The sequence below is a fragment of the Cygnus olor genome, chromosome Z, assembly GCF_009769625.2.
Source record: "Cygnus olor isolate bCygOlo1 chromosome Z, bCygOlo1.pri.v2, whole genome shotgun sequence".
Classification (NCBI taxonomy): Eukaryota; Metazoa; Chordata; class Aves; order Anseriformes; family Anatidae; genus Cygnus; species Cygnus olor.
This window is the reverse complement of record NC_049198.1, coordinates 66,772,030-66,844,118: the sequence shown is the minus strand read 5'-3', so window position 1 is coordinate 66,844,118 and position 72,089 is coordinate 66,772,030.

Here is a 72,089-nt window from a genome sequence, read left to right as displayed (position 1 = left end):
TCTCATTATTCAATAAAATCTTTATACATATGTATGTTAAATATATATATATTTATATATCTGTCCTGGTTTCAGTTAGGACAGAGTTAATTTTCCTCCTAGTAGCTGGCAGGGTGCTATGTTTTGGATTAGAATGAGAAGAGCGCTGATAACATGCTGATGTTTTAATTGTTGTAGAGCAGTGCTTACACCAAGCCAAGGACTTTTCAGCCTCTCTCTGTCCTGCTAGCGAGCAGGCTAGGGATGCAGCAGGAGCTGGGAGGGGACAGACCCAGGACAGCTGACCCAAACTGGCCAAAGGGGTATTCCATACCATCTGACGTCATGCTGAACAATATATTGTTGGTGGCTAGCCGGGGTGGAGGGGGGGGCCGGCTGCTCGGGGATAGGCTGGGCATCGGTCAACGGGTGGTGAGCAATTGCATTGTGCATCACTTATTTCGTACACATTATTAATATTAATACTATTATTATTATTATTGTTGTTGTTATTCTTTTCCCTGTCTTAATAAACTGTCTTTATCTCAACTCACAGGCTTCACTTTCCCGTTTCTCTCCCCCATCCCGGAGAGGGAGGGGGGAGGGTGAGCGAACGGCTGTGTGGTGTTTGACTGCCAGCCGGGCTAAACCACAACAATATTAAATCCTTCCTGTATATAAATATGTATATTATATAATATATATTATATATAAAATTATAAATTATAAAATACATATTATAAATATATTTATATTTATTATAAATATATGATATTATATTATTTATATTATAGATATATATTATAAAAATTATAATATATATATATTATAATATATTTATTTATTTATTTATATAGTAAATGCTTCCTGTGAAAATCACTCTAAGTGGTAATTCTAGATTCAGAATGTGTCTGATATGATGTAGTTTTAGGGTTAAAGGGAAAGCAGATTAGAGCTGTGTGAATGAGGCCATGAAAATAACCAATATTCCAACTTATGTGCTAAACTGGAATGACTGGAGAAAGAAAAAAAAGTTATTCTGATTGAACTGAACATAAGATTTCTTTCTGGTTTTGCCTCTGACTTAAAAAATAAGTAAATAAAAAATAAAATAGAAGAAGTGAAGAAGTAAAGAAAGGAAAAGAATCCAGAGACATACTTCATCCTTTTAAATTTTTCTTTGGCTTCCAGTACTAAAATATGCTAGTTTCTAAAAGCAAAATATTAGAAATATATACTAAAATTTACCTGAACTCTAAGTGCTATATAGATTGAAAACAGGATGCTGCTCAAAACTTATCTTAGAAGATGTGTTTGAATTATCAGGACAGCAGGCAAGTCACCTGACATTACTGTGAATATATTCCCAAAAGAAATAATGATGTATCTAAATTGATTAGTCAATAAGAGGATTAACATGCAACTAAGCTTTCCCCACACACACACTCCCCTGCACACTTCAAGCAAAGAATAACAAAAACAAAGGGGAAAAAAAAAAAAAAAAAAAAAAAGGAAGGATTCGATTTTGAAAATTCAACCATCCTTTTTGATGTATTTCTGTTTTGTTTAATTAGGCTTCCTTTGGCAGAAACATTAGTGGTAGGTACAAGAAATCAGGCAGAGACAAGGCACCACTGTTATTCATGCTTGCAGATCTGTCTGCAGCTCTTACTACTGCTAGCTTGAGATGTTGCTTACAAGACAACAGTGTATATTGCTTCACCCATGAATGACCATGCAAAGCTAACTGTGACAGAGAGGAGATGGTCCTTATCTTTCCCTGAGTGGAAAAATAAATCTGGTAGCTTATGTCACAAAACACCCTCAATTCTTCAGTTGGGCTAGATGATCTTCGTGGTCTTTTCCAACCTTAATGATTCTATGATTACCCATGATAAGATATTCTTTAGCCTACAGAGTAACGTGTCCTGGCAGTTCATATTCCCTGTCCAAAAAAATGAACTGAACTTGAGCTCCCAAAAGGTTTATGCAAGAGCTAACACTGTTACCCCCTGAGGGAAGACAACAAAACTGGGAAAATGGAAGGCATATCCTGTGAGGAGAGGCTGAGGACACTTGGGTTGTCTACTCTGGAGAAAAGGAGGCCAAGAGGCAACCTCATTGCTCTTTGCAAGTTCCTGAGGAGGGAAACTGCAGAGGGAAGTGCTGGTCTCTTCTCCCTGGTAACCAATGACAGGACACAGAAATGGTACAAAACTGCACCAGGGGAGGTTCAGGCTGTGCTTTAGGGAAAATTTCACTGCCATGAAAATGGTCAGACACTGGAACAGGCTTTGTACAGAGGTGTTTGATGCCCCAAGCCTGTCAGTGTTCAAGAGGCATTTGGATAAATCCCTCAATAATGTGTGTTAACTGTTAGTCAGCCCTGAAGTTGTCAGGTGATTAGACTAGATGATCTTTGAAAATCCCTTCTAACTGATATTCTATTCTATTCTATTCTATTCTACTCTACTCTACACACATGACTTACCAGAAAATCTACTTGTGCTTACCCCTGGATTGTAAATAACAGCTCGGAATACTTCATTTGAAATGAAAACATACAATTGTAATTTTAATCTAAAATCAGTGAATAGTGCTGCAACAAGCACAAAGCTTCCTTTCCCTGCAGAGAATGATGCTGCAGTTCAAAGGCAATTACAGCAACAGATACAGTGCTCGGTTGTGATTCGGACCACTACTTTTAAAGAAAGTTAGCCCAGAATACACACTGGGAGTGAACATAGGATAACCAACTCTGATGAACTGAGTCCTAAACATCTCCCTTGCTTCACAGAAATTGGGCCAGAAAGGCCTGCATCTGACTAAAAGAGAAACAAATGCAGTCCCACATCCCCTCATCTCAAGTTCCCAAAGTTCTTCCAATGAAATAGTTCAGGAAACAAATGCAGTGGACAAATAAGTGGATCATCACTTAGTGGCCTTCTGGTTTTAGTTTTCTCTTACCTAAATTAAAGCTACTACATGTCTTTTTAGGAAAGGTTACGTAGCAGTCACAGTCTGATGAAAAAGCAAATGCAAAACAGTTGGTCAGTTTACTAGTATACTGTAGGATATTGTGGAGGTTTTACACTGCTGGGCAGCTGAACTACACTACAGCTGCTCTCTCACTCCCCCTCCTCAAAGGGAAAGGGAGAGAAAATATGATGGAAAGGGCGTCAAGGGTTGAGATAAGGACAGGAAGATCACTCAACAATTATTGTCATAAACAAAACAAACTCAGCATAGGAAGATTAATAAAATGTATTACATATTACTAACAAGCTAGAGCAGTGAGAAACTGACAGTAAACTAAAAACACCTCCGCCCCCCCACCATGAATCCTCTTCTATATCATCCCCCTGAGCAGTGCAGGGGAACGGGGAATGGGGGATCCGGATGTTTCATCTCCGCCGCTCCTTCTCTGTCGCTCTGTGCCCCTGCTCCACGTGGGGTCCCTCCCACGGGATGCTGTCCTTTCCAAACTGAGCCTGTGGGGGCTGCCCACAAGCAGCAGCTCTTCAGGAACTGCTCCCACATGGCTTCGTACCACGGGGTCCATCCATCCCCCAGGAGCAAACTGCACCAGCATGGGTACCCCACGGGCGGCAGCTCCCCCCAGACCCCCTGCTCCTGCGTGGGCTCCTCTCCATGGGCTGCAGCTCCAGCCCGGGGCCTGCTCCTGTGCAGGCTCTCCATGGGCCACAGCCTCCTCCAGGCCACATCCACCTGTTCCACTGGGGGCTCCTCCATGGGCTGCAGTGTGATCTGCTCCATGTGGGACCCATGGGCTGCAGAGGGACAGCCTGCTCCACCAGGGGCCTCTCCACAGGCCGCAGGGGAACTGCTGCTGCGTGCCTGGAGCACCTCTTGCCCTCCGGCTGCACTGCCCTTGGGGGCTGAAGGTCTGGATCTCATTCCACACTCTCCCAGCTGCTGTTGTGCAGCAGTTTTTCTTTCCCCCTTTCTTAACTCTGCTGCCCCAGAGGCACAAGCAACATCACCTCTTAGCTCAGCTCTGGGCACTGGTGGGTCCCTTTTGGAGCCAGCTGAAACTAGCCCTTAGCTAACAGGGGGCAGCTGCTGGTCTCTTCTCACAGAGGCCACCCCTGCAGCCCCTCTGCTACCAAAACCTTGCCATATAAACCCAATACAGACATCAGGTGTGAAGAGTAAGTACCAGGCTTCTTAAATGCACCTGTGTTACTTGAATTGCTCTTTCATATACTCTTCATTTCTTTCTATTATATCACCTATTATTATGGTGTCTACACGGCAAGAAACAAACCAAAACTTCTAAGATCTGGAGCACTTTTGTTATGTTTGTTCCCCACTTCAGTCAGAATGTTTTTAATGATAAACATATTGTTGATCAAAAAGTATGTGAACACAATTGTGTGAAGAGATAGTTTGTTAGTGTTGCTGTTGTGGTTGTCTTTTGGTGTTATTGTTAGTGTATGAGGGTGGCATTTTGGAGGAAATTAACACGCTTTTCCTTTTTGACTCCCCAGTGGAGAAATTTGGTAATGGAACTGCAGAACTTGTACAGGAACGGAATGGAGACTGCTGAAATAAAACATAATATGTGTCACAATTTTTTCCATCATTTCAGTACATAAGTTAACAATTTTGATTTGCATACAAAATTGCACAATCATGTTTTGTGCATAACACTTTTCTTGTCTCCGTCAGCTCTCTTGTTAAATTACCTTCATTCAAAAAATTGACCTGGGATGAGAAAGGTGCAATTAATTTTGTGAGAGTAGATGACATCAGCTGATTGTTTTTACGTTTTAGAAATCGTTCTTATGGATATATCTAGGTAGGAGCACCAAATTAATATTTTTTTTATAAATATACAAATAAATTCAAACAATTTTTCATTATTGAAATGAATGAATAAAAGGTATACTAGTTCCATGAAAAATAGTAAAACTGAAGAAAATAATCCTGAAGAATTATGAAATAAAATAAAATAATAAATAATAAATAAAAATGAAGAAAATAAGAGGTTTTATTATTTTAAATAATCTGCAACGAAGTGAGAAGTCATCAAGGTACCCACAGTGTAGGAAATATAATTACAGTCATAAAACATGTTTTGCAGGAACTACCCTTTGCGAATAGCATGTAACATACTGTGCTTCTCATGCTGTGGTCTATCAGAGTTGAAGAACAACTAACAACAAATTTACCGACAAGCCAAAGAGATTTAAGATAAATACAGTAATTTAAAAATAGTTGATTCAAGAAAATACATGAGCTTGCCAGTAACACTGATGGCTTCTGAGGCACATTGGTCTTAAATGGTAAATATATGGTTATATGGTAACAATAGGTTGGAAGTGAAAAGGAGTGTAGACACACAATAACCACTCAAAGGCTAAATGGTTAGCAGTATATGGTTTGGATGTTTATTGTAGGCAGCTGACAGTAGGCTCATTCTATATAAGTTTGCACTGCATCGTACGATGCCGATCTACTTTTGTGCAAAGAGGTAAAATATATGCTCCAAATATATCATATTCGAATATTCATATTCGATAATATGTTACAGAAGTGAAAATACATTTGAACATTGTCAGATATATGTAGAGAGGTTGTAAGTGGGCTATACATAGAAGTATAAATTACTATTCTTTTTTTGGCAGCACAAACAGAAGATAGCTGATTGTAATAAACTATTTGGCTGAGCCTTGGTGCCACCACCCTCGTGAGGATCCCAGGCAGCCTTTGCTGGGCAGTAGCAATCAACAGTTGTAGGAAATATCCACATCTCTGTGAAGAAGTTCTTTTTGTACAATTAATACTGTATTGATGGTGGTTTGGGACATCTTTGAAGAGGAAAGCAACAGATTCTGAGGCTGATTCATGCATATCCTGCCTGATTTTCTAAATAAGCTCTTGGGAGAGAATTGCAGTTTCATAGAATCATCATAGAATCATAGAATGGGTTAAGTTGGAAGGGACCTTAAATATAATCTAGTTCCAACCCCCCTGCCATGGGCAGGGATGTCACCCAACAAGTCAGACCAGGTTGCTCAAAGCACCATCCAGCCTGCCCAGGTATGGGGCATACACAGCTTGTCTGAGCAGCCTGTTCCAGTGTCTCACCACCCTCTCAATAAAGAATTTCCTCCTAATCTCTAATCTAAATCTTCCCTCTTTTATTTTAAAACCATTCCCCCTTGTCCTGTCATTATCTGCCCAAGTAAAAAGTTGTTCTCCATCTTTTTTTTTTTTTTTTTTTATAAGCCCCCATAAGACCCTAAAGAACTAGAAGACTGAAATCAATAAGAACAGCTAAAATGCTAAAACTTAGGTATTTGGCAGAAGATACTACCTAACAAGGGCTGTAATGCCATAGAGAAGTGCAGCAAGCTGAGAAAATGAAATGTGTTTTGTTTCATTTATCACACATACTCCTGACAATTTGTTTCTTTAAAATGAGTATTTTTTTTCAAATCGTAATGCTGTTTGGTATAGAAGAGCTGTCATTGCATGGATTGCAATGTAAGATCAAAATACGTGTCATGTCTTTGATAATATACAGTACCAGAGAACTGATATTTTCATGTCTTCTATATCTTTCTATAACAAACAAACAAACAAAATACTAATAGCACTTTAAACTTTGAGAAACTATAATTTAAATACAAAATAATATACATATATATATATAAATGCAAAACAAAGCATGAATTAAGGCTTACAACGTATTCATCCTATTTTCTGATACAACCAAGTAGTCCTCAACTTTCCTACTTAAATGTAAGCAATAATTTCTCTTTGGATTGCTGACTATGTAAAAATGGCATTACAAACTGCTTATACTCCCTGCAACCAACAACAACAACGACAACAACAAAAAATGTTCATACCCCTATTTTTTCACATATTTGAGTAGATTAAGTCAGGAAACTAAGACACTCAGGTATGTCAGATCAAGTATGAATGTGAAAATCAAATCGCCTTCTGCCCTCATGAAAAGTTTGTCATTTATGCTAGATTATTTCAGGGTAAGTAAAGAAGAAGTGTTCCCTTTGGAACTGTTCAGGTAACTAAACATTTAAGGGCAAGGCAGAGCAGAAATATGTAACTTAATTAGGAAATCAGTACCTTGTTTAACTTAATAAAGTTGTTAATGAGCCTGTTTTACCTGCCCAGAATGATGCTAATGCTAACTTAGACAAAATTAAACTTTATTTCCATCATAAAGAAAGAAAACATATTCAGATTAAACATAAAAGTGAGAATCTTCATGCAAGTAGCAATCATATTTTAAAGCAGCAAATAAACATTGACTGAAAATCAACATCATGATATGCACATATCTCATTGGAGTCTGTTCCTGTTATACCTCTTATCTTACATGCAACATGTAGTAATTTTCTGGATCTGTTACCACGTGCTCTTTAATTCCACTCAAAGAACTCTACATTGCAGCAGATAAAAAGAAAAAGTGATTATATACTTCTTTATATTTATACAGTTTTTCATAGTTTTCAGACAGTTTTTGGCAAGTCGGATAGCAAGAACTTGTACTAAAAATGAACAGCTAATACAGTAAATCAGGAGACAGCTTTTTAGTTTTCCTTTTGCCTTTTCAGTTTAGGCAGGTCCTCCCTTATGAATGTCTCCTTTGAGTTCAAAAAAAGTAAAAACAATTACAGAGGCAAACAATATTTAGAATGAGTCAGGAGATTAACATTTATTTTTATTTGATTATCTGAAGATATGTTGAGCATTCAAAAATCTCTTCAATCTTAATATTTTATAGCCATCTATACCTTTCAAGAATCAAATTTCTTAATCATTTTTTATTTTCCATGAAGAAATGCGAAGCATTTGAAAAGAATCATATTATATATATACATATAAAGAATAAAGATAACTAAGAAATTTTAAACCTGTCACTGCCAAGTTATTGACAATTATTCAGTTTAATCTCTTATATATAGTGTACTGGAGCAACACATGAAGAGAAGTGACTTTATTATGATATGTTAGCTTCTTTTGAGAGGAAACTCTACGTTGTATAGAAACACTAAGAAGAAAAACTAAAAGTGAGCATTTGATATTTATCTCCTGATGAATAATTTTCACTTCTTCTGAAGTACCAAATGCATTTTATAATCATTTTACATTCCCAGACATCTGACAGAAATCACAAGCCATATCTTCTCAAACTACAAAAGAAAGATAATATTTTTTATCATAATACAAAAAAAAAAAAAAAAAGAGTTGATGTCTGTTGATACTGGATTTTTAATTTAAGGAAAAGCATTTATTGAAATGACAGAAAGTCCAGATTTCTTTAAGGTTGTCGCTCTGTAACTGAAATCCTTCACAGCAGGCCCTAAACTGAAAGCCTTCACAGCAGGCCCTAAATTCCATGCAAGATTGAAATCAAAACAAAAAACAAAACTGTAAGCAGAACAACAACAACAAAAAGTGATATTCCAATAAATTTCTAAATGAAAAAACTCCAACTTTTTATTCTAAGGAAACCATGGCTATATTTATATTTATATTCATACTTTTGTTTTTATCTGTGTGCTGCTGAGTGTTCTTAGCAGTGAATCAAACAAAATTGCCTTAGTTTTTAATGTTGCATAGCATTTTTTATTCTCAACAGGCTAATTCAGTCACTCACAGCATTCACCATGTATGTCTTGCAAAGAGAAGATTCACTGTTCTTTTTTTCCCCCATATTTGCTTCCCACTTTATGTTCTGATTTTGAGAATAATTTGCTTTTGCAAGATTTTCTTCTTTTCAGGATGCCAGCAACATTACACGGGTAATGAAATACTATTTGAAACCATTGAGTTTCAGCAAAACTGGAAAGGACATGAACTCAGTATAACTAGGCGTAAGATTTCAGTGAAAAGAACTTAAAATAGCAGTATGTACAAACTCTTTAGTTACTTCAATCTGAAGGCAAAAGTTCTTTCATATCCACCAGCTACCCAACTAGCTACTGCAAAAAACGGACTTCTATTTAAGCTAGAAGGATACTCACCCTCTAACTAGCTTTGCTTAGGGATAATGTGCATATTGAAAAGACCGGATTGCAGCCATTTCTCTTATGTGTAAATAATTTCTGTTCAGGTTAGGTTGGTTGACAGATTGTACCTAATACCAGCAGCAAGTTGGTGTAGTGACACTGGATACTGTGCTGCTTTAATAATTAGCAAAGACTTTATTGACAGTGGACATGTCTTCGCTATCCAAATGAAAAACTAAGGCAATGCCCACCTACACTCTCGTATAGACATACACTGTGTACAAGCAAATCAACACTTGTGATAAGACATTCAGTCCATCCTTAAATAAATTTAAAAACCACAACCCACCGACACAGAATGTGTTTAATAGCAGGTGTTTAAGACATTTTAATGCAGACATTAATAGCAGGTGTTTAAGACATTTTATCATATTAAATCCTACGCTGTAAAAAGATTAAAGAAAAAGTTGTTACTGTTACTATTGCTGTTACTATTACTATGTGTTGAGGTGATCCCCACCTTTTTGCATAAGACAGGTTAGTCTTGATCACTGTAAGTTGCATGATTTGTTTTGGGAGTAGTATTGATTATGTTTCAAATATTGACTGAGTTACATTCACTGAAGGAAGCTCTCCCCACATTGAAGATATCTATTAATAGAGAGTGCTTAGTCTTCTTTCATGGTTATTTTTTAGTTTGATTTTATATTAAACCAGAGATTTAATTAAATCATATCACTAATAAAATAATAGAAAATTCTGGCAGAGAAATTTTTTGTTTAATACTGCCAGCTATTTCATTCATTAATTCTAAAAATAAGGAATGCAATAATACATTAGTAGAATAATTTACTTTTTGTAAATTCTTAATTCTAATTTTACATAAAGTTTAAATTTTCTTAATGAATGAGCCATAGAACATTATCTCTTCCTAGGTTACTGGGAATTTAAAGACTTGCCAGATGTCATTTGGAAGGTAGTTGTCAATAAGGCCTTGGCTTTAAAATACAAATGTGTAGAAATATATTAATTGCATTTTCTGCATACAGGCAAAAAAGGAAGGAAATGAGCATAAGAAGATGAAAGCACGGGGGTGAAGAATATCCCCTGAGTTGCAACAATAAAAGCTGGAAAAAATTTCAGCTTAGAAAACTGTAAGATAACACTGACCAGCAGGATTGGGTATAGTTTTTCTACTGTATGATTAATTCACTCATCTACTCAACTACTTACTGTTACAGAAAAAAATGCAATTTAAAATAATTGAATATAACTCTTCCACATGTCAATTACAGTGTTAGCTAAAACTATATGAACTGTATCCTTAAGGGACTGTCATTCTTCTCCCTTCTTTGGCAACAAAGACTTAGAATTCTGGTTGGGCTACTGCTGTGTTAAAATCTACTCCAACAGCCCTTTCAGTTCGTGTGTGCAATCTTATTAATACTTGCCCTTTGATTCTTCTTGCAACAGGGGAAGGACCTCGTGGGGCAGGAGGCTGAGACAGCATTGCTACAGCTTCTCCTAAGCATGGTGTTTCCTCAGTTTGCTTCTTTCTGTGTTTGTCTTGCTATACGTATTGTCAAGGACATACATATACTTCAGATATCTCCACATAAGGATTACCACTGCTATCTTTCCAAGAGAACACAAAGCTCATAGAAGTGAAGAAATATGTCCAGAGATGTGGCAGAACACAAAGAAATTAGCTGATTTTGCAGCTTTTGGTCTCATAGTTTTAAAGCCACAAGACTCATTTAAAGATAGGTTTGAGAAAAGTGATAAAATCCTTCTTTCAGTTCACAAACCCAGACAACTTAGAACCAGAGTTTGTTACAAGTGCAATTCTAAAATTAGGAGTAGGAGTAGGAGTAATAAGAATAATAATAACAGCAACAACAACAACAACAGCCAGCACTAAGATCAAGAACTGGTGCAAAACGTGAGCAATCATCATATACAAAAATGGCTAATAGAGACAATTAAAGCTGATATTTGGCCTCTTTCTGTTTTCAAGAAGCAGTATCCTTACTTTTGTATGGTGATTTGCTCTGGTGTAACAATACCCTTTGCTGAATACCATCTGCAAATCACAACTGTTCCAACGTGTAGATGATAAAATTATTACTAGCAGGTAAAAGGTACCTATGTCCTTGATCTCTACTTTGTGATAAAACATCTGTAATTGACTTGAAAGATTAGATCTGCAGCTGTTCACAGACATCTGGAGAACTCTTGTCTTTTGGTTTAGGCAGAGCTAACATACAGCTGGCTGATATGAAGTGACAGGAAACTCCCAGTAACTGAGCAACTTGTCTCCCAGCCCTGTCAAAAGCACAACCTAAATTTGGTAATTTCTTAAGGAGCTTTTACTGATGGTATTTCACACCATCTCCATCAGTATCTATCAAAGTTCATGTTGAACTTTGTCACCCTCTATATCCAGGAATTTTAGGACTAAGAGAAAATAAACTGTTGGGATAGCAGTTATATGACTGCAGAAGTTTGAGGGAGTCTTGGGAACTCTTCATGTTGAACTTCCTGGAAACATACATGATTTATCCCTAAATGCTACGAAATGTCTGTTTTAATAGGTATTGTATAGTCAACTGTTTTCCTGGTAGAACAATAAATTAAAATTTCCCAATAAGCACAACCAGACAGGAGAACTTTCTACAAAACTAACTTAATTTCCATAGAGAATTGAATCCATTTATTGACATTTTATGTTAGAAGAAGAATGGATTTATATATTCATGGGTTATTCTACCAAAGTAAAGAGGAAAAACTTTCTTGTAATGATGAAAGAAGATCCAGTTAAACCATAGTCTAAATCTGAGGTGAAATTTCTTTCCTGATATTTCTGTACTTTTGAATCTACTTATTATTGGAAAGACAGCTTATGTGAAACAGCTATTCTGGTATCATAAGTAATTAAAGAATTTTATAAAAGTAAAATCAACTGATAGATTTATGAAATTAGCAAATTGATTTACCAAAATTCTTCAACCTTTAAGAATCATTCCATGTATAAAGAAAATCATAATTCTGTATGTACTTGCTGAACATTTCAGATTTTGACATATGTAATACACAATATTTTTGCTAATAGTGTGATATGTGCATTAACCAACCTCTTTTATAGATCATAAAAATTAGTGGTAGAAGAAAAAAGAGTAGAACCGCTGTGGTGGTTTAACAACCTATGGGCAGCTAAGCACCACCGTGCTGCTTTCTCACTCCTTTTCCTCAGAAGGACATTGGGAGAAAATACAATGAAAAAAATTATCATGAGTTGAAATGAGGAGCAGTTTAATGAATGGAGGAAAAAAAAAAAAAAAAGGAGGAAAATTTGTTCTCAACTTAGCAAGTGATCTTCAGCCACTTCTTGGGAAGTAGGGCCTCAATAGACATAGTGGTTGCTCAGGAAGACAGACACCCTCCTGACTAGAGTGCCCTCCTCTCCTTCCCCACCAGCTTTTACTGCTGAGCATGAGGTCATACTGAGTGGAATTTCCTTTTGGTCAGTTTAGGTCAGCTGTCCTGTCTGTGTCCCCTCCCCAAATCCTGCCCACCCCCAGCCTACTGGCTTCAGGGGTGCTGGAGTGACAGCACTCCCCAGCAACAGGCAAAGCACTGGTGTGATACTAATGCTCTTCCACCTACAAGTGAAAAGTGCAGCTCTATATTGTCTGCTATGGGGAAAGTTAACTGAAACACAGCCAGACCCAGTACAAAACCCATGAAGTTCACAGGACAAAAATACAGTGCTGTGTAAAGTGTAAATCTTCATGAAGAGATTTCATTCAAAGAGACTCACTACATTATCTCTTTACAAATGAGTATCAGACAAGCAGAAACCACATTGAATTCAATTAGATGAATTTAGTTTTTGCTTATGACAAAAATTCAAAGGTAACTTCAAAATGTCAACATGGTGATGTCAACAAAAGAAAAAATAAAAATTATGACAAAACAAAACAAAAACATAGAGGTTGGGATGGAAGTTTGAGCAGACAGAGAAACTTCAATGGTTCGTGCAGGAATGTTTCACTTCTGGAAATGCTGCTGGGTGGGTGAAATGCTGGAGAGTGACTCCACGCCAGGAGGCTCAATCTTTTCGTATTTTTTTCATTTAAAATATTCTGCCTCCCTGACATGAAGAGACACAGGCTTTTGCACCTCTATTATCTTGAGTGGACACCAGGTTGCAAAAGAACTGCTTTCAGTGATTAAAAACTCCTTACATCACTCAACCTAACCTGAAAACATCAGCAGAGAGTCAGTTATGTGAGGTAATGGCAAAAACTCCCAGCCAATTAATGAGAATGGCACTGAGGCAGTAACAAGAACCCATCCTCTTCAGCAGGTTACAGAGCTTGTTCCTGTTGTCCAAACTTGTGTCAAAGTCCAATTCGTCTCCAAGTGAGGTATTAGCAGAAATTAACAGAGACACCTGGACCAGCAAATATTAAAACTATGGGAGCTGTTCATGTTTTCTACATTTTTTTTCTTTCTATCAGAGAGAGTTTAGGCAGTTCCTTCAAAGCAGGAGGTAATAACAGGGCTGTTATTTGTATTATTATTATTACTGTTATTAGAAAGGTTTCTTCATTTATACTGTACCATCAAGTATGCAGGAGTGTCTGTACATTTCTGTTTTATGGCCTATGTTACCTAGACTTTGCTTTTGCAAGACATTCAGTATAGGTGAATAAAAACAGACAAACACACATAAAAACAAACAGCTACAAACTAACTGAAACCTCTTCTTATGATTCAGTAAAGTGATCCAGGGTTGTTTACATAACTAGATATACTGATAATACCTTTCTAAACAATAATAAACAAACATCCAGGTTAACTTTTTGTGATAAAATTCTCTATTTATAAGTCTTATTACCAATATTAATTTATATTTCTAGCTTTAAATGAGATACTTTAATTGAAAAACCTAAAAATAATTTTATATAATATAGCACAATACTAAAGCACTCATTGAAGATGACTGTGACTTGATGTTTGGTGACTCTTCTCTGTCCCAGCTTCGAGCAGTATAGCTAATATTCCATTAGATTTTTGCACTTTCATAATCCAGGTATTTCTTTTGGGTATACACAACACATATTAGGATACTCTTAGTTGCAATTCCATTGTAAGTAAGGGCTGTGATCCTAGTAACGCTCAAAATGGGATCCCATTGACAAACATAGTGTCTCTGTGTTGGACTGTGGAAATGTTGCAGTGTCAGTCGGTCCTTGAACTATTAAATAACTTATCATGCATGAAAATAATCTTTCATGAGAGTGAAATATATCATCCTGATTTTTCTCTAGGCTCTCAAATATGTGATTTTTTTCTTCACAGTTCTCACATCTAAAACATCTACAAACATCTGAGGATTCTGACTTATTTTTTACAGACACTGAATTGCTGTATCTGTAATATTTCTATGAATTACAGAGTTTCATTCTCAGTCTTGACTTTGGGCATGATTACACTGATGTTTCATCAGCTGAGGTTAAAATCTGTTACATGATGCATCAATTTAGCAGCCATTTAAACTTCTCACACCAGTATCATTTTTGAAAATTCATTTAAAAATGCAACTGCTAGACAGTAGTCAGTAAATGTATTCGAGGACAGTATTTTAACAAGAGTAAGCAACAAGGCAAAAACATATGGACATCCTACCCCTTGTAAAACACGATACTAGCAGTCAAAAGAGCTATGTAGATTTGTAAAGTGAAAGTTCTAGATGTATTTCTAAGGTAAGGAACCTGCAAATGCCTCATGATATCTGCAGACAAGATGAACTCCTTTAAGTGAAATAGCATAAGCAGTTATATGGGGCACCAGACAAGTGATTTGTCTCAGGCTATCACTCTACCTATAATTTCTCTCATGACCTTGAGAAAACTTGCTACATTTCCTGTGATAATAATTTCATAGAATCATAGAATGGCTTGGGTTGGAAGAGACCTTAAGGATCATCTAGTTCCAACCCCCCTGCCATAGGCAAGGATGCTACCCACTAGATCAGGTTGGCATAGGCCCCATTCAGCCTGGCCTTGAACACCTCCAGGGATGGGGCATCTACACCTTCTCCTAGCAACATGTTCCAGTGCCTCACCACCCTCTAAGTGAAGAGTTTCTTCCTAATGTCTAGTCTAAATCTAACCTCTTTTAGTTTAAGACCATTCCCCCTTGTCCTATCATTATCTACCCGAGTAAAGAGTTCCTTTCCATGTGTTGTATAAGACCCGTTTAAGCACTGAAAGGCCACAATGAGGTCTCCCTGTAGCCTCATCTTCTCCAAGCTGAGCATTCCCAGCTGTCTCAGCCTTTCTTCATAGGAGAGGTGCTCCAGCCATCTGATTATGTTCATGGCCCTCCTCTGGACCATCTCTTACAGCTCCACATCTTCCTTGTGCTGGGGGCCCCAAGCCTGGACTCAGCACTCCAGGTGGGGCCTCACAAGGGCAGAGCAGAGGGGGACAGTCACCTCCCTCCACCTGCTGGTCACCCCTCTTTTGATGCAGCCCAGGATGCAGTTGGCCTTCTGGGCTGCAAGCACTCACTGCTGGCTTGTGTTGAGCTTTTTGCCCACAAGAACTCTCAAGTCTTTCTCTGTAGGGCTGCTCACAAAGGGCTCTTCTCCCAATCAGTACTCCTGTCTGGGATTGCCCTGACCCAGGTGCAGCACCTTGCACTTGGGCTTCCTGGACCTCATTCAGTTCACATGGACCCACTTCTCCAGCCTGTCCAGGTCCCTCTGGATGGCATCTCTTCCTTCTTTGGTATCAACTGCACCACTCAGCTTGGTGTTGTCTGCAAACTCGCTGAGGATGTACTCAATCCCAGCATCTATGTCATTGATGAAGATATTGAAAAGCACCCATCCCAAGACCCCTGAAGGACACCGCTCATCACTGGCCTCCACCTGGACATGGAACTATTGACCACTACTCTCTGGGTGCGGCCATTGAGCCAATTCCTTATACACCAGATGGTTCGGCCTTCAAATTCATGTATTTCCAATTTAGAGAGTAGGAGGTCATGTGGGACCATGTCAAAAGCCTTACAGAAATCCAGGTAGATGACAACAGCTGGTCTTCCCTTGCCAACTGATGTCAATGATGATGATATTCATTGACATCAATGATGATATTTTTTTTAGCACAATGTTCTGAAAGCTGTGAATGAACAAGGCTATATATAAAGTAATATTAACTTCTGCATCTTTAATAAGTCTAGCAGAATTTCTGTGATATATACACTCATTACAGTACAATCATACTCTCAGTAATTATCTATTATTGAATAAAAACATTGCTACTGGAAAAGCTGCCTCAAGAAAATTGGTTCTGCTTCTAAAAATAAGATATGAACATAAATATGTTATCTTCTCGTATATGGTCTCTTTCTTGCCTTCAGACTGTTATGAGTTCAGTAATTTAGAGAAGGAGTTACCCATTGCCAGATGTATGGATGAAGCTGAATTGCTGTTCTATGGGGAAAAGAAAGGCTCCAGTCAGCTATTCAGACTGTAGACTCTTCATTCAAGCAGAAAGACAACAAAAACTATTTTATTCGTGAAGCAGATCACCATTTGAACCAGAAAAGGCATTGCTATTTCTGACAATTAATTAATTAATTATTTTATTTTATTTTATTCTTCCTTGAACTGTCATATCAGAAAAAAAAAAAATCATTGACATGCACAGTCTGATTATGAAAATGAACTGCGTTCCTATAAACTTCAATGTGAACATAAAGAAAGGAATCTTAAAACAAGACATCTGTCCACACATACATGAGTAATACTGTAACACATGTTGTTGTGGTGGACAAAATTAGCAACAAACCGTGCTTCAGGCTTCTCCATCTGGTGTGTGCTCTATCTCCATCTGACAGTGGATATGAGAAGGGACGGAGCTGCTGTTCATACAGGTACATACACATGACAAAAGGAGGTTGAGGGTTATATTGGTCCATGTTTGTTCACAAATGGATATTTTTTTCTCAATAGAAAAAGAATGAGGCTAAGCAAAGTCCTTCTGACTAGATTAGTGAGGTTAAAAACAACCATGTTGCATAGTAGATTCTGAAGCAGGTTAACAGTGACAGCAGAGGATTGTTCTTGATTGTGCTCATGAGACCTAACCTAGAGCACTTCATTCAGCTCTGGGACCCCCAACATAACAAGGACATGGACCTGTTGGAGCAAGTCCAGAGGAGGGCCACAAAGATGATCAGGCAGGAGCACCTCTCCTATGAAGACAGGCTGAGGAAATTGGTGTTGTTCAGCCAAAAGAAGAGAAGGCTCCAGGAAGACCTTATAGTGGCCTTCCAGTACCTAAAGGGCATCTGACACCAGAAAGCTGAGAAGGGACTCTTTGTCAGGGAGTGTAGCGATAGGACAAGGAGTAATGGCTATTCACTAAAAGAAGGTAGATTTAGATTAGATATTTGGAAGAAATTCTTTATTCTGAGGGTGGTGAGATACTGGAACAGGTTGCCCAGAGAAGCTGTGAATGCCCCCTCCCTGGAAGTGTTCAAGGCCAGGTTGGATGGGATCTTGAGCAACCTCACGTAGTGTGAGGTGTCCCTGCCCATGGCAGGGGGGCTGGTACTGGATGGTCTTTAAGGTCCCTTCCAATCCAAACCATTTTATGATTCTATGAAATTATTATCACAGGAAATGTAGCAAGTTTTCTCAGGGTCATAAAACAGATTATAGGTAGAGTGAAAGCCTGAGACAGATCACTGCACCTTTTTTTTTTTTTTTTTTTTTTTCCTACCAGGCATCTCAGGAGATTTTCATATCAAAATAAATGTTATAAAATACAAAGCCTAAACCATCTAGACGCCACATCTTTAATACATGTTACTAGAGCTTATTTTTATACGCTTCTCTCATTTCCTTAAAATTATGAAGTGTATCAGAAAAGCCTGTGCTTTCTAAAACTTCTCTTCCTTACACTTTTTGAAAGCATATAAATGTCTGTACCACATATGTAGGCACAGCAGCAGTTAGACGTGTACATGTACATAACATCACCAATTTTCCCAGTCTCAATTTAATAAAATATGCAGTATTCAAAAATTGCTGCAAAGACATAAGGTTTCCAAGCCCATCCATTTTCCAGCTAATGCTATTAGATTAACTATTCATAGTGGTTCAGCAGTAACCACACACCCTTTTTTCAGAGAACACAGACAACCTCACATTAAAGAAAGTTGCTTTTTATAGATGGTTATTTATATTATACAATCAGACACTCAAGATTTGAAGATCGTTATGTATCAAAGGTTGTGGGAGTGTGGCCATGGGGGTCGACAAGCCCCATGGTTGGTGATAACATCAGACTCTTAACGATCAGGAATGTAAAGAGTTTAGAGGGAACAAAGAAGGGTGATTCAGGAGACGCCTTGTTGTCTCGGTTGCTTGTTCTCCAGCCGTTAAGGCATGGAAGTTGCTGGGTGTTTGCGGTAGCAGCAGTTACTGATCCTAAAAGAATCCTGGAGTCTGTGTGGTCATTAAGCCACAAATGGCGCCCAAACAGGGACATAAACAAAACAACTGGGACATGAAGAACAGGAATAGGGACAGGCTAACAGAACAGGGACAAAACCAAAAAAGGAATGAATAGGGACAGGCTAGCAGAACAGGGACCAGGACAGCAACGGGGACATTGATCGCCTCATGAAGATAGGTTCAGCCAAACTCAGCAAACCGCTCAAAGAGGCTCGTATAGAAAGTCGCTGGAAATAGGTGCACCAGAGCTGGAAAGAGGCTCGTATGGAAAGTTGATGGAAATAGGCACACCTGAGCTGGAAAGAGGCTTGTATAGAAAGTCGCTGGAAATAAACGCACTCGAGCTGGAAAGAAGCTGAAGGTGAAAGAAGCGGACCCACGGACACAACTGCCCCTCACTGGCCGAAGGTAAGCAGTTGCACGCTATGGGGAATCATATGTCCTTAGAAACAAAAAATGTCCTGGTAACCTTACAGTTTATTCCTTTTATTATGAATCAGACAGTTTATGATCCTGAAACATGGGACCAAATTGAGGTCAAGGTGTGGGACTCTGCTACTAAAAACGACAAGGTTGTGTTGGGATTGCTCAGCACCTGGCAAGCAATCTCTGAGGCCTTAAATAGCCATGTGGGACCAAAATCAGAAACGTGTGGTTTCCCAGATTGTGAGGGAGCTGCGGATTCATCCACCGACCCCCCTGCTACGCCATTGCCCCCCCCTGCCGGTACTGCCATCGAAGGCCTTTGCTGTTTCGCCCCCTGGTGACCTGAACGTTCCTTTTGATCCAGGCCCTATAGGCCCTGAAAAGGAGCCGGATCCGTTTCCCTTCGATCCAGGAGCTATAGGATACATAGGGCCCGAAGGCCGAGTTGCTTAACAACTTAAAGTGAGACATATTGTTCCCACGACTAGCCCTGGAACTCTCCGGTGTTTGTAATCAAGAAAATGAATGGAAAATGGAGACTGTTTTATGATCTGAGAAAAGATAATGAAGTCATGGAAGATATGGGAGCACTTCAACCAGGATTGCCCTCTCCAACTATGTTCCCCCAATCATGGATATTAATAGTAATAGACTTAAAGGATTGCTTGTTAAACACTTGCCAGAATTCGGAAAACTTTTCTATGTTTATGTTTCAATTGATACCTTTTCTGATCGTATTTTTGCATCAGTTCATGCAGGAGAAAAGGCAAAGGATGTGTGTAAACGTCTTCTGTCAGCTTTTGCGAAATTAGGAGTTCTAAAAATGATTAAAACAGATAATGGGTCAGGATATGGGGCCCATGCAATCCACTTTTTTTTCAACAGTGGGGTATTCAACATCTGACGGGTATACCTCATTCTCCCTACGGGTCAAGCAACTATTGAACAGGCCCATGGTACCCTAAAAACAAAAAGGTTCTAAAACAAAAAAAGGGGAATAGGGATGTGACCCCCAGGGAAAGATAGCTAAAGCATGCTATGTTCTTAAATTTTTAAATCGATCGACAGAGGAAGGTCCTTGCATCTGTCCATGCAGGAGAAAAGGCGACAGACAGATCTGGGAGAGAGAGAGACAGATCTGGGAGAGACCCAGATATGGGAGAAACTCAGTTAAAGAAAGGGCACAAGTCATGGTAAAAAATTAACACACCAATCATTGGGAAGGGCCCTACACTCTAATAACTTGGGGCCGAGGTTGTGCTTGTGTTTTAACAGGAGACGGTCCTAGATGGGTGTCAGCACGATGGGTCCATCCGGCCGTGTCATCATCTACCTTAACATGATCACAGCACTCTCCTCTGCTTTTTGGACTCCAGCCCAAACAAAAAACAACGTATGGGAGGGTCCTGCTGGCATATGCAGGACCCACAAACAAGGACTCCAGGAGCTGGAGGGGCAGCCAGAGCACCCCCGGCTGGACAGCACTCAGTGCCTGCCTTACCTAGGGATGTGGTTACAAAGTTTGTTAAAGATAGAATTAGTATGCCTGGTAGTTTTTCTCTGTGTTTTAGTTTGTGTTAATCGTGCTTTCTTAATTTGTGTTAATCGCGCTTTTTTATGTTAATAAAGAAGGGGGAGATGTGGGAGTGTGGCCATGGGGGTCAACAAGCCCCATGGTTGGTGATAACATCAGACTCTTAACGATGAAGCCATCAGGAATGTAAAGAGTTTAGAGGGAACAAAGAAGGGTGATTCAGGAGACTTGCCTTGCCATCTCGGGTTGCTTGTTCTCCAGCCGTTAAGGCATGGAAGTTGCTGGGTGTTTGCGGTTGCCGGGCAAAGTTGTTGACCAATGAATAGTTACTGGAAAAGGACTGCTGTGGGGGAATAGTATAAGAAGGGAGCCTATCCTCATGATGGGGATGCAACAAGGGTGATGAAGCTATGTCCTCAATATGAGAGATGAAGTTAGGCCCTCACTAAGAGAGAATGAAGTTATGTCATCAATAAAGTAGCAGCAGTTACTGATCCTAAAAGAATCCTGGAGTCCGTGTGGTCATTACACCACAAAGGGTATGATTAAAGCTATCTGTACTGATAAACAAAACAGAGTGAAATACATTTTCAGTCTTAAAAGAAAATATATTACCTTCAACAATCAGAGAAGTTACAAAACAGCACAAACAAAAACGTTATTTGACGTTATTTAGTGTTCTGTGAAAAAAGGTATATTGAACTCAATATCTCTCTCCATAAGGTATTGACATTATAAATCTGCACATTTATCAGTGACCAAGTCTTGTACCTTCTGTTCAAAACGACACAACCCATTCAAATCTTTTATGTGCAAATCAAATACTGTAGGGTAACGGCAGGGTAAGGTAAGACAAAAGTATATTACCAGCAGAGGTGACTCATGGCTTTCTTTACACAGAATTTAAGTTAAATCTGTGTCAGAAATCCATGTGGGTGCCATAATATGTGTCCTGTGTGAGTGGTTATAATCCACACCTGGGTTAAAACCCAAACTTCAGTTTCCCTTAGCTCCAGCTGTCAAACCCTTTATGCAAAACATACACAGATTGCTTCCTCTTCTTTAGACCATGAATTATTAGCATTTTTCAGCTCCCTCTGTGTCCCCAAGAGGGTGATTAGCAGCATCCACTGAGTACTGGATTGACCATGAACGTCACCTTTGGGAATGGAATAAAGAAAGATAATCCACCTTACACGGGATTTCTCCTCTTCCTCCTGTTCCAAAAATATGAAGTCCAAATTTGTATGTAATATATGATAGGGAGAGTTGACAAGATAATTAATGCCATGAGGTGTATTTGGAAGGAATTACCTGTTCTCCTTTGAAACTATGTTTTAGTTTGCAGTCTGTGATCTGCAACATAGCTGTTTGGCCTCAGAAGGCCTAACAGGTGCAATGAATAAAGGAACATATAACTTTAGAATGCAGGTTGTAATTAATCCAGTAAGATATCAGCTTTACTTTTATTTCTCAACAAAACTCAACAAACAAATGGAGGAATGGAAGTGGGGAAGAGGGAAAATTTGATACGCAATTGGATGAGATACAAGGTTATAATGACTACTTTCAACAGGGGAAGCAATTCATTACATGGCGCAATGATATGAGTGAGCATTTCTGTAATGGGTAAACCTGGTCATGAATATTTAACACACACAGAAACAGCCAAGTGCAAAGTAGATTTTCTTTTGGGTTACAACCAGGGCACAAGTACTTTCTGATTTTCCATTCATGACACAATTTTGCCTCTGAAACAGAAAACAGATTCGATCATCTGGCAGCCATTCTCACTGATAAAATGAGTTTATTGGTTATTGCTAAACCTTTTAACTTTGGGAGTATATGCAAAAAATATATGTTTTTTAGTTTCTTAAGTGAAGATACAGCTTTAAAACTGGTTGACTGCTTCTATCAGTTTAGTTTGTTAGCCCTATCCAGAAAAGCTGACAAAAGTTTTCTTAAATGCTAAAACTGTGTAATACTCTAAAGCTAAATATTTACTCCTTGTTTTCTTTAAATGATAGCACATAGACGGCTACACATGATAGAGAGTGTTATCATACCCTGTTATTATGGCTAATTGTCACTGCTTATTATCATACCCTGGTTGTAATTGCTTTTAAAGGTTGGTACATTCTGAATTGAAACTTTCTAAATAGAAAAAAATTCTTCCATTATGCCATGGCTGGAAATTTTGGCCTCAGAGAAATAGCTGACGTTATTGAGAATGAAAGATTTAAGGGTCAAAAATACAGTGTTGAAAATGTTATCCCAGCCTTTAAAGTAGTTTCAGTACCTCTCAATAGGAATGCGTAAATATGATACATGGGGAAAGAGTCATCATTTCTTATAGAAGAAAATCATACTTCACAAATCCAAGTACTTTGCAGGGTTTAGCTTGGTTAGAGATCACAGGTATCTGTCTGACAGACTATACCTGGATTTTGAGAAAGCTTTATCAATGAGAGACCTTGAAAACAATAAAAAGAAAAAGTTGGTAGGGGATTAATTTCACACTAACAAGATACATTACATTATATTATATTATCATTGAAAATACTGTTATTATACTGTGTAGTAAAGCATGGCCCTGTATCACAAATGGGAGGTTTTTGTTTGTTTTGCCTGCAGTACAATGCTAGCTTATTCTAAAAGACCTGGAAAGGAGACAAATTGTAATGTAACAAAGTTTGCAAGTGATGCTAACATCTTCAAGACAGATAAAACAGAAATTCACTGTGAACAATTGCTGAAGATTTGCACTGCGCTGAGGGAGAGGACAAAAAATAAGAGATGAAATTCAGTGCCCTTACATGCAAAGTAGAGCAGAAAATGGAGATAATAGTTCTTTGAAAATATGACCTTGGTGCTCAGCAGCAGTGAAAAGTAAAATCAAATGTCAGGAATTATTAAAAAGGCATAATAAATGAAAACTTTATCAGGGCTCTGTTTAAATTCACACAGTGCTCAAAATCCGAGGAGCATGTGTAGTTCTCATACCTTTTTCCCACCTGCTTCCACTTGATAAAAGGACAAAGAAGAAGTAGAAATGATTCAGACATTGTAAAAAGAGTGGGAAAAAAAAAAAAAAAAAAAAAGGCTTCCATCAAGAAGATTTAATAATTTGGCCACTAATACACCTGGTAAGGTAGCTTATGGCATGGCTGACATACACACTTTGGGCCTCCTTTTCTGTCTCTGTCCACACAATGATCTTGAGGCATATTCACCAGTTGCCCTCACGTACCCAACAATCCCACATTGGAAAGAGGTCCTAACACTACTGTGAGAAACAAAGTTGTGTTTTTGCAGTAAAGAATTACTTTTCTGTATTCCAGGGTAGTTGTGTAGTCATAATAAGGAGAAATGCTAAGTAGGTAAGTGGACAGTAGAAGGCCTCACTGTTCCAAAATAAGGTAGAAGCTTGAGAAAAACAGGATGAGCAGTGTGAGAACAGTAAAACAAAGATCACAAGTTCTCAAAACATAAAAAAGGAGAATTTAAAGGGTTGAAAAAAAAGAAAAATTGTACATATATGGTATAGAGGAGCGTCGAGTAGCTTGTGAACCTGTAGTACTCAGCCAATGAGGAAACAGGGGAGGTGATCAGGCATTGGGTAGTAGGGAATAAAAGGTTATAATTTGTTTACTAAAATGTGCTCCTGATTGACAGGAGGCCCACCATTGCAATCGCGAATAAAATAGCTTCACAGATCTTGTCTGAAGAAAATTATTTCAGATTTTTCTCACACTACCAAAACCTTGCCACGTAAACCCAATACAGCAGGACCATAAATGAAAATCCAATAAAGCATTTTAATAATAATAATAATAATATTATTATTATTATTATTATAGACTTAATACAGTGAAGTTCCAGTCTTTTGTGTTAGTTTTAGGGCCTAGAAATCAAAGGTATTTATTTAATATATATGTTTCAGAGAATGCTATGCCCCAGAACTAGGAAGTTGTAACCCATCTGTCTTTGGCTATTAATGACTTTCCTTCACAACCAAAACCTGTGCATCTGGGAGAAGTACAAGCTGCTGAAAAAGAAAGAAATACAATAGGAAATGTACAGAAAAGCTGATGGAACCAAAAGGCTGCTCTCAAATCACATGTGAGGAAGCCCATCTGTTCAGCACAGGTGCCTACAAGAGTATTAAAAACAGCAAAGGAACCCCCAAAACAGAACTGGTACATTCAGTTCTGTTTTGCTGTCACAGCCTTTCTCATTATCCAGCCCCTAAGTGCCGTCTCAGAATTGCTGTTTACAAGCAACATTTTTCGTAGTCTCTGTTTTGTACAAAAAATCACTGAATCATGCAGGTTTGAGGGGGTCTCAGGACATTGTCTGGTGTGATTTCCTGTTCCAAGTAGATCCAATGTAGAATTCAGATAGAGATGCACAGGTTTTTGTCCTGTTGGGGCTTGAAAACTGCCAGACATGGGGAATTCAGAGCCACTCTGGATAACCTGTGCTACCTCTTAGTTATCTTCAGGAAGAAATGTTAATTACAATTTGTAAAGGCTGAACTTTTTCCAGCTCCAGTTCCAGTTCCAGTTCCAGCTGCTGTGTCTCACCCTCCTGCCCATCCCCATCCTTTCAATCTTCTCCCTGTAGGCACCAGGATGCTATTAGGTGCCCTAAACCTGTCCTGCTGAACAAGAACCAGCACTCACCCTTGGTGCTACTGGCAAACCCAACTGAGTGCTTGCAGTCACATCCCCAGGTCACTGATTAAAAAGGACGGGCCTCAGGACAGACCTCCATGGTCACTAGGGCTCTCCTGAATTCTATGATCTTTCAAAGGTCAGTGATATTTCAGAGGACTAGTGGCCTCACTGAGGCGTTGGCAAGCTCCCTCAGTACCCCTGAATGCAGCCCACCAGACTTGTACCAGATATTTCTAAAGAGTCTCCTGACTTGACCCTCTTTCAGCTCTCCCACCAAAACCTATTGCTGTGGTTTAACCCCAGCAGGCAGCTAAACCCCACACAGCTGCTTGCTCATTCACCCTCAGAGTGGGATAGGGGGGAGAGAACTGGAAGGGCCAAAGTGAGAAATATTATGGGTTGAAACAAAAACAGATTAATCAGTACACCAAAAGCTGTTCACACAAGCAGAGCTGAGGTGATCAGCTCTGGTGCAGGTGCATTCTGCAGCACAGTGGGAAACTGTGGTGTTCAGGGGGCTTCCTGCACTGAGGCAGCCCCAGGGAGCGGGGGGAGCCACCAGCAGCCAGCAGCCCTTGTGAGAATATCTGACAAGGCCTGGATGGGCCAGGAGCAGTGGCAGCCACCCCAGCATGTATAAAGGCAGCCCCTGGGCAACATGAGTGACCAGCAGTGGGCAGACAGGGCATGGTGGAAACAACAGATGGATTCCAGCAAAGCTTTCAATACTGTTCTTCATGGTATTCTTCTGGACAAAATGTCCAGCATGCAAGTAGATAAATGCATAATATGATAGGTGAACGGTTGGTTGATGGGTAAGGCTCAAAGGTTTATAGTAAATGGGATTACATCATAGTGGCAGACAATCACTGGTTGGGTTCCCAGAGTTCCATTTTGGGGTCAGTTCTCTTTAATGTTTTAATAAATTATGTGAGTGCAAGACTCAAATGTATGCTAAGTAAGTTTGCAGATGATACTGTATTACGAGGAGCTGTTGACCCCCTTGAGGACAGAGTCCTTATAGAGAGACCTTGACAAATCAGAGAGCTGGGCAATCACCAACTGCATGAAGTTCAACAAGAGCAAGTGCTGGATTCTGCATGTGGGGCGGGACAATACTGAAAATACATATGGACTGGGAAATGAGAGGCTGAAGAGCAACCCCACAGAAAGGGATCTGGGGGTTTTGGTCAACAGCAAGTTGAGTATGAGTCAGCAGTGTGTCCTGGCAGCCAAAAAGGCCAGTCATAGCCTGGGGTGCATCAGGCACAACATTGCTAGCCAGTCAAGGGAAGCGCTTGTCCCACTCTGCTCTGCACTGCTGTGGCCTCACCTGGAGCACTGTGTGCAGTTTTGAGCAGCACAATGTAAGAAGGACATAAAACTATTAATGTCCGAAGGAGGGCTATGTAGATGGTTAAGGGTCTGGAGGGCAAGATGTATGAGGAGCAGCTGAGGTCCCTCGGTTTGTTCAGCCCAGAGCAGAGCAGGCTGAGGGGAGGCCTCATGGCGGCCTGCAGCTCCCACACAAGGGGAGTGGAGGGGCAGGCGCTGAGCTCTGCTCTCCGGGGACAGCAACAGGACCCAAGGGAATGGCATGGACCTGGGACAGGGGAGGGTCAGGCTGGGTGTTAGGAAAAGAGATCCTGGTGGACAAGTGTCCAAGTGGACAAGTGTCCACGAGGATCCCTAGTACAAGTGACCATAAACCAGCAACTTTCCCTTGCAACAAAGAAAGTCAACATCTACTGGACATCGTTAGGATGGGTGTTGCTTGCAGGTCAATGGAGGTGATCCTTGCCCTCTACTCAGCACTGGTGAGGCTACACCTGGAGTGCTGGCTCCAGTTCTGCACTTTCCAGTACAGGAGAGACATGGACATTCTGCAGAGAGCCCAGTGAAAGGTTATGAAGATGATGAATGGCCTGGAGCATCTCTCCTGTGAGGAAGGGCTGGGAGAGTTTAGACTGTTCAGCTTGGAGATGTCTATAAATACCTGAATGAAGGGTGCAAAGAAGATGGAACCAGGCTCTTTTCAATGGTGCTCAATGAGACGACAAGAGGCAATGGGCACAAACTAAACAAACAAACAAACAAACAAACAAACAAAAAAAACAGGTTCTGTATGAACAATAAAAAATACTTCTTTACTGTTGAGGTGACCAAGTGCTGGAACAGGCTGCTCAGAGATTTTATGGAATCTCCCTCCTTGGAGATGTTCAGAATCTGTCCAGACATGGTCCTGAGCAATCTGCTCCAGGTGTCCTTACTTGAGCAGGGGGATCCCTACTAACTTCAAACATTCTGTGATTCTGTGATATAATTTTCTGTGAAGAAAATTAGCTTCACACTAGCTAAAATCTGCACACCTGTCTTCAGGCAAAATTCCAACGGACCTTCCTGGTGAAGACTGAGGCAAAAAAAGCATGGATCATGAATTGGGCTCCTGAGCCTTACTCCTGAGCCTGCTGTCAGTAGATCACCCAGCACATTCAAAAATGGGCCTGTGTTTCCCTCTTTCCTGTCCCTTCAGTCATTTATTAGCAATGTACAGGTATAAGCTCTTGTTTCCCTCAATGTTCTTTCCAGTCTCAACTCCAGTTTCCGTTCCAGTACGTTTTGTTCTCTGAACATCATCCTTGTTAGTTAAGGGAATATTTCACAATTTCTTCCTGCTGCCACCTCCTCTATTCTGACCTTTTTCATTGGAGCTGTCATCAGATCTCTGTTCAGCAAAGGTGATCTGTTCTCTCTCTTCATTTCTGAGTATCAAAATTTACAATGGTTACAGTACTAGCTAGCATGCCCCTTCCTTTTCAGACTTGGAAGGCATTTCTATACAAGGCATAACAGAAAGCTTTCAATCAAAATTTTGTTTGGATTGTGTGTACATATATATATATATATACACACACACTTGTATGTATATATGCATGTGTATATATATATATGTTTTTAAGGATATATAAGTAATTAAAATGGGCTACAGATACACAAACACATATGAACTGTTCGCTTGATCCTCAAATGGAAAGCTAAACTTCTTATGGGTGCCTGAAATGCATAGTTTTGTATTTCAGGATCTCTTAAAAACCTTGGTTCATGTCATGTAATTTTGGGCATTTTCGTATTCCATCAATCACATGCCACATATAATGTCACCAAAGGAAGATTGCAAACCTACCTATCAGTTTGCAAGTCTGTTTACTGCTCAATATGAATTTAGGGAAAAGTACAGATACAGAAATATTTAATTGAGAAGACCATAGTGTTATTTTCAGCAGAGGTCTTGAAACCTTTTGTTTGGTGAGACATAGATTTTCTGGAGCTGTTTAGCTTTAGATGTTTTCTTTGCTACAGTGAAAAGGAGAAAACATGTCAAAATAACCAAACTGAAGTATTTCAGTGCTAAAAGTTATTTTTATATATGGAACACACATAAAAATCCAACCGCATATTTAAGAACCTGCATATATAGATTCAGGAATAGTACCCCAGCAGATATTTTTACTTTTGAATCTTTGTGTTCTGATCTCAAATAAATCCAGGTTTAGTATTTTATGCTGTCTCTTTATTTTAATGGCATTTCTAGATGGTTTGGTTTTGTTCAGTGTCTGCTACAACTAAGACTTATATTATTCTAATTTAACTAAGCATTGAAAAAAAAAGTCAGCCAAAGTTAAAGCCAGACAAAACTGGCTTTTAGCCAGCTCCTAAATTCATAACCAAATTCTGAAAGTGAAGTTTGTGTCAGTGTGTTACTTTTACTCTTGACTAAACTCCCAAATTTAAGATTTTTTTTTTTTGACTACAGATGTATGTATTACTACAGCAATGTGGTTTTGTAGAATAATAAATCTAGCAGGATTACATATAAAACTTAGAAAAGTTGGGGTAGATTTGTGTGTATGTATTGTATTTCATACAATGAAAAAAATGTCATACTATCCACTGAGTTGGGTTTGTTCTGGTTTAAAAGTGCAATTCACTCTCTGGTGATGGCCTGAAATTATTGTGCTAAATTTTCAGTGACTTGACATTTAGCTAAATGTGTAAATTCTCTGATCATTTTTTTCCATTAATTTCTGTTGCTATGCTGTCTTCTCTTCCACATTTCTTATTCCCTTCTCTGCTCTTCAACACTCCAAGATGAAAAAAAAAAAAAAAAAAAGGCAATTATTCAACCTCTGTGTTAAGATTTGCCCTTAAAAAATGCAAAGCATCTGCATAGATTAGTCATATTGGGCAGACAGAGCAGCACAAACACTTTTTTCAAAGAATAATAAGACATTGTTTATTACCATTTTACTCCATATTCCTCTAAGATGCATCTTTATTACTTTGGAAAAATGAAATCATTTCCCACCTCGACTTCTCTGATTACCACCATACTTGAAACAGAAGTCATTAGCCTCCCATTGTTTCTTTCTCTCTGACTGTAAGGTCAGGTTTAAAATATCCCTTGTCATGATAAAGTGTTTTACATCTAAAATCAGCACAATGGAAAAATATTTGTTTCAGCAAGAAAAAGAAAAACTACCTTGCTAAATTCTTTTAAAGAAAAGGGTCAGTGAAAATATCAAAGGAAGAGGAGATAAAAATCTTGGTGATGCACTGCACAATGCCAATATGTCACACAGCCTGAGGCACTACATAGCTGCCTCTACCTAGCTTACATGTGCAACTTTCCAGACAACAGATCAAATACAGATAATCTTATCTTCCCAGCTGTGGTTACATCAGAGAATTTGAGTGCATTTATGACTATTAAGTACTTATCTCCTTGCAATATTAAAATGAAAGTCAGTTACATGTCAAAGTAACTACTCCACTTATACATATTAGGTTACCGTAGTATTAATAGAAAAAGCAAAAACAGTTCAAGAAATCATGTTTGAGGAGAGAGATCAGTAAATGCAAGTTTGCTAAAACTTTTCCTGGGAACATGTTGGGGTGGGTATGGGCACTCACCAGATATGCGGAAGACTTTTACTTTCTATCCTGAATTCATTCTCTCTTTTCCTCTCCCTCATTTAAAATAATTATTTACATGATTTTGGTACAATTTATGTTTTAAAAAATGTAAAAGAAAAGATTAAGTTGTTTCTCTGTTTCTAATCAGTCAGAGCAGACACTGTTGTCTGAGTGTCCCACTACACAGGAGCACTTCTAAGCATTGCAGAGGTGGCTGTTCTGGAGTGGATTCGGGTCTCTCCCACCTACATCCTCTCTTAAAAATATACAATGAAAATAATTGTGAAAACATCAACATTTCACAATATAGAAGTGATATCACCAGGGAAGACAAATACACAGACAGGGAAAATGCCTGTACTAAAATCCATCTAAGCATCTACTAAAATCTGGTAATACAGTTTGCAGTTTAAGCAGTCATTTGATGTAAGTATTTCTTAAGAATGTAATTTCCTAACATTTTTTAATCTGATTTATTTATTTTGCATGCATTGCTAGTGTTTCACCAGAAATGATTTGGCCTTTAGACTTCCACAGCATTCCCTCGCACTGACACTCAAAGGGTACTCTCACAATCTGTTGAGACGAGACATTTTCTTCCCGCACGGCAATGTAAAATCAAAGCATCAATCAACTGTAGGTTCTATCATACTGGTTAGCAAGGAAATTTTTTGGAAAAAAATGTATTTTTTTGGCAAGCCTCTAGGTAACAGAATAGACTTGCTTACAGCTTAATGCTTAACTCTTAAGCAACTCCTTCTGACACCTCTGGGACTTCTGTTAGAGTTTCGATGAACAAATAATTTACATGTCATGAACTGAGACGTGCACTATGTAGTTTCTTCTGGCTTTTCAACGCCCACAAAAACAAATGCTACATGAATGAAACTATTTTTATCCTGGGCAGAAGGGCAGGGAAAGAGACAAAGAAGATATTGCGAATACATAAAAATCATCCTTATACCTTTGTCATATCAAACCTGAAGGTTAAATTATACTCCTTCAGAAACAGAGCATTACACTCCATTTTATATTTGACTTGGAATAGTTTGACTTATACCTTTAATTAAGGGTCAAAATGAAGTAACAATATCTGTTGTTTCCTGTCTTTCTTTTCATGCATACATCTCAGAAAGAATATAAAGTGCTACTGGGAATAATTAACTTGCAATTACCACCATTTACATTTCCACTTGTTCAGCTCATAAAACTTAAAATTATCTCTTGCTCAATTAGCAAGGGCTGATATTCCCTTCTCTCCTGCTTCCACTGGGCCACTGCATGAGAGAGCCTTCTCTCCACTGAGAAATTAATTCTCAAACTAATAACGTCTCAGGTGGAGTTGGAGCTGTTCTTTCAGAAATCCAGCTAATGTACCATTTCCTTTCAACAAGTGACTGGGGTATACCAATTATCCTGCCTTTTTAGACAATGTTGTCACAAGCCCATCTACATTCATTTTCTTTATGTCTTCAGTATAGAGCACCTGTATATGCCTAAATGCAGCCAAAGATGCATTTTCAGTATCTTCAGTGAAACATATTGAAGAAAACAGATATTAACTAAGGAACCACAGAGTAGCTAGGGATCTGAATAAAAGGAGAGAACATAAAATTGGTACTGAGAAGTGAAGTAAGGAGAGTGGAGCCGCGTCAGTTGTGGTGATTCTCAGGATCTGCTTTGGAAACAGCCTTGCTTAACTTCATTAGTGACCTTTTGATAAAGGAGGTACATACTGATTAAATTTTCTGATGACAAAAAACATCCTCAACATGGAAGACTATCAGGGTGATACTGAAATATAGACACAGAAATAATTGAATTGCCTTCAGGATGGGACTCTGATTGCCTGGACGATGGGTCTGGGAATAAGACAGAATTAAATCTGTGCTACAAAAATACAGAGTACATTCACAGGAAATCATAAGAAAACTTAGTGTAGTAAACTGTCAACTTAATAAATACAGTTAGTTGAAAAGGCCTTTAGTGTTGTAACTGATCATTAGATGAACATCAGGAAGAGGTTCTTCACCGAGAGGGTGGTCACACACTGGAACAGGCTCCCCAGTGAAGTAGTCACTGCACCAAGCCTGTCTGAATTTAAGAAGCAATTGGACTGTGCACTTAGTCACATGGTCTAAAATTTTGGGTAGATCTGTGCGGTGCCACGAGTTGGACTTGATGATCCTTATGGGTCCCTTCCAACTCAGGATATTCTGATTCTATTATTTGAATTTAATACTTTCCCAGTTTTCTTCACCTTAGGTTACAATGATATTTTGCCTTGAGAAAATGCAGTTCTTCTCCAGCTAAAAGGTTGCCTTCCTGCTCCACCAGCAAAAAAAGTAATGTACATACAGTGTAAAGAAACAATGCAGTCTGTTAGAGCCACACAAGGAACTCTCTTCCTTCAGGCAAGACATCTAGCTATGTAGTAATGCATACTTGTCTTGTGAGCCAAAAGAAGAGAATAAACATTTCATCACATATTATCTGCTTCATTTAATCCACAGTGGCTTTAATAGATAATATTCTGAACACAGTGTGCTTGAATGAGCGTGGCATTTATTGTCCTAGAGCACTTACATGGACAGCCTGGAAGCTATATGAAGGCAATTAACATTTATCATAAATCAAACAAGGCTTTTATGGCAACTAGAAAAGTGCTTCAGGAAATGCCATTTTACAGACCACCACTAGGAGATGAGGAAAAGACTTTTTTTCTTTTTACTTTTCTTTTCTTTTCTTTTTTTTTCTTTTTTCTTTTCTTTTTTCTTTTCTTTTCTTTTCTTTTCTTTTCTTTTCTTTTCTTTTCTTTTCTTTTCTTTTCTTTTCTTTTCTTTTCTTTTTTCTTTTTTCTTTTCTTTTTTCTTCTTTTCTTTTTTTTCTTTTCTTTCATTTTCTTTTTTTTTCTTTTTTTTTCCTTTTTTTTTTCTTCTTTTCTTTCCACCCTTCCCTTTTTTCCCTTCCCTTCCCTTCCCTTCCCTTCCCTTCCCTTCCCTTCCCCTTTCCCCTTCCCTTCCCTTCCCTTCCCTTCCCTTCCCTTCCCTTCCCTTCCCTTCCCTTCCCTTCCCTTCCCTTCCCTTCCCTTCCCTTCCCTTCCCTTCCCTTCCCTTCCCTTCCCTTCCCTTCCCTTCTCTTCCCTTCCCTTCCCTTCTCAAGCCTTTCAGGCAGATAACTGAAAATTAATTGCTTACTTCTAAAATATTTGACATTTCAAAGTGACACAACATCACACATATGCAGGATAAGAAGTAACACAAAAATATAACCAAGAACAAAATGTCTTGATTCAGAAGGAAAGGTGCTGTCTATGTGTTTATTAATAGACATGATTATTAAAGTGTTCTCTAACGTACAAGCTACACACAAACAGTGGCTTATATAACTTGTAGCAAACAGAGTAACCTGCTGAGTTTTGGAGTATCTGGTATAAATCTTGTCATTTGGGGTAGTAACCACTTTGAGAAATGGTGGATAAATGTGTCAGACACCTCTGGGAAAATGAGGGAGGATGAGCCTGAGGTTCAAAAGCAAACTAAGAAATTCCAGCTACAAAATCTATTTGATTCTGAAGAGTTCAGAAATTCACATCATCCAGCTAGACTGAACATTCCAGAGCAAGCAAGAAGTCACACAGGAATGTTTTGATACAGCTAATAACCAAACTGATACTTTTCATGAAGTTTATTCCAGCATCTTAAGCACAAAGTTTTTCACCTAGGCCTATGACTGCATATACATATATGTAAGTGTATTACACAGATGGTGCACATGTGTACACATGTGCATGCATGCATCATCTGTAATTTATCACATATCTGGTGGGCATCACCTTGAGCGCAAATTTACTGAAGGGAAAGCAAAACAGAAATGGGATTTAAAAATTTGACATAAAAGTAGCCTTGGAAGTATATACTGCCATGATGTGAAAAATAATGCCATGATGTGAAAAATAATGTTGGCCAGTACTGCCAATTACAATTTCTGCAGCAGGACATACTCTGTACTATGCCTTTGATACAATTGGGCCAACACTGGATCCCTCTGTTCTGTAGCAGATCCATGATAAAGTCTCAGATTATGCCAGACACAGCATTATAATTTACACAAATGGAAGAAATGTGTGGGTTCACAGCAATTCAGAAACTCAGGTGGATGCCAAAGATTCAAAAGCTGGCACTTAAGGATTTAGCTCTGGAGGCTCATTTGCTTTGTTATCACAGCACTGACAATTTCTTCTGTGTTTCTTGACCCTTCATGTGAAGCTCTGACTCTGCTATCATAATCTAGACCTTAAGAAAAGTGATTTTTTTCTCCAGTGTAAAATTTTCTTTGGATCATTTCTGACTGTACTTAGCTACCATTGTCAACCTAATGACTAACACACAGCATAATTTATTTCTCTTTCTGAATGTCATTCAGGTACCTTTTGCATTCCTGTAGCTATAGTGAACAGAGCCACCTTATCTCAATGTCAGCATATTTAGTAGGAGAAAATCTACTTGCTTCAAATGTAACTCCGATATCTGTATTAAAATTACACAGAACTGTAACAAAGACATGAAATGTTTACAGAAAAAAAAAAAAAAAAAAAGGCTATTGAACAGATTTCTGTTAACATCAGCAACAGTCTGATTTCAGAATTAGAAAGGAAAGGTGAAGGAATCTCAAGAAACCATCCACTTCGCAAATTTTAATTAATATGCAATAGATACTTTAAAACACTACATATATGTATATAAACCAAAAAGCTAACTAACTTTCTTTATTACAGCAGAAAGAAAAAAAAAATACTTTCAGCTTTATTCTTTAATAATCTAACTAATTGCTGTCATTGATCTGTAAAGTAAAAACCTGCTGAAGAACTAAATACTACACATTTGAATCAGAGGAGGCTCTATGGAGAATCAATGTTGTCTTAACATGGACCCTATGTGTTTTACTGATTATATTGTCTATCAATGTAATTTATTACTTACATGTACATTTCAATTAATGTTGTATTTGTATATTATTATGGAAACATAAATTTAAACTTTATATCAAGTATTTTAAGTTTCATTTTCCACAGGGCTATAAGCTTTCCTACATTTAAACTTTCCTGATAATTGATCAGGAAATGAAAGGGATCACCCTGAAAATGAGTCATTTTATTACCACACATTATACCTTCCTTCAGTAGAGTATCAGCTGGACTTTGTATGACATGAACAACTTTCATGCTCGTAATAGTTCTTTGGTTTCTTTACTCCCCTACTTTCTTAGTATTAACTACACAGAGTGTCTAGATAGCTAATATCCACTCTGCTAAACCAGACTAGTATAAATGAATATTTCTCTTTTTTTTTGCATGGTAGCATCCAGGGACAGAGTATTAGTGCTAAGAATTTGTCACTAGAATGGAAAGATGGTTTTAGTGAAACACAAGAAATAAGAACTTGACAAAGTTTATAATAGTGCATCTGAAATATCTTTCAGTAATCTTTCTGTTTTTTAAGTTCTTACAAGTTTATAGTTGAAGATATCTTCATTTGATTAACCTTTTTTGTACAAGACTTTATGCCTTTTCACAGAATCACAGAATTGTAGGGGTTGGAAGGGACCTCAAGAGATCATCAGTTACAAACCCCTGCCAAAGCAGGTTCCCTAGAGCACGTTGCCCAGGTAGGCATCCAGACAGGCCTTGAATATCTCCAGAGAAGGAGACTCAGACTAAGATGTTACTATATTTATTCATGTTGTTTCTACTTCAAGATTAAACAAGTCCAGTACACCTGCATGGACCTGAACCACTTAAAGTATTCGTATTAAAATAGCATCTCTGTATGTCTTTTTCTGCATTCAGAAAGCAACCAATCAAATGATGAAAGCTAGGAAAGTGTCTGAAATCCAGCTTATCCAGGGAAATTCACAAGTGTCTTTTAAACCCTAGCATAATAAATAAATAAATAGGTAAATCTGCAGAATTGGCTAAAAATGGCATTTATTCATAAAAAATACAACATTGCAACCTCACAAAACTGCAAATATGACAAAACGCTAAAAGGATGACTTTAATTTTCAGATAGAATCCCATACTCTGAGTCTCAGAAATACTCCTCTGCTTGAGACTATGTAAAATATGGTATAACTATCAGAAGAAAGAGAAGGTATTTCCTTAATGTCTTAAAAGAAGCATTACATCAACCATTTTGACTTGACAATAAAATCCTAACCTGTGATGATCTAAATGTCTGCTGAATTCAGATACAAAAATTTATTGGTTTTTCTAAGAAGCTAGAACAGCAACAGATTACTGGCACTGTCAGAATTACTAACAACAATGGGAACATGCTTTATTGAGCAGATAGCAGCCACTCCCTCTTCTGGAAGAAAGGTACTGCTAATCAGTGTAGTTGTTGGTCCAGAAACACATACTGGTGATCCCAAACACTAACCAATTTCTGTTGTACATCATCTTCAGGTTATTCTTGGCACTGGGTTTCCTCTATCAATGATCATATCCCACTCAGACCAAAACTGCAGAACTACCTTAGTTTTTCTGCTCTTAAAACTCTTTGGTCTTCCAGCATACAAACCTTTTTTTTTAAAAAAAAAAAAATATATATATATATACTTATATATATATATATATATTATCATTATCATTGTTATTATTAATTCTGAGTACAATATTTGGATAATAAAGGGAAAGATCTTCATAAACACTGGCATTATCAGTTCAGCTATGAGGAAGACATTTATTGTGCATAGCCTTCCCCCCCACCAAAAAAAAAAAAAAAAAGCGCATATTATCATCCAATTTTTCCAGCTATTCCTCCTGTTCACATCACCAGAGTACCAGTGTTTCTCAGCATCCTTAACATTACTCACAGCATTTCAGCACATTAAGAAATTTCAGGGTGTGTAAAGAGCCAGTTTGACCTATCTTTTGCATGCTGCCTGCCTTACGTGGGGCTTTTGCACCTTTCAGGCACAATGAAGCATATTTCCACCGTCTTAGGGTTTATTTTGCCACAGTGATTAATGTGAAAATTAGGTATCAGACCTAACAATCTGGAAGAGCTCAGTCCTACAAACAATGTGCAGTTCTGGATAGAACAGTGCAAGAAGTTCCTCAAAGACAGTGCAGACTATAATTGTACCATATGGACATTGCAGGCCTTCCTGATTTTTTAGGCCTTCTCAATCTTCCCCTTATTTACATTTTTCTCTTGAAATGTTAATATCTCCAAGATGGAACAGCACAATATCAGGAGATACTGTTGTAAAGGACATGATTACAATGTGCAGAGTGAAAAGGACAAAACAAATGTGAAAGTGCAATGTTCAAACCAGCAAAAAATGCTTATGTAGCATATGATTTGGGGAAAAAAATAAATAAAGGGATATTTTAGAGAAAAAGAATTCTGTTTATTATAGACACTTGTTTTAAAGAATAGGAAACTGATTTTACAGAGATGCTTATAGAAACACTTCCATAACACAGGCAGTTTTAGAGTTTTATACCTAATAGAAGCTAAATTTTTAATCTTAATCACACAGATTCAGTGAAAATACTATACTAATGAACATTTCCTCCCAAACAAGCTTTTCTCAGTTTATTTTAAGTGCCATGTCAAAATGACCTAAAGAAAATCTGTATCACCGCCTCTATGCTGCAAACGCTAAAGAGAGGATTGCATTTCACAGAACTGTCAGTCTGTCTGCACTTACATTAAAGAAATAAAGATTAGTACTCCTAGTTATCTGAGAACTCAAGTTTTGACGTATTTTAGATTTCAGATTTTTTTTCTTGTTCTGTATGTATATGGGCATCATGCTTCTTCATGAGCCAGATGGGCAGACAACAGTGAACTGCTAGCTAAAATCTGAGAGCTTGGAACAGCATGTTAACAGAGCCCTCAGCTCTGGCTGCTGTATTTTTTTATTAAATGGAATCTTTTTCTTAACTTTACAATAGTAAAGACAGGCTATATTGATTTAGAGACTTTAAATTCTGCCAGCTGAATATTTTATGGACTAGCAGGAGCTGCACATATTTATTTATACTGATGGACATTTGCCAAGAGGCAACACAGCAAGTAGTGTAAGTCTTGTCATTTTCTGGTGTGTTACCTCCTTCCTTTCATGGTCCGTTACTCCCCTCAGTTCCACAATACCAGTAGCAAGGGAAGTATAAAACCAGTCAAATGTCTACACTGATCTCTCTTGCATTAGGAGGAAACTATAAACACTCTTGGTGTCATTCACTGATTACACTGAAAATGAAACTAGCTCTTTGTATTAGATAATTACAGGTCCACTAGTCCTAGGCTTACCCTCACAGAATTACAAGAATTCTTTTAGAAACTTTTGGGGAAAAAACAGTAAAAGGAGAAACAGATTCTTTCTCTGGAGGGAAAATACTTTTATAAAGGTAAAATATTCATTTATTCATTTGGGGGACTTATTCCCCTCTCTCCCATCTTCCCCTTCCACCCCTCCCCCCCAACCCCCAAAAATAAAACAAACAAACAAAAAAAAAAAAACAGTTATCACTGCTGGCATTCATGCTTGAACATGTAAAATCTGAAATTACTGTTTTACTCAAAACATTGAGTTGATGTTCCTAACCACTAAAGTGTGGTTAGTGCGTGTAGTTACCCAACTTGAGGTAGTTTCACAATCAATCTGTGTGAAAAAGAAGAAGAAGAAGAAGAAGAAGAAGAAGAAGAAGAAGAAGAAGAAGAAGAAGAAGAAGAAGAAGAAGAAGAAGAAGAAGAAAGAAGAAGGAAGAGGAAGGAAAAAAAAAAATATCCTGTCACTTTTCCATCCAGACATAAGGCTGTCAATGCCAGACGGAAAATGGATGTCTTTAACATCTGCAACAGAACAGGAGACCTCACTTTTGCCATGTAATTTTGAATTTGGCCAGGTCACCTGGCAAAACATTTTTACAACATAAAATATTCTAGCTAGAGTTTTATAGACACAAACTGATGGTATCTGTCATACTTCTTAATAATAGAGCAGGCTGACAGAGTAATAATGGGTAAAAAGCTACTTCCTATACTGCTATATCAAAGAACATTTTGAAAAACATTGTTATATAGTTGTAACATGAACAAAATCCAGGAAATCTGAGCCTTACTCCTCCAAAGCTATTCTAAACATTTGCATCAGACATAAGGACACAGTTATGTAAACTCCCCCTTTACTTTTTTTCTTAACCTTAAAAACTGGACAGCTTGTTTAGTGAAAAAAAAAAAAAAAAAAAAAAAAGTAGAATCGCATGACAGAAATAGAATCTTTAAAGTGTTTCTAAAAAGTAGTTAGCATTGTTAGATTCAAGTGCATAGAAATTTGAATCAAGTGCCCCAGTATCATAAATCTGGATTAAGTTTATTGGTATGTCAAAAATCTTTGTTGCTTTATCTGTCTCTCAGAATCACTTACAACTGGAACACCCCAGTTAATTCTTTTCAAAATTTTCTTTATTTTTGGCTAGGTTGACATTTGGACTTGATAATCTTAGTGGTCTTTTCCAATCTAAATGATTCTATGATTCCATTCTTCAAAATATATACCCATAAATAACTTCCTTTCGGATTTCTGAAGAAAATGAGAAATGAGACATAAAGTACTGATCACAATAACAATAACAGAAATGCATTTATGCATTGATATTTTAAATAAAAGCATCTCTGAGTGTCTCAATTTTTTCTACATAATATGTGTGAGAACACTCTCATGTGCTATATGTAATTTAATTTTAGAGCCAACAAGCTCTAAAAGTGTTTAAGCTGAACACTATGTTCTTCTCAACTGGCAAGGTCATATTGCTTTGTTCAGAAAGATGTGCTTCAGCAGGAGAAAATGAATATGGGCAAATCGGTCTTAATCTAGTAAATACTTCAGAGAAAAACAATTCTACACCTAAATTTAAAAATACAAAAACTTGTCCACCCTTGGTACAATAGCCTGAATAACACCCCAATGGGATATTCTTTTATTTTATTCTTGCAAAATAAGTAAATAATGCTAAACACCATGAAATGAACGGTAATGAAGGGAATTTGCATTTCTGTCCAAATACATTAATGCTGAATATGGGGAAATATGTTTCCCCATGACAGACAAGGGACCTAAGTTGTATTGCGTTTACGTGGCAAGGTTTTGGTAGCAGAGAGGCTGCAAGGGTGGCCTCTGTGAGAAAAATCCAACAGCTGCCCCAGGTCACATAAGGCCCAGTTTCAGCTGGCTCCAAAGGGACCCACCACTGCCCAGAGCTGAGATAATAAGCGATGTTCTTTGTGCCTCTGTGAGAGCAGATTTAAGAAAGGGGGAAAGAAAAACTGCTGCAGAAAAGCAGCTGGGGGAGAGGGGTGAGAAGCAGCCCTGAAGCCCCCAAGGGCAGTGCAGCAGGAGGGCAGGAGGTTCTCCAGGCACGCAGCAGCAGTTCTCCTGCGGCCTGTGGAGAGGCCCCTGGTGGAGCAGGCTGTCCCTCTGCAGCCCATGGGTCCCACATGGAGCAGATCTCCACGCTGCAGACCGTGGAGGAGTCCCCGGTGGAGCAGGTGGATGTGGCCTGGAGGAGGCCGCGGCCCATGGAAAGCCCCCGCAGGAGCAGGCCCCAGGCTGGAGCTGCAGCCCGTGGAGAGGAGCCCACGCAGGAGCAGAGGGCCTGGGGGGGAGCTGCTGCCCGTGGGGGAACCGTGCTGGCGCAGTTTGCTCCTGGGGGATGGATGGACCCCGTGGTACGAAGCCATGTGGGAGCAGTTCTTGAAGAGCTGCTGCCTGTGGGCAGCCCCCGCAGGCTCAGTTTGGAAAGGACAACATTCCGTGGGAGGGACCTCACATGGAGCCGGGGCAGAGAGGGACCAAGAAGGAGTGGCTGCGGAGACAAAGCGTCAGGGACTGATCACAGTCCCCCTTCCCCATTCTCCTGTGCCACTTGGGGTGAGGAGGGAGAAGAGGGTGCATTGGGGGGAGGTGTTTTAGTTTACTGTTAGTTTCTCACTGTTCTATTCTGCTAGTGATAGACAAGAAATTTTATTATTCTCCCCTACGCTGAGTCTGTCTTTCCCATGACAATAATTGTTGAGTAATCTCCCTGTCCTCATCTTACCCTTGAAGCCTTTACATCATATTTTCTCCCCCTTTCCCTTTGAGGAAGGGGAAGTGAGAGAGCGGTTGTGGTGGAGCTCAGCTGACCAGCTGGCTAAAACCACCACATAAGTACACTAGACAATGTAGTCCATGTTAAATTTTGTACTGAACTTCCACAAGGTACTAGTAAATGTAAAGCACATGCTTAAAGCTGTGCTGTTAGTAATTTTAACAGTTAATCATGTATGTTAATGTAATACAACATTCTCTTGATGTCTGTTAGTTGTACTAATTAAACATCATACCTCTTGAAAAACAGGCAGACGTTAAGGGTCAGACACTTCACTTTAAAAATAGTTTATTATATTGAACAGTTCTAGCTAAGAACTAGGAATCCTTTACATATTCCATGTGTATTAATGTTAATAGCTATATCAGTTTCTGAGCTCTTGATAAAATAGATTTCAGTAAGAAAAAAATCCTAAATATGGCCCACTAACGCAAAAATCTGTACTTGGTGTTCCTCTTTTCTTTAGATTGGTTACCAGCTAATGAAGGAGGGCATAGATAAGTGGACATTGAAGTATATTGGAAACTGACTGAACTGTCATGCTCAAAGGCTTGTGATCAGAAGCACAAAGACCAACTGGAGGCAAGTCCTATGTGGTGTACCCCAAAAGTGGATAGTGGGGTCAAAGCTACCTAACCTTTTCATTAATGATGTGGAAGATGGGGCAGAGTGTATCCTCTGCAAGTTCACTGATGATACAAAACTGGGTGCATTGGTTGATAGGTCAGAAGGGGGTGCTGTCATTGAGAGGGAACAGTGCAGGCTCAAGAACTGGGGTGATAGAAACCTCTTAAAGTTCAGCAAAAGGAAATGTTAAGTCCTGCACCTGGGAAGGAGCAACCCAAACCTCAGGCCTTGGGGCCCAGATCAGGCTGCGGCCAACCAACTGGAAAGCAGCTTTGCAGAGAAGGACCTGGGAGTCCTGGTGGACAAGTGAACATGAGCCAGTAACTTTCCCTTGCAGCAAAGAAGGGCAGCATTCTACTGAACTGCATTAGGAGGAGTGTTGCCTGCAGGTCAGTGGAGGTTATCCTTGCCCTCTACTCAGCACTGGTAAGGCCACATCTGGAGCACTGGCTCCAGTTCTGGGCTCCCCAGTACAGAAGAGACATGGACATACTGCAGAGAGTCCAGTGAAGGGGCCATGAAAAGGATGAAGCAATGGGACTATTTCTCTTATGAGGAAAGGCATGGACAACCTAGAGAAGAAAAGGAATAAAGAAGACTCTTATCAGTGATGTCCAGTGACAGAACAGGTTGCAATAGGCACAAGATCAATACAAGAAATTCCACTTAAACATGAAAAGAAACTTCCGTACTGTGAGGTTGGCTGAACACAAGAATTTGTTGGCCAGAGAGTCTGTGGAATCTCCATCCTTGGAGATATTCAAAATCCAGCTGGACACAATACTGGACGACCTGCTTATCGTAACCCTATTTAAGCATAAGGTCAGACTTCATGATATGCAGAGGTCCCTTCTAACCTCAGCCACTCTGTGACTATGCGATTCGGTTTTAATGCTCTAAGCACTCACAGAGAGAATTTGGGTTTCACGCTTGACATATATGGTGAAGGTCAAACAGAGTATTATCATCTAGACATGTTTTTATTAGTTGGAATCTATGATCACTAAAAAATATATGAATTATAATGTTTTTTAGCCTTCCTATGCTTGTTCTGTGCTGTAAATGCACCCCTAAAATTTGATGCTACAAATGTTTGCTTAAGAAAACATACTTTTCAACAAAAGCAGCTGTACAGATGAGCTGAACTCACACGGGGTCTCCTGACTAGGGCTTGAGTCGGGGGACCACCCTAATTCAGCAACCATCTTGAAACAGGAAAGGTTTTCTGAAGCAGGTAGAATTCAGTGTCACATTTCTGCTTTTCTTGTTCTTCTGATAGAAGTTGTCTATGTGAATAGAAGTAGCACTCTGTTTGACTCTGACTTCATGAGTCAAGCTAGTATATTCTGTAGAAAGGAAAAGTGGACATCAGTGTACTGAAGTTCTACCTGAAACATATTAAGGCCCTGACTGCTTAAGAAATCATGGTGGGATAACTGGTACTAACAATGTATTTGCAGTTCAAGGAAAAAAAAAAAAATTAATGCAGATGTTGTATATTAAGTATTAATTTGGTATAAAAAGGAACAGTTCCAATTCTCCTTTGGAGTTTATCTATTTATGTCAAACTAGGATTTGACTTTGCCTGAATTTTTCATTATCTGCAGATGTTTTATTTTCATTTCATTGTTAGCAGCATCATTTTTTAAAAAACATAGAGCAAAAATAATTTAGAAACTCAGCAAGAGTTAAATAGGTATTTGGTCTTGGGTCTTATGAAAGGATATCTAGCTTTCACTAGCAGAATCAGTTCTCCAAGACAGATCTGCAAGTAAAATAAACCTTCAATTTCTGTAATTCCTGACGGTGAGTAGAACAATATTTTATGCTAAGTGCTATTCTTACCTCTATTCATGAGTTTGGCAGCTTTGCTAATATTTCTATTTTGACATCTGGAATTTTTATATATTGCTTTAGAACCTAATTAGTGCTGCTATAACAAAAACTTGTACAGGATTCCATTATGTGGTAAAACAGAACATGAAGAAACTTTTGATGGTAAAGATATTGTCCATTTTTCAAATATACATTTGTTTCTTGCAGTTTGAAAATATCCATCTGCCTTCCCAAACACCAACAAAACTACTCAGTGGAGTGGCTAATCTGTTGTTCTTTGTAATGATACAGAATGGTGAGCATTTGACTGTCCCAGCTTTTGTTTGTATTAGGGTGAGCTTTAGAGCTTTGTAAGGCAGATCTGTGCAGTTTCAAAGATTTCTTTGGCAGTGAGCAAGTAAAAGAGGTAGAAAACATTGAGCTGGGATCTCATATCTCCAGGAACAAGAAGAAAGCCAAAAGATGTGTTGACAAAGTTTCTACTGTGCCTTAACCCTAGGATTCATGTATATATGGGAAGGAAAGTGAATTCCAGTCTGCTAAAAAAGGAATTTTTCAACTATATAAAAGCTTGTGTAGACGATAGCAAAGCAGATGTAAATAAATGTGCCCCATGCACTACACTAGACTAATTCATTCTGCATATGCAGGATGTAAAGTTTTGAAAGTGAGAAAAACAAGTAGGAGAGAAAGAGTTACTATTCAGAAGATTTCTAGAAGTGAAAAAAGGAACTTACCAATTCTAAAAAGTAAAAATAAAAATAAAAGTAAAAATAAAAATAGAAATAAAAATAAAAATAAAAATAAATAGAATAAAAATTCCTGGATCAGATTTGTTATGTTTTTGAAATTAGTTTTCTTCAGAAGGAAATCTTTATCTATGTCCAAGTAGCTTTCCCCATGTGGGAGGAATTTAGCTTCTGCAAGTGGTGTTTGTAATACAGTTCATAATTGAACATGACAGTCAAATATATCAGAAACAGTAAATCTGAATGATAGGAATGTGAAATATTATGAAAGAAAAGAGACAAGGCCCTTTTTCATATTGGGGAAATTTTCCACCTTGATGGAAGTTCCGTACTAAGGAAAATATTTTGTCTGCTAGAAGTTAATCAGGTATTCACAATGTTCTTCCTCTAGTGTCTGAAAACTGAAACACTGGCTTTTTGCTTCCAGACCAAAACCACAAGTCCAAAGATGACAGTTCAGGTATAGTCAGTATGAACAGAATGACATCTATGTTTTGTTTGTGTGTTGATCTTTTTATGTCTGTTTGAAATCTTATTCCTTGAGAAGTTAGTTTTCAGAGCACAAGCCTCTGATTCACTGCTATAACAAAAACAGAAAGACTTCTCAAGTACAGCCTCAAAATAAGGAAGCAAATGAAACTGAGATGATCTGACTTCAGTAGCCATCAGGATAACTCTGATGTAGAATTGCCAAAATTTTGTATCTGGGCAACAGATACCTGACAAGACAGGAAGAGAGAGCAAAATATCTTTTCCTTGGTCTGCTTTACAAATTGTTTTGTCAGCGGTAAGAATTTCCTGTGTTAGTAAAAATGGCTTTGCAAAGATTTCAGTTATAAAATACCAGATATATAAGAAAGCAATAATTAAAAAGACTGGTGATCGTCTCAAATGAGATCCTTGAACAAATAAAGGCATGAGTTGGCAGAAAGGAACTGAACACTTAGAAATGGAAGGATCCCTTGGTTTGGGACCAGAGCCTGTAGTTTCAAATAAAGCAGCAAGTCCTTCTAAGAAATATTTCCAGAACTACAGTGAGCAATAGTCCATACGAAGACCTGTGGAGACAGAAAAACAGAGCTGTTTGGGTGCAAGACATACAGACAGCAAATAAAAACAGATCATTAATTATTGTTGTACCAATCTGGGAATAAAGAAACATAAAGAATGGTAACAAAAACTATGGTATCACAATTGCAATCATGGCAACTTTCCTCTTTCAATGAAGGAATCATTGACTAAACAGCAACAGCACAAAACCACATTTCTCAGCAGTACTAGGGGACACAACTGGAAGACAATAAGAACAGACGAAAGGATGTATGGGCTTCACATTCATGGGTTGTGTGGTAGGTATGCTATTCCAAAGGATGCCTGTGGCTGCTATATTTTCATAGTTTCCTGTGTTCTGTGCCACAAGAACAAAACTTTGTCATCCTGATAACCACAGTAATAAAAGGCTTAAGCTGACTGGGTTATTAAATAATGTTGGTTTTGTCTCCTAGTTGTCAGTTTTGTGCAAGTGGTGGGAGGTTATGTTGCTAACAGCTAGATTCCCTTCCCTTCCTTTCAGGCATATTCTGCTTAATAGACAAAGTGGATGACAGTTAACAATCTATCCTCTGTCCTTTTTCCATAAAAGGTATTTAAGAGCAGATAGTGATAAAATACAGTCATGAGAACACAGACTGTTTGCACCATAGCTATATTCAAGAAAGTGTATGTGAACCATATATTGTAAAGAGAGTGTCTACTCCAGAGAGCCTAAAATCTATAGAGACAAAAGACTGGGAGGCAGTAATATATGTCTCTGGATACCCAAGAAGGAAAAAGAACATAAAGAGATTGTCAAAATTGTATAGCCAAAAAAAACACTGTTCTATATTTATTTTGGCTACTAACTTTACAGAGTCCCATATAAATGCCCAAACATTTGAACTCTTATAACTTTTCATAACCCAAAATTTTGAGAATTGTAGACACACGGTTTAAGACTCTCAGTGTTCAATGTAAAATGGAGAAGTAAAACAAACCAATTGCAACCTTTGCATATTCCCTGGCTGCTTACACCATGGAAGCAAGTTAGACCTAGGTTTGAACCTCAGGATCTCCACACCAGAAGTACAAATGCAAGATACTGTTCTGCAGTTATTTATGACTTACATCCTCATGTAGTAGCTAGGATTAAGCCAGCCATCCAGGCTCAGACCAGGCTTTAACATTCGTGAAAATAGACCGAGGGGTGAAAATAGTAGCGTATAAGCGATTATAGATGGCTAATTTCTTATATTATGAGTGTTTCTATATCTGAGTAATTTTCTGTTACTACAAATAGCATTGTGTGGTAGGTGTGTTTCTCACCCTGGCCTGAAAGCTTTGTGGCTTGAAGGCATTCCATTTGTCCATACCAGCACGTGTGCTGTCATTTAACCTGGCAGTCAGCAAAGCATCACATCACATTGTATGGAATATCCCTTTGGCCAGTTTGGGTTAGCTGTCCTGCTTCTGTCCCCTCCCAGCTCTTCATGCACCCCCAGCCTCCTAAATGGCAGGGCAGTGTGAGAAGCTGAAAAGTCCTTGACACAGTGTATGCGCTACTCTTCAACAATTAAAACATCAGCATGTTATCAACATTATGGTTGGTGGTTGGACCAGATGATCTTGGAGGTCTTTTTCAAACTTAATGATTCTATGATTTTATGATAAGTAGGCCCAATGGAGATCAACTCTCATCTAGGTAATCCTTACTGGTACCACTGTGGAGCTGAAATACCCCAGTAAAATGTTGTCACAACAATGAATCCTGTAGTCTTTAGAAATTTGGAAATACTCAAAACTGGCCTTTTTTGTTGTTGTTGTCATTTTATACTGTTTTGTTTATAATTTTCTTTCACATGGTACTTTTTTGTTATATTATTTATCTATTCTAATGTTGTTGTTGATATAAGATTTCTGAAACCATATTCATTCCACTTTTAGAATGAGACTTTTTCATGTCAGCTAAAATTTCTGTTCTTTTCATTTTTATCTTAATTTCTCTCAACTTACATTTGTTTAGCATAAGCTTTAGTTATGCAAGCCCCAGTCTGCAGACAAAGCCTTTATTTCTCACAAATGTGCCATGTTCATTGCTTTGGAGTTTCGAAACAAGACATGTACCAGTAAGAGGTTTAAAGAAAGCCAGTATATTGCAATTAGAAGTCTAAGGACTACTTGCCAAACTAAGGGACTAAGGAAGACAGGAAGGGAAATAGATGTTCCACATTTTACCAAAACTGATTACTACGTTCTCTTTCTGTTCAGTATGCCTGTACACAAAGGCAAGATAAATGCTGTAATTGCTGTCTTTGTTGAATAAGGAATCCTATCTAAACTGATTGTGACAAAGAAAAAAAAAAAAAAAACAGACAATAAACAGGGAGAATTATAACTTATGCACAAGATATCATCCTTCCTTATTTGTTCTGATGCACTTTAATTTTCTGCAACTCACATACGAATCACAGGAATACTTCTACATCTTCTATGTTTATGATACCAGAAAAGGATTGGGTTCACAAGGGGGAGTTTAGTAATTTACATGACTGCTTTCTGAAATTAGAATAATGGCCTCTGTTCAAGATACTGCGGTGACAATGAGATCATAGCAAACATCACTTATGATCTTATGTACATAAGAACTTAACAGTAAATAACGTACTATTCCTTCTTTTCTTTTCTTTTCTTTTCCTTTCCTTTCCTTTCCTTTCCTTTCCTTTCCTTTCCTTTCCTTTCCTTTCCTTTCCTTTCCTTTCCTTTCCTTTCCTTTCCTTTCCTTTCCTTTCCTTTCCTTTCCTTTCCTTTCCTTTCCTTTCCTTTCCTTTCCTTTCCTTTCCTTTCCTTTCCTTTCCTTTCCTTTCTTCTTTTTCTTTTCTTTTCTTTCTTTTCTTTTCTTTTCTTTTCTTTTCTTTTCTTTTCTTTTCTTTTCTTTTCTTTTCTTTTCTTTTCTTTTCTTTTCTTTTCTTTTCTTTTCTTTTCTTTATTTTTTTATTTTTATTTTTATTTTTATTTTTATTTTTATTTTTTTCTTTTTATTTTTTTCTTTTTTTTCTTTTTTTTTTTTCTTCCATAAAACTCTCTAGCACTTACATTTTCGGCAAGATTATGTTCAATCCCCGCAGATCCAGGGAGAAGGCAATATTTTATTACATCCAGTCCACTATGCTGTAGCAATTTTTTCATCATATTCCCTGATGAAATATTTGAAGACCAAATTTTCAACTTCTGTGCCTTTGTTTATGTTCTTACACAGACCTTTTTTTTTTTTTTTCTCATAACAATTGCAATAAACTCACCTTTGTTTTCTCCACTGCTAGCAGTTATTCAGCAGTTGGATCCTCTAGGACATGGTTCTGAGCGTACTTTGTTCAGACTCCTGTTTCAAAGCAAATGCTTTTTGAGGTTTAGACAATGCAAATGAATGCAGCAAAAGCACTTCTGCCATTTACTCCAAGTTCTAGGAGAGCAACGCTATGTTTTAGCAGGTGGAAGGCCAAAACATAGCATTGTTTTATGGATAGCTCAGAACGATTAAATGTTTTTCTTATAGGAAGAGGAGGTTTGAGTAAGTGGCAGGATACCAAGCACCAGAGGATCTGGACAACCACTTCACAACATAATCTACAAAATTTGAAGTGAAAGATGAGTTCATCCATTTTGCTCCTTTCTTCCTCTGTAAAGCTGGGCTACACATGCAAATTCCCATGTGTATAGCTTTTATCATTAAACATAAACAGAAACAAAATTGTGATTATTTTTATGCAAATTATTAATCTGGCAGAAATAAAGGAAAAAAAAAAAAAAGGTGTCTGGGTAGTTTTGATTTGTTTTGTTCTTAAGCTTTGACAAAACCATATTTGTCTGAATCATCCTGGCTCTGAAACAGAAAATTCCCGAATCATGATGTGTTGTGTTTCTCTGCAGTCTGATTATCCTCAGATGGAACCAGGTACAAAAAGGCTATGAGAAGCCATAGGTGGAAACTCTTTCAAAACAGAAGAGCAAAATACACAAGACAAGAGAAAGGGAAGAAAATTACAGCAAACTGAGAGCAGTCATCTAAGTGCCTAAACACAGAACTTTAATTTCAGATGACTATTCAATAGAATGGGGCATGGTAAGAGCTTAGAATTGCACTTAGTCTTGCAAATGTGATACTCAAAACCATGGCAAGAAGAAACAAAATCAACAAAAATATCAGAAAAGTTGTTCAATATGTACAGGGCCAAGAAATACTGCAGCAAGCAGGAATTAAACCTTGAATTTTCCTAAAAAGATTAAATAAGGAAGCATTTAAATTTTTGCCTATTTATTATTCTGCCAACCACTTCACAGTGTAATCTACAAAACTTGAAGTGAAAAATGAATTCATCCACTTTGTACTACATTACCCAGTAGTGACCAATTCTTTTATAAATCTGAGGGTCTTGCATAGTACTTTAGCTTCTTACGTGGATTTCTAGTATGCTGTTCAATATCAATGGCCTGAGAGGGAAAAAAGATGACTGATATATAGATGAGTAATCCAGAAAGCAGTATGGTAGGCACCATCTCTACCTATGTGGACAATTTCAAGACATTTATGAATCTAGAATTCTCAATTTGAAAGAAAGGGGGAATAATTATGTAGACCATGTTGACCTATAGCTTAATGGCCAATTTTCAAAAGTAGATATGAATATTTCTTAATCATCCTGGCCAACAGTGAGAAGCAGCCAAAGAATTTTCCCTGGGATGTCCCTGGAAAGCATTTCGAATTGCCTTCTACTTTCCTGTAAAAATATTTTTCTGTGAAATTACACAAATGAGTCAACAACTGCTGAATGAATGATAGGGTGTAGAATTAAAGAAATTATTCACTTTTTCTACTTTTTTGCAAATCTGTATGTGAACGTCCTATCACTTATTTTCATAAATTTAAGTCTCATCAAGGCTCTCCAGTATAGTGTTCAGATTTTTAATTATAACTGTTATAATCAAACATTAAGATTGTCATTCCCCTACTTGGTCTGAGATCTTAGAGAAAACATTTTATGTATGTATGTATGTATTTATTTATTTATTGAGGGCAAGGTAGAAGAAGAACAAATGGCAACACTGTATGAAACTTGATTTAAAAAAAAAAAAGTACAAAATACAGTTATGTAATAAGACATCCATTCTCAGTGATTAGATTAATATACATTTCTGAAGTTTGGAATACAATCTAAAAAAAAGATTCCAAAAGCTAGTGATATGATTTTAGTTCTTAAAATAGGGAGTTAGTCTTGAGCTTATGAACACACAGTTTTTTGCCTGCTGTGTAGCATGTTGAATGTCACTTTTTATTACAGCTTAGTGTCCACCTACTGAATTCAAAATTACAATCGTCTTCAGATGCAGGTGTGCCTACATTCACTGCTGCTGGTGGGTTGACACTGGCAAGCAGCTAAGCTCCCAACCAGTTGCTCACTCACTCCCCTGTAATTGGATGGGGACGGAATTATAAAAGCAAAAGCTTGTGGGTCAAGATAAAGATGATTTAATAAGTGAAAGAAAATTGTGCATGCAAGCAGAACAAAATAAGAAATTCATTCAATGCTTCTCATCAGAAGACAGATTTCCAACCACTTCTTAGAAAACTCATAATGACTCACTCATCATTCATAATGATCACTTGGGAAGGCAATTTCCATAACCTGAAATTTCACTCATTCCTCTTCCTTTTTTAAAGCTTTCATTTCTGATCATGACACCATATGGTATGGGACATTCCTTTGGCTAAGTTGGGTCAGCTGTCCTGGCTGTGTCACCCTCCAACCTCTTGTGGACACCTAATCTACCCCCATCTCTATGACGGCACAGTGGAAAAAAACAAAACCTTGAGATTGTGCCTGCACTGTTCAGCAACAGCCAAAAAGTTGGTGTGTTACCAGCAACGTTTTAGTCAGAGACCCAAAATACAACATCATGCAGGCTGCTGTGAAGAAAACTAACTCCAATCCAGACAGACCCAGTACAGTGGTGACGGAAAAATAAAAATCTTAGAATGAAAACTCCACATGATTTTATTGTACTATAATGTACCTGAGACCCCACAACCATATCAAAGTTCCCCTGACATTTAAAGACTCTGAAGTAAGAGTTAATTTTGCTAGTTCTGCTATAAGCCTTATTGCCATGAGTTGCTCTTAGCAACCATATGCCTTATAGGTCCTCATCTCCACAGTGCAGTACAAAGAAAAATCAGTACAACAAAGTCATGGCTGCATAAAAATGAAAGATAGCCACTAAATTTAAGTTACAGCCTTGCAATGACTTTCTTTCTACAATACTGCTATTCTGCCATTCCTTACAACATCAAAGTAAATACAACACCTGGCACCAAAAATAATTCAGTCCTAAATATATTATTTTTTGCTAAAAATGGCAGAAAAGATTATTAATTTAAAATTCGTAATGTAGTTTTCATCTTGTTTCACCTCCTTCCTTCATCCCCAGGTAGAATACATCTCTTGCCTTGTGCAATTTTCTCTCTCCCTTGTGAGAAACAACAGCCTCACTCCTTTCAGTAGGTACTATACCAATTAAGATTAGTGTTTTGTGGGACACACAAGGTGTAGGACAGAATTAAAAATACCATGTGTTACAATAATAGGTCTGTTTCTATTTTGTTGTTATTGTTTGTTTGTATGTTTGTTTTTCCTGTAGGTGTTATTTTTGTTTTTGTTTTTCCTGTTGACAAAAGGGTAACTATGAAAGGGCCATCATTAGTTTTGTAAAGCTAATCTTCTAGCAATTTTTGCTTGATAGAACCAACCAGAAATATATATATATATATCTGTAGAAGAAAAAAAAAAATCAGAGTATTGAACGTAGTCCTATTTTCATATATTGTAGTTTAGCTGACACTTATATTGTCAGCCTTTCAGGATTTGTTATGGCAGATATGGAACTGGATAAACATAACAAATTCCTTCAATCAATAATGTCATTAATAATGGTGCAGACATAGGTCTGTGATTAAACTCATAGACAGAACTAATTGCAGGCTGTTAAGTCCACCCAGAGTCTAACCTTGGGTATGCACAAACATAGGTCTACTTCTCCATATTCGTTTCAAAATCATTGCATAATTTCATACAAAAGAGAAATTGTAAAACATTTTTAGTAATTTAGAGTTACAGAATGATTAAATAAGATCCAGACCTGAGTATTAATCATAAATGAGAAATCTTAGTACTTTACGTGTTTTTCTTCTTTCAAGTATATTCATATGCTCTGTCTCTATAGTACCTGTGAAATACTTGTTTCTCATTAACAATTGAAAAAAGAAACATTTCAGACATTGGATTTTAGTTTTTGTCTTGTATTTGCATTTTCATTTGCGCTTAAGAAGGATGATGATGTCATCTACTGTTTGTACATGTGGGTAAAGTGCAACTGTAGCCATAGCCACAGCTTTCCAGAATAGTTGTCCATTGATGTACACTGTTAGTACAGTTTGGAGTACTGTGTAGGTTGGTCTCAAGCCACAAGTCAGAAATAAACTTTCAGAATCTGCAGTTACAAATCTCAGTTACCAAATATATATATATGTATATATATATAATATATATAAGACATAAAAAGACATAAACTTGAAGAGATGCAGGTAAAGGGAAAAATCTCAGTACGTGCACATAAATGTTGAATATGGCAGCAGCACATAGTAAGGTCATTATAAACATCAAGATGCAGAATAATACAGAAAATAATTATATGATGAATGTAAACAAAACAAAGAAACCTTGTACAACTTAGATTTGGTGATTTTTATTATTATTATTATTATTTTTGTTAACCACTACAAGATGAAAAAACTAGACCTCTTGTAATTCACAAAATTACGGAATGAAGCATTTGCATTGTAATAATACTATTACGTTACTGTTCATTGCAATAGCACAGCATCTTTGATCACTTTTAATTCTGCCTTTATTTATTAAACATGTTTTTCACAGGAAAAGGAAATAGCTCAAATGTTTCTCCTGTGATAAAAAAAATGCCGTCACTTAACAAAACTGTAATTTTTATTCCCAGTGCAACCTCTTTATTTCTGTAGATTTTTCCTTAAAAATAATATTACATTTCCTTCCAAGTTAATTCATGAGTTTTAAAAGTATGAAACAGTATCTGGTTTTGAAGACTGATCTAAAAATATCAGCATGTATTGTAATAGCCAAAATTCTTGGCTATCAGCAAAAAAACAAAGTTGTTGCCAACCATATCTCCAATGAAGAACGTGATATTCTTTTTGTACATGAATCTGTGTATTACCCATATCCCAAACCAACTCTATTTGACTTCAAGCATAACATCTAAATCTTGCTCCAAATAAATATCACATTCAAAATTCCTTATAGTTTAATTATGCAATAACTGGAATATCCCTCGTCAAGCAGAGGAAGTAGTGTGTTTAGGTTTGTAAGGCATATAGACAAGGCATCATCTCAGAACAACTGAAGTATTGAATTAAACATACATATTCTGGAAACTCTGATTCAAAAATGCTACCAGAAGAAAAAATATAATAAAGAACCATGTTTAGCTATGCAAGACAGCATACGATTCTTAGGTTTGGAATTTCAAGAAAACTACTGTCCTCAGAAGACAACATTCAAGGGATGCAGGTTACTTCTATTCAGAAGTATCTATGGTCTTGTATTTTGATCTCTTGAAGGATAAAATATTAAATAAACGTAAACTGCATTCAGCTCTGCACCCCAACAAAAGAAGGACATGGACCTATTAGAACAAGTCCAGAGAAGGGCCATGAAGATGATCAAATGGCTGGAGCACCTCTCTTGTGAAGACAGGCTGAGGAAATTGGGGTTGTTCATCCTGGTGAAGAGAAGACTCCGGGAGCACTTCGGGTACATAAAAGGGGCCTACAAGAAAGCTTAGGAAGGACTCTATGTTACGGATTGTAGTGATAGGACAAGGGTAATGGTTTTACACTAAAAGAGGGTAGGATTAGATTAGATATTTGGAAGAAATTCTTTACTAATAGGGTGGTGAGACCCTGGAACAGGTTGCCCAGAGAAGCTGTGGATGCTCCATCCCTGCAAGTGTTCAAGGTCAGGTTGGATGAGACTTTGAGCAACTTGGTCTAGAGGAGGGTGTCCCTGCCGAAGGCAGGGAGGTTGGAATTAAATGATCTTCAAGGTCCCTTCCAATCCAAATGATTCTATGATTTTCTGATAATCTATGTTCACCTGTAGTCACCTATTCCATTGGCTATGCTGTAGGGATGTTCACAAGGTTTGTACAAATCTGAGGTACAGAATTCAGTTTGTAAACACTTTTAGTTTGTAAAGCAGCAGCTCATAATTTTGGTCCACGGATCAAAATATTCAATGCCTATTGGTGAAAACCTCAAAGCATAACATTACATAAAAGTGAAGCAAGGCTATTCAGAAAATGTCTGAGAGATTAAATAAGTCAGGTCCACAAGAGATATATGGCATTTCTAACAGATATATTTACTAAAAATAAACTGCAAAGATGTTTATGTTTATTTAAGACCTGAGCTTTCTTTACACTCATGGGGAACTTGCTGTATACACTGTTCTATAGCAATTCATGTCTTCTACAAATGTGGTTTCCTGACTGTGCTTAATTAACCCTTGTTTTCACCGTAGGAAAGTGCTACTAAATGAGAGAGTTTTTTTAAATGCTGTTTAGAAAACTTGAATGTTACAATTAAGATATAAAGACAGGAGAATCGGCCTAATAAGATGACACACTCATCTAAAAATATTGCTAAACTGTGTAATATCTATTACACAGATTAATTTAGATACCATTTATTATATGGAAAGAGGTTTCAGCGGTTAAGCACACTGCTAGTAGACAGCAGGACTAGAATGACTAACATGACACATCTCAGATTCATCGTTAAAGATGAAATAAAACAGGAAGTTTCTTAAGCAGGATGATTTAGTTAACGAATCTTTCATGTTGGGGTGGAAGAAATAGCTTTAGAATATGATTAGGCTGAATCCAAAACATTCTTGGTGATGTTTGAACCTTCTGACTCAGGATCATCTGTGAGTGCAAATCTGATTCAAGACTATTGAATGTAAAAATATTATTTGGGCACAGCCCAGAGCCAACTGAACACACCTTCCAGTGACTACAGCGGGGCTTAGGACCTTGTTTCACTGGCAACACAAGATGTGGTAATTAGTCAATACTCTTGTTTGATTCAGTATCAGTTAAAACAAAGTACTGTTTTTATGATTGTGATATGTAGCAAAAATTAACTGTCTTTCTTGAATTCAGTTGAACAGACAAAAATTTAGAGTCATTTCCCAAGAGATATATAGGTTTTTATTTTTGTTCTTAGTGCAGAAAAAAATGTTGGAAGAGCATTTGTCACAGTGGAATGAAATCACTTGTATGCCCATGTGTTCATAGCTATGCAAAGCATAATTTAAAAATAAACAGTAAAGACATTTAGCTAATTCACTGTCTGCACTAACACCATAAGCATATGCCACATCCTCTCTATAAAATGTCATTGTGATTTGGGAAAACAGGTGGTGTAAATCTCTCAGAGGGTTAAGTTACCTATCTAATGTCTATCACAAAAGCTGTTACTCATTGAGTAATGTATACAGTTAGGTACATAGACCTAGCTTGTAATGTAAAAGCAAGAGCTTGAGAAGAAAGAGAATCTAGTATAGAAAGTATTCACACAAAAGATATAACAATCTTTTAAAATGTAAAATGCACGATTTTATCGAACTTGCATTTTTTAGTATGTATAGCACTCTTCTCTGTTCCATGAGTGCATAAAGAGCTACTATCTCATCTATCCTTTGTTTCAGTTATGGTAGCCACTGTTTCAAATTTCCATTCTGATTAGGAAGAATTACAAAAACCCTGAATTTTTTCATCAAATTTTTTCCATATTAAAAGTAAATTACAGACTCATACAATGGTTGAAGTTGGAAGGGACCTCTGGAGGTCATCTGGTCCAACCCCCTGCTCAAACAGATACACATAGAGCTGCGTGCTCAGGACCATTACCTTTTGAGTATTTCCAAGGAGGGGGACTCCACAACCTCTCCGGGCAAAGTGTGCCAGTGCTCCATCAGCTGCACAGTAAAGAAGTACTTCACGATGTTCAGCAGGAACTTTCTATGTTCCATTTTGTGCCCATTGCCTCCTGTCCTGTCACTGGGCACCACTGAAAAGCCTGGTTTCATCTTCTTTGCACCCTCTCTTCAGATATTTATAGGCATTGATAAGACCCCTCCCAAGCCTTTTCTTCTCCAGACTGAACTGTCACAGTTCCCTCAGCCTTCTCTCATATGAGAGATGTTCCAGTCCCTTTAACATCTTTGTGTACCTTTGTTGGACTCTCTGCAGTATTTCCATGTCTCTCTTCCACTGAGGAGCCCAGAACTGGAATCAGTTCTCCAGGTGTGACATCACCAGCGCTAAGTAGAGGGCAAGGATCCACTTTTGGCAATACTTTTCCTAATGCATCATGGGATACCATTAGCCTTTTCTCGTGGCAATAGCATATTACTGGCTCATGTCTTGGTGGATGAGTATCTATATTACTTCATCAGGTTATTATCAACATGCAGAAAATATGACAATTTTTCTAGTGTTTAATATTGTTCTAAAATATTTCTTATGTATTTAAAGCCTCATGATGTAAGAAAGGAATGTTAGTTTTATTTAAAGGATGTTATAAAAAAAAATCCGACTCCTAGATTTCATATATGTTCTGTTTTTCTCTACAGGTAACAGAAATACAAGGTAGGCAACTAATTATACTAACACTTGTATGGATACTATGGTGATCAGCTGCTGCAGGAGAAATGATCATGCTGCAGAAAAATGTGAAAAGCAAACAGATGAAGAAATAAAGTAAAATCTCTAAGTACCCAAAATTTTTCTGTTAACTTTGGTCACATCTTTCATTGTCAACATATGAACATATGATCAAGCATATAAGTAGGACACAACATAATCAAGTGCAAGCACCTGATCAGGGAAAATCAGAGTCCAAACATTGCTTTCATCTCTCAGTTCATATGGTTGCTTTGATTTCAATGATATTTGTGTGCCATAAATAACTTGTATGCTTAAAAGCAGAGGCATTTAATGTCTTAGAGTTTACTGAAGTCATGCATATCTTCTCTAATGACATTTATTACAGTCTCAATGAATTTTTATTAAAATGACCACCTACATACTTATTAATCCAAACTAAAATAATCTGACATGTTTCAGACAAAGACTGAAAGGAAATTCTGAGGTTGTCTAGTGCTTTAGGTTCATTCTGTAACCAGCAAGTTTACTGAAATTGCAGAAGATCTACAGCCTAAAGCCCTTTTATTTATTTTTTTTCCCAAAGAATAACAAACACGCAACAACAACAAAATTGTCATATTAATTTCCACTGGATTTTTTTCATTATTTTACACATACTGATTTGAGTCATAATTTAAGAATAATAATTTAATTTAATTTAATTTAATTTAAGTAATTTAAGAATAATATACAAATATTTTTTAAGCAAACATAGACTTATATTGCTATACAGCAGACAAGTAATTTTAGCAGTCAGGAGAGTAAGTAGACTCCTATGAGACCATTGAGTAGTCTAAAGTAAATACTCACACTTTGATGTGGGAGAAAAAGAAGTGATTGCAGGACTTTTGAAATGCATATGTTTTTAATTCTCTTTCTCTGATATGGATAGGTGTGTGTGTATATATACATATGTGTATTTAAGGAGCATTTGTCCTAAGCACAGTCCCATTGACACTTTGCTTTTTATTACTCTGTTACCAACAGGGTATCAGTCTCAGATTTCTATTTGCAGTTTCAATTATTTTCTTACACTGGCTTTTTATATTAAAAATGTAGGGAATTGCAGGTGTTGATAATACCTAACTTCAGAGTAATGCTTTTTTTTTTTTTTTTTTTTTTTTTTTTTTGGCTTTGTAGAGGTTACAGAGCAGATGTTGAGAGTTGTTATGTCAGTCTGGGTACTTTATTAATTATTGTGCTTAATAGAAAAGAGGAACTACTCTAAAATAATCACCTGTTTCTTTAGGGAATACTCTCTCAACACAGGTATATCTTCTGTTAGTGAGAGACACACATATACTTACTGGAGACATGCAACTCTACATGGTATCAATAAGGAGAAGGATGCTTTTTACAGGGCAAAAATCTACCACAAAAACTGAATATTAGTGGTACTTTTTTTTCTGTTATTGCACAATTTAGTGGGCTACTATTAATTCCTCCCTGGACACACCTGTTAAACTATTTCTATCACACTCTACTATTGACCAAACACCTCACATTCTGTTGCTGTAATGCTATAGACATATGCTGAATATGTGGCAATCCCTCCAGAATTATCACATATGAGCGTAATGCTCTGGAAAATATTTTTAAAATGTCAGCTAATTTGTCTAGCCACTGCCCGAAGCCAACGGAAAGAAAAAAAAATTTAAAAAAGCAAAAAAAAAAAAAAAAAAGCTGCAACGCATCTGGAAAGATGAAGTGGACAGAGTTTTACAAAAAGGTGCAGGAGGACCCAGCATCTGAGTTACAATCAAAATTTAGCAACAAATTAAACTGAAATTTGGAGCTCCTGAGGAGAGGAGACTCATACTAAGTTACTTTTCTTCTCTGGAGCAGCTGAGGCAGCCACAAAGGGTAGCTCATCCACCTGCAGTCTTTGTCATCCTGGCAGGCTTCAAAAAGCTCCTCTAAAAGAATCTAGGGAAATCTGAAAGGTCTAGAGTGGTACACAAAGTTAATGTGTTAATGTGTAATAAGTGGAATATGCATTCCTGCCACTGAAAGGACCAGGGACCATGTATTTAATTTCTACATTTGACCTTTTCTATCACTCAATTTCCAGAGACTAGGAAAGGAATATTGAGGGAGGAAGGAGGATTTGGGGAAGGGGGGTCAAGAGGGTTTACATACAGCAGCAATTCCTGTGCTTTCAGGAGTGGTATTGTCAACAACAGAGTCCAAAGCAATCCAGTGGGAAGTTGTGCACAGCAGTGCTACATGACCACAGATGTCTTGTGCTCTCTTTAAGTATAAAAACCTTCACAACACATAGGACAGTAAAGACTCAGGATCTGGCTGATCAGAAGTCCAAGGTTATCTAAAATAATGGTCCTCAGAGGACCATGGTTCTGTCATCATGACAGAAAGAGAGAAAACACTGACATGTTTGAGCTTTTTAATCACTTCTTTTTTAATTTACTACTGAACTCATCAAATGGCATTTGCTGTTGTACATTAAAAAATGCTTACCTTACAGTGTCAGACAAAAACTTTGAAATGCATCCTACAGGCACTGCAAAAACTTGATTCTGTTTCTATAACTGATTTAGATAATAGTTCTCTATGCCATAACCTTGAGAAATTATTTCTTCAATAAATAACATAGTTCATTAATATTTGATAGATCATCTATCTCTGGAAAATAAATTATTTTTAATGGAGTTTTCATTAAATCCCCAAGCTGTTTTCCTTCCTAGGAACTGCTGACCCATGTGTTCTTCATAAGCTACTCTCCCAGCCCAAACACCCATGCAAAGGAATTAAAATACCAATATATTTTACCAAGATTGAAATATATCTTAACACATTGTAGGAATTAAGTGGCATACAGGTTATGTTCCTTACAATCATAAGTGTCACTTTAAAAGTAAAGGTTCTTAGGTATAACAATTAAAATGAAGATTTTTCTTCTCTCTACATCATGCATTTTTAAATGTAGCCTTCTCATATTGCATCCCTTTTAATACTGAATTATCTCCCTGCGCACATAGGCACCTTCAGCACAGCACACACTTTCTCTCTCAGTCTGAAGTATAGTCAAAATAGAAATATTAGCATGAAATTTTGCTGAATGTAGCAACCAAGTAAAAGATGTGTTTAGCCTCAAGGCTGGTTACAAAACATTGCATAATGCTGGGTCTGAGAGGACAATTTCTTTTTTATGTCATACAGAATATAAATTCTTCAATCTGAGAAAGAACACCAGGTTTCTGAAATTCCTATTTAATTTTTTATCAGGAGAAAAACAGATCACTAAGGAAACTGATGACAGTAAAAATCCTTACATGTATGGGTTATCACCCCCAAAAATCCATGGTGAGTAAAAGCCATTATTAAGAGGGCTTGTCTATATGACTCTCAATGTAGAGAAGAAATCAACCCAGCAATGGATGCACATGCAATAAGTGCAGCAAATAACTGGCAGCAAAGCAAGTGCTTAGCCTGGAGGAACGTCTATCCACAAAACCATGAACCAGACAAATTTGTATCCAACCAGTATTATTAACCCCCAGTATTAAATATATCATCTAGGAGTCTTCAGGAACATATATAATATTGGAGCAGCTGGGAAGGTTTTTTGGTGTTTTTGGTTGGTTGGTTGGTTGGTTTTGGTCTTGTTTAATGGGGGAAATTTTTATGCCAGCATTTATTTTTTTTCCTTTCTGCTGTCTAGACTAAGACTTCAGTAACATTCTAAAAAGCACTAAAGCAAGTCCAAATGTTTTAGCTTTATATAATTGATGAATCAGAAGGCGTGGTTGGGAGCTTAAAACTCATAGAAACAAACTGTTCTTGTTTTGAATGGAAAAAAGAATAATCTTTATTTTATGATAAAAATCTAAGTTATGCTTTGCCATCTAGCTTTAGACTTAATTCCATATTTTCTTCAGTGCCTAAAGCTCATTTTAGGTTCCCATCTGTACCAAAGATATGTTTCTATGTGTAAATTGTAGTAGCTTAAATACAGTAAAATGAGCTTAAATATGAAGTGCTTATAAGTAAAATCTGACAAATCAATAGGAAGCCGAGAGCCAAATTTTTCTAAAAGTTTTCCAGCCTTACTTTGGAAATGAATTTGAGAGTCCAAGTCGTATTGATGTCTTTGAAAAGGCTTGACTTTAGCTTTGTCTGTAAAGAAGACATCCTCACACCTTTGTCCTGTACACTTCCTGTAACTGATAGGAAAGAAGATATCTAATCGTGACATAAAAATAGATGGTTAAAAAAAAAATTAAAATTAAAAAATGACATTTAAATTTAGGGCAGGTAGTTTTTATTCATATTTTTTTTTTCCCTCTGAAGAAAGACTGTTGTGGCACCTGATGTTGTTATCCTAGTAGAACAGAGAAAAGTTGGTGGAAGCATCCCAGCCAGTTTTCCAAGTGAAACAGAAAGACAAATTGCTTCTTCCCAAGACTGGCACATTTTGTTAAGAGAGACAACAGATTCTCTGTTTTATTGGACCAAATGAACTTTAAGGTCCCTTCCAACCCAAACAATTCTATGATTCTATAATTCTATGAGTGTTTGTCTATCTTCCATACTGTTTTCCTGACCAGATAATATTCCCTCTCTCCACCTCTGAGAAGAGTGAGTTACTGCTCTTCTAAGCCACAAAAAGGATAAAGAAGAAAAAACAAACAAACAAACTCCTATTAAAGCAGTTTCACTGGTGCAGCAAAGAATATCAGTTTCTTGGGATGGGGACACATGTCAACATAAGTATGACTCAGTGATTCAGAAGGGGAGAGTCCTACATTCTGCTCCTTGTTGACACAGTTGCTCATATTTCTTACATTAAAAAATCATCATATGAAACAAAAGAACTGGGGAAAAAAAAAAAAAAGTTTTGCCTGAACTTTGCTGTTTAAGTAAAGATAATTTTAAATGCAGCATAGCATTTGAAAAGGAGATTATCAAGAAATATACCATTTCCTGCTGCTCATGAATCCTACCGTAATATCTAGGAGATTGACTAATGATTTGGGGAAAAAAAGGAGACTGTTGCAGTCTTCTTGTTTGAAAATTATATGATTATTTTCATGACAGTTGGCATATAGCTCCGAAAAAAAACTAGTGCCGGATGAAGATTTATTCTATCACATTGAAAAGGAAAAAAGGGGAAAGGGAAAGGGAAAGGGAAAGGGAGAGGGAAAGGGAAAGGGAAAGGGAAAGGGAAAGGGAAAGGCAAAGGGAAAGGGAAAGGGAAAGGGAAAGGGAAAGGGAAAGGGAAAGGGAAAGGGAAAGGGAAAGGGAAAGGGAAAGGGAAAGGGAAAGGGAAAGGGCAACAACACTTAGGGGAAGAGGTAGGATAAAGAACAAAGCCAAATGTTTTTCCTTTTTAACCAGATAACAAAAGCTAAATAATCTCAGAATAAATCGTTTTAAAATATTTTTATGTTTCAATATTTAGACTAGCAGTATTCAGATATCAGCAAAAACTGGGGGTTCTTAGGAGCTGAAGTTAATTTTAAATTTCTTAAATACAACATTTAAGCAGAGACCTTCACAAAAGACTTAACTCAAGATAATTAGCAGGTGCTTTTCTAGTATAGTAAATACCTGTAGTATCTTTCATTGAACTGTCTTATACAGGGAATTAAATTTGACATGTAATAAACAGAAGGAGTAGAACATATCATTTATGAAAGGAATATTCATAAAAGATGACCCTATAGTCTTTTTCATGGAGAATATTTCACTGTTCAAGATGTATTTGTTACTATACATGTCAGCTCCCCAAGAATTACTGGCTTCCAGTTTTGTAGGGGAACATTTCAAACAACTACATGTTCTGCAGGAAATAAGTGGGAAAAAAAAATAGTGACATGGACAAAAGACTCATGAAATACTATCAATAGATCCATCAGTCAAATGGAGATTGATCCCAACCTCAACCAGTTATGTGGACATACTATCAGATGGAAGGCAATTTTGGGAAAATTTCCTGTGACATTGGCCTAGGTTCTCAAACTGAAATCATCTGTGTGATTCTATTGTTTGTAACCAAGCCTGCATACATACACAGTTCAGAGCCCTTACTCCCATCTTCATAAAGGGAGTGCCAGGACACTGACAGAGCTCATAATCACAGACTTGTTTCTCTCATAACAAAAGCTGCTTTGCAATCTCCAACAGCAGTAGTAATACTGCTCATTTTCAGAGTTTTTGAAATATTTTGAATATTTTAAATGACTCTCCATGGATAAATATCAAATAAATGCTTTCCTTTAGCCTGATGTTAAAACTCCATCATTAAACTTGTGGACCTGATCTGATTCTAGTGGACTCAGAGATTGGGACACATACTCACTGTGGAAACTTGCGGCTATAAACCTACACCTGCACTGGTTTCTGAAAGCCAGAAGGTTTGTATTTCTTATAGAGCAACAAGACTTTTCAGAATTAACGCCTAAGTCTGATGTGTTTTTATCTCATGCGGTGTGCTAGGACTATTCTAATTTAACTCAATGTATCATCCTAAGAGAATAAAATTTTGCTTTGATATCCAGTCAGGTTTAAAGCAAATCATTCTACAACAAATTGCTGCACCTTGGTATAGCACAATCAGATGTAAAGTACATGGAGGTGAAGCAAAGTTTTTACTCCTTTTATTGAACTGAGGTCTGCCATCACCTACTCTGAAGGAGGCAACCTGTCTTAAGAGGGTAAGCTCTAGTCAAGATCTAAAAGAAATGGTGGATACAGAGAGTTACAAAGGGAGGGGTGTAGTGTTCTAACCCAGCCAGCAACTGAGTACCACTCAGCTGTTCTCTCACACACTCACTCCGCCCCCCTGAGGGGTGGGGAGAGAATCAGAAAAAAAAAAAAAAAAAAAAGAAGGAAAGAAAGAAAGCTTGTGGGTTGAGATAGAGACAGTTTATTAGAACAGAAAAGAAAGGGAAATAATAATAATAATCATTATTATTAATAATAATAATATTTAATAATAAATAATAATAAATTTATAAATTTAATAATTTATAAATTTATATAATATAATTTTGTAATAATAATAATTTATAAATTTAAATAAATTTTAAATAAAATAATAAATTTAATAATAAATAAAATAAAAATTAACAACAATATTAATATTAATATTAATATTAATATTAATATTAATAATAAATACTACGACTAATAATGTGTACAAACAAGTGATGCACAATGCAATTGCTCACCACCCGCTGACCGATGCCCAGCCTATCCCCGAGCAGCCGGCCCCAAACCCCTGGCTAGCCACCCCTATATATTGTTCAGCATGATGTCAGATGGTATGGAATACCCCTTTGGTAAGTGTTGGTCAGTTGTCCTGCTTCTGTCCCCTCCCAGCTCCTCATGCACCCCCAGCCTCCTCACTTGCAGGGTGGTGTGAGAACCTGAAAAGTCCTTGGCTTAGTGTAAGCACTGCTCTACAACAATTAAAACATCAGCATGGTGTCAATATTATTCTCATCCTAAATCCGAAACAAAGCACCATGCCAGCTACTAGGAGGACAATTAAGTCTATCCTAACCAAAACCAGGACAAGGGGTTAAAGTTATTTCTAATTCAACCTTTTTATTCTTTCCTTTTTTTTTTTTTTTAATTTAATGTAACAAGGTGGCAGATTTCTGCCCTTAAGATCAGATGAAGCTGACTACATATGTACATATGGAAATAGTAATTATTATTATTATTATTAATTATAATGTACAGGTATTAATTATATATTTATATTTATATGTTTTATAATATATATACTTTATATATAGTTATATATTATATAATTATTAAAGATATAATTTAATAATAATAATAATAATAATAATAATAATAATAATAATAATAATAAAAGACCTAGGGATCCAGGTTAGTGATGTGCTTTTCAAAAAGCTCAGCTCTGCATCCACAAGGTTACCAAGATTTTGTCTCTAAATTCAGATGCAAATCTGGGCCTGAATTTTTCATTTGTGAGATATCTTCAGTTGTTATAATATTTATAAGTGAATACACAATAATCATATGAAGAAAAAAATAAAAGGAAAGTGCAGAAAAAAAAAAAAAAAAGCCATACATTATGCACTGAAATTATTAATATAAATCAGTTCCTTACACAAAAAGAATTATACCAGTTACAAATAACAAATATGTGAGCATGCCTCTTACCATTCCCAAGAAAGCTTGGAAGCTAAGGTAGAGTAAAATGAATATACAACATAGTATCAACATAGATTGGAAAAGATCTCTGCAGTTCTTCCTGTTCATAAGCCCTGCTCCAACCAACATCAGTTAATAGGTTACTCAATTCTTTTTCCAGTCAAGTTTTGAATACTTCTATGAATGGAGACCCAAGCGTTTTTCTGAGCAGCTAGATTTTGAACTCCCTCCTGGTAAATATATTTTTCCCTGTATATAATGAGAATTTATTTGCCGTATTACTATATATTTCTGCAAAAGTATTCCATCCAAAATGCAGGATGAGAAAACAGGTGTAATCGCAAAGCTGCTTACCATAATCTCTCTACATATAAATAGTCATACAGGCTTTCTTTGACATTTCATGTGCAGTATTAGAAATTTGGGCTTCATCAGAAAGAGAGAGAATACACAGGGAAAAACATACTCAAAAAAATAAATAAATAAAAATTGAAAAGCTTGAGTTTTTGGTGGCTGGAGAGAGATTTAATATGAATTAAATCCTTACTGGAAGAAGGTGGTCTTGCTACAAATACTGCAATAAGACGAAGTCAGTTAAGTGGCTACTATAACATAGGTATCCTGGTTTTAAAAAAGTATTAGGACTACTTGCAACTGTAAAGTAAGTCAGATGCTATTATTCCACTTTCATGAAATTGATCCTAAAGTCCTCAGCTCAGCCAGATATTCTAAAAGGCTAAATATAAATGCACGGCTTTTCTAATGGGTACTGTCAAAACACAAGTAGTTTAAAGAATAATTGTCATGCATTCATAAAGAATGGTACGTGAGATCCTTTTAATCGTAAAATACTTCTATGAATATATGTATCCTGAACTACTCTTTAAAGTACAATTACAAATATGTAGACTCTTAGAATCATTCAGGCTGCAATCATTTAGATTGGAAAAGACCCATAAGATCATCAAGTCCAACCATCACCTAACATTAGAATTCCACCACTAAACCTTGTCCCTAAGTGCCACACATTAAAAAATAACTTTTACATCAGAAATCCAAAGAAAAAGTAATATTTTAAATACAAACCACATGTCCGTATGTTACATATAAACATATGTAATGCAAAAACATATAACTACTTATGCATGTTTATATACAAAACAATCTGAAACTATTTTTTTTTAAGTAACAGGATTTCTTTTACTGCTTTTCACATTTTCCTGTCGTTAGATCTCCCAGTATTTCTGATGTTATTTGTGGAAATTCTAATCCTATAGGGAACACAAACCCAGATCCTTTATAGATTCACCGCAAACATTAATCATGACCAGAATGCTTTTGATCCCCTTTTCTGACTCTAATCCGTAGCTTTGAGAGCGCCCTGCAAGTCTTCATCTCAGAGTGCTCTGCTGGTGGCTTTACTGTTACAAGAAGTTCTGTGACATGTCACGCTACTGTCACATACCTCTGTCTAGCAGGTCTTAAACACAGACATTTCCATGGCATATTAATAACAATACCCAGCAATGTGTTATATCTTGGGGTGATATTTGAGAAGAGAGGTTTTGATTTTTAAAGAGTTCCACCACTTTGCAAATGCTTAGCTCAGCTTAAGCCATCAACTATTTTTGAAGCCAGAAGACTGTATTATTGAAGTATACAAGTGAGATTTTTTTATTATTCATCCCACTGTCAGGCATGAGTTAATCAAAAGAATTATCTTAAACCAAAAGAGGATAGATTTAGACTAGACATTAGGAGGAAAGTCTTCCCTGTAAGCGTAGTGAGGCACTGGAACAGGTTGCCAAGAGAAGCTGTGGATGCCCCATCCCTGGAGGTGTTCAGGGCCAGGCTGGATGGGGCCTTGGCCAACCTGATCTAGTGGGTGGCATCCCTGCCTATGGTAGGGGGTTGGAGTTAGATTTTTAAGTCTCTTCCAACCCAATCCACTCTGTTATTCTATGAAAAGTGTCAATCCTGTATTCCTTTGCTCCTCTTTCTCTATTAAAATCTCCTGATGAAGTGTGCATTAGCTTTTTAAGGGATGTGAACATGCTCCCCAGTCTATGACTCCTTGAAATATAATATAGGTAATATACTTCAAATTTCATATGACAGGTGACTTTCCAAAACCATTGATTTACTAATGACAGCTCCAGTTGGTGCATCCATACTGCATGACAGATGTGGTGTGACCTAGAAAACAGTTTCTGGTATAGATACTCTGGACACACATTGATGTGTCCATGGATGAGATACTTATCTATGTAATTTACTTGCCTTGGAAGGAATCTTAAATGTAAAGAATTCATCCAAAATGTCCTCTGTTTTGGATAGTGCAAAGAGCAGGGCTGAAGGATGGAAAACAGACCACATGTTGTGCATAGAATGGGCATAGTTGCCAACTTTCAACAGATGACGTAACCACGTGGACCAGATCTACTTTACAAATAACATTAAATCAGTAGGATTTAGTCACTTTTATTTACTGAAGCCCTGGACCTAAATATCTAGGCTGGCTTTGAATGAAGGATTAACACACATTAACACACATTCTTTCCAGTTGACTATTACATTCTTATTTCACCCAAATTTAGTATTTGGATTCATATCCATGTATAAATTTAATGACTAGACGTCAGCTCTCTAAAACAGCACTTTTCAGTCTCATGGAGGTCACCTAAAGGTCTCATGAATCAGTCAATTCCACCCAAAATGACTCATGAATTAGCTAGGAAGAAATGAAAAAAGAAGAAACAAACAAACAAACAAACAAACATATACACATGGAAAGTTGACAATGTATAACAGTTTTTGCAGTTGGATATATAGCCTATTTATGTATTTGTTTATTCATTTATTCTTGATCATGGGGAGTTTCAACTACAACATTCTTAATTATAACAGCACATTATAGTTTTTTACAAAACTAAAGTTATAATATCTAAATGCTAAATACACAATTAATTACCTTCCCTCTATCTACTGAGCTATACTAGGGAGAAGATCCAGGGATTATTTTTTAAAGGTGAAGTGGTTCTTCAGTAATAAAATGTTGAGTAACACTGTTCTAGATGAGCAATTCTTAACCATGAGGGCTTTTGAGAGGGCAGAAATGTTGACAAATGTCAGATTTTTCCCCAGTCTCCTCTATCCTAGGTATACAATTTGGTAAAAGAGTTAACATTTTTCTTGAAACTGAAGGACATACTGAATTACATATTCATTTTCATTTAACCAGTATGATTAATGTATTTATTAAATTAGTTTGAATTTTAAATACTGAAGTGCAAGAGTATATTAATTAAATTTAATTAGAGTAATCTTATCTGCTATAATAGTTCTCACCCCTTTTCCCTTTATGATTGCTTATTGAAAAACCTCTGTTGTAAGATAATAAAGAGTTTGTAAGTGCTCGACTACTTTTTTTTTTTTTTTTCCCAACTTTTTCTGATGCAGCTCTGTTGATTTAATTGGAACACGTGTGTCTCTCTGTGCCTGGGAGGCAATAGTGATTCAACAGCGGTGGCAGCTCTGCTCTCAGTCAAATGTTAAAGGCAGCCTTTATAAAGAAAATCTCAGCCGCTCACAGCACACAACCTCACCAGCTGATGGACTGGTGCTGTTTTTTTTCACATCCCTTGGTTAGTCTCACCAGTGACGGCTCCTATGTGCATGGTAGAACACTCCAGAACCTTCCATCTCAGAACCCTCCATCCAACACAGCTTCCGGGGGCCACACAGGGTGATGGCAAGTGCATCCTCAGCTGACTCTTCTCACTCACTCTTTGGAAAGAGCACCAGTAGAGCTACTTCTTGTAAGAAAAGGGGTAGCAGAATCCAAAACCAGGGTATGAACAAATGACATTTTATGTCCAATACCCATTTGAAATGTAACAAAAATGGCAGTGTCACCTATAAATGGTGTTTGTTTGATCTCTCCTCTACAAAATATTAAATTCTTATCCAGATACCCTCCTAACCTCTTCCAGAGTACATTTTCTTTTGGAAAGCAGCATCATGGTTACCAGCCAGTGGAGGGGAATATGGCTTCTTTGACACTGTATGCCGTGGGATGCTGCTGCACTGACTTTTTGATTCCCTCCCCTCCAGATTTCTTCAGCAATGCTGAACAGCTTATACCAACCAACGGTTCACAGAGAGCATTGCATCTGAATTCCCAGTTTTCTAGTGCATAGTATGAAATAGTTGACAACCATTCTGAGGCTGAGCTAATCACTCACCTTTGAACTGAAGTTATATAGAGGTAAAAATGCTAAATAATGTGGGAGTTCTGTGAGGTAAATAAAATAAAATAAAATAAAAAATAAAATAAAATGAAATAAAGTGAAATAAAATAAAATAAAATAAAATAAAATAAAATAAAATAAAATAAAATAAAATAAAATAAAATAAAAAATACAATAAATATATTTTCTCAGAGTTTCTAAAACAGCTGTAACACCGTATCATCTCCAAGGACACTGTGATGACAAATGGACTGTTCATCACTGAAGCACTCAGGTAGGTGGGAGATATGAATAAATCTGTTGTCAGGGGAACATCTGACAACTTGTGGAAAACAAGACTTGAACCACACACTGACCAGTGAAGAAAAAGAACAAACTGCAGCAAAGCATCCCAGGGATTTTTATTACCATTTTGAAGCAGTTAACAAGTGGAGGTAACACAGAGCTATAGTTTGCATCATATGCATTCATAATTTTCTTTGTTTTGAAGAGTTTGATTTTGCTTCCAAAGTTCCATTTTACATGCTGACATTTTCACTGCTTTCTTAAACAACTATATACAAGGTTATGTACTGCCAGTTTTCAGGCTCTGAAACATGGTTTACTTGTGTAACATCGTAGGCTGTCCCAGATCCTAAGGCAAAACAGAATCAATTTATCACCGTCAGTGTCAGTAGAGCCACACTAATTTACATATGTGACATATGTGACCTTAAAAAACATGAGTTGCTTGGACTTTGATAACAATACATTAATTTGCAGTGGAAAAGAATTTGTTAGGCTTCAACATTATCCCAAATTCCTCTTTACATCTCAGATAGCTCTCCTGCTCCTTCAATTCGGTTACCTGGAATTAATCAAACTGTTTGATACATGATTTTATTTTATTTTATTTTATTTTATTTTATCTTATCTTATCTTATTTTATTTCCAGATCAACAGTTTTCAGGGAGTGGGGCTTGAGGTACAAATACTTTAAATAAAAATAATTTGGAATATGGGGTCCTAACAAGAGAGGGGATACAGATTTAAGATAATCACATGTAGGCAAAAGCAGCATTATAGTTTTATATTAAAAATGTGTTATAAATGATATGCTGTTTGTGAGCATTTCGGTTCTATAAAATGAAACTCACGTCTTTACTTTGGAGATAGAGCAGGTTACAAATAGTAGTGGGAAATATGTGATTTTTTATGTGCTTGTGTTCACCTTGGATAAGTATCTACTAATATTCATTTATATATTTCATTTCATTCATTTACTTAATAAACTTAATGAACTTTTCCATGTTTTTTATAACATCTGAGATCCACAGCTAAATATATTGAGCAAAGTCCTACTACTGCTGAGGAGCTCAGTTATATAAGCGGGGCCTTGTGTGCGGGGGAGATCCTATCAGGGTTTTTCTCTAGTTCAGTCAGCATCACAGGGGCAGAGACCTAAAACGTCTCTTTGCACAGTCTGTGTCTGTACAGGAACTTTTGACACAGGTTTTCATTTGTATCATCTATCATGAAGCCATTGGCAACTATTGTCATCTAAAATAGCTTTCATTTTTTCTGCTTGATTTCCTAATAAGGAAAAAAAATATGAATAAATAAATAAATAAATCCTTCTAAGTCCAGCTTACTGGTCATCCTACTATCTAGCTGCAGTTTGCCTCTCATTTATTATATGTTTTGCTTCCTATTGTGTTCTTCCGTGAGGTTGTTAACAATATTTCATTTTGCTTTGCTAGCATTTTTGCTTTATTAGTCCTCACAAACTGATATTTAATTTAGAGACTGCAGCCTGAATGTCACTAACTGCACCTCTCTCCTGGAAAAAGAGCAGACCTAACATTCTAAAGGCAACATGTAGATCCTTGTTTTATTCTCTGTGGTAAAGCTTTAAAGGGTAGAGGCCCTGTGTGTGTGTGCGTGGGGGGGGGGGGGTTGGAAATTAGGAAACACAAGTAGCAATGAAACAAATAAAGACAGACTTTCTCAAGGTTCCAGGCTGCATATAACAAAACATGCTTTCTTACTTGAGCTAAATAATATTTTGCTTTGAGCAGTCTCATTCATACTTAAAAGATTTCTGTGCAAAAATACACCTTGACACATACAAAAATCTCTGTCCTGATGGAAAATATTTTCATCTGACCCTTGATGTGATTACTTACATGTTCTTTACATTTGGAATTCAGTGTCTACATCTTTCTTCTTGCACCTAGTATCTGTCATACCAGCTCTTCTTTTGCCATTCCTAGCTATGCTTTCTGGTGTTCAGTTGCACTG